This window comes from Sciurus carolinensis, chromosome 6, assembly GCF_902686445.1.
Source record: "Sciurus carolinensis chromosome 6, mSciCar1.2, whole genome shotgun sequence".
Lineage (NCBI taxonomy): Eukaryota > Metazoa > Chordata > Mammalia > Rodentia > Sciuridae > Sciurus > Sciurus carolinensis.
The window spans coordinates 30,844,424-30,904,635 of NC_062218.1; the positions used below are offsets into that span (position 1 = coordinate 30,844,424).

General features: G+C 41.6%; 2 protein-coding genes across 4 annotated transcripts; both read right to left on the reverse strand.

Moving 5' to 3' along the window:
• Positions 1 to 8,009: 8,009 nt before the first annotated feature.
• Positions 8,010 to 39,441, reverse strand: Capsl (calcyphosine like). Of its 3 annotated transcripts, none has more exons than XM_047554928.1 (5): positions 39,347 to 39,441; positions 23,802 to 23,938; positions 19,478 to 19,655; positions 19,009 to 19,218; positions 8,010 to 8,576 (listed from the first exon to the last, which is right to left on the reverse strand). In XM_047554928.1, exons 2-5 carry the CDS (start codon positions 23,936 to 23,938, stop codon positions 8,475 to 8,477), a joined length of 627 nt encoding a protein of 208 aa, XP_047410884.1. In that variant the 5' UTR covers positions 39,347 to 39,441; the 3' UTR covers positions 8,010 to 8,474. The 3 variants fall into 3 exon arrangements, with proteins under 3 accessions (XP_047410884.1, XP_047410885.1, XP_047410882.1); XM_047554929.1 differs by lacking the exon at positions 8,010 to 8,576 and adding an exon at positions 15,214 to 15,684; XM_047554926.1 differs by lacking the exon at positions 8,010 to 8,576 and adding an exon at positions 15,225 to 15,613.
• Positions 39,442 to 42,546: 3,105 nt separating this feature from the next.
• LOC124987532 (UDP-glucuronosyltransferase 3A2-like) lies at positions 42,547 to 59,849 on the reverse strand. The gene is given in 10 exon segments (XM_047556816.1): positions 42,547 to 42,772; positions 42,774 to 42,807; positions 45,483 to 45,704; positions 47,098 to 47,298; positions 47,301 to 47,336; positions 49,529 to 49,703; positions 49,705 to 50,050; positions 52,461 to 52,575; positions 57,847 to 57,959; positions 59,770 to 59,849. Coding segments are annotated over 10 exon segments (1,548 nt in total).
• Between the last annotated feature and the right edge of the window lie 363 nt (positions 59,850 to 60,212).

A 60,212-nucleotide genomic window follows, 5' to 3' on the forward strand; every position in this document is an offset into this window, starting at 1 on the left:
AGTGAACATTTTTTCATACGTTTATTGATTGCTTGTAGATCTTCTTCTGTGAAGAAGTTCTTTATAGATTTTTGAGTTCTTTATAGATTCTGGAAATTAGTGCTCTATCTGAAGTATCAGTGGCAAAGATTTTCTCCCACTCTGTAGGCTCTCTCTTCACCTACTGATAGTTTCCTTTGCTGAGAGGAAGTTTTATAGTTTGAATCTATTCCAATTATTGATTCTTATTTTTATTTCTTGTGCTATGGGAGTCCTGTTAAGGAAGTCTGATCCTAAGCCATCATGTTGAAGATTTGGACCTACTTTTTTTTCTGTGAGATGCAGGGTCTCTGGTCTGATTCCAAGATCCTTGATCCATTTTGAATTGATTTTTGCACAGGATAAGAGATAGGGATTTAGTTTCATTCTGCTGCATATGGATTTCCAGTTTTCCCAGCACCATTTGTTGAAGAGGCTATCTTTTCACCATTGCATATTTTTGGCACCTTTGTCTAGTATGAGAAAATTGTACTTATTTGGGTTTGTGTCCATGTCCTCTATTCTGTACCATTGATCTACCTGTCTCTTTTGTTGCCAATACCATGCTGTTTTTGTTACTATTGCTTTGTAGTATAGTCGAAGTTCTGGTATTGTGATACCCCCTGCTTCACTCTTCCTGCTAAGGATTACTTTAGCTATTCTGGATTTCTTATTCTTCCAGATGAATTTCATGATTGCTTGCTCTATTTCTGTGAGGTTATCATTGGGTTTTTAATTGGAAGTGCATTGAATCTGAAAAGCACTTTTGGTAATATGGCCATTTTGACAATATTAATTTTACCTATCCAAGAACATGGGAGATATTTCCCTCTTCTAAGGTTTTCTTTAATTTCTTTCTTTAGTGTTCTGTGGCTCTCATTGTAGAGGTCTTTCTCCTCTTTTGTGAGATTGATTCCCAAGTATTTTTTTTTTTTTTTTTGGAGGCTATTGTGAATGGGGTAGTTTTCCTAACTTCTCTTTCTGAGGATTAATCACTTATGCATAAAAAATGCATTAGATTTATGAGCATTTATCTTATTTCCTGCTACTTTACTGAATTCACTTATGAGTTCTAAAAGTTTTCTGGTGGAATTTCCTGGTTCCTCTAAATATATAATCATGTCATCAGCAAATAGGAATAGTTTGAGTTTTTCTTTTCCTATTCATATCCCTTTAATTTTTTTGGTCTGTCTAATTGCTCTGGCTAGAGTTTCAAGGACAATGTTGAATAGAAGTGGTGAAAGAGGGCATCCCTGCCTTGTTCCAATTTTTAGGGGGAATGCTTTCAGTTTTTCACCATTTAGAATGATATTGGCCATGGGCTTAGAATAGATAGCCTTTACAATGTTAAGGAATCCTCCCACTCTCCCTATTTTTTCTAGTGCTTTCAGCATGAAGGGATGCTGTGTATTTTATCAAGTGCTTTTTCCACATCTATCAAAATAATCATGTGATTCTTGACTTTAAGTCTGTTGATATGGTGAATTACATTTATTGATTTCTGGATGTTGAACCAACCTTGCATCCCTGGGATAAAACCCAATTGATCGTGGTGCACTATCTTTTTAATATATTTTTGTATGCTATTAGCTAAAATTTTGTTAAGAATTTTTGTGTCAATGTTCTTTAAGGATATTGGTCTGAAATTTTCTTTCCTTGATGTGTCTCTGTCTGGTTTAGGTATCAGGGTGATATTGGCTTCATGGAATGAGTTTGGGAGGGTCCTCTCCTCTTCTATTTCATGGAATACTTTCAGAGTATTGGAATGAGCTCTTCTTTAAAGGTTTTGTAGAACTCTACTGAGAACCCATCTGGTCGAGGACGTTTCTTTGTTGGTAGGCTTTTGATAACTTCTTCTATTTCATTACTTAAAATTGATCTATTTAAATTGTGTATGTTCTCCTCGTTCAGTTTAGGAAATTCATATGTCTCTAGAAACCTGTTGATGTCTTCGAGATTTTCTATTTTGTTGGAGTATAGATTTTCAAAATAGCTTCTAATTATGTTTTGTATTTCAATCTTATCTGTCATTATACAAAATCCAGTAGCTTTAAGCAACATTTACTCACACAAATTATTGCATGAAAGTTGAATGTTCTAGTTTATGCTCTGCTAGATGGTTCTACCACCATCAGCTAAGGTGATCAGGTATCTGAAACTGTAGGAAGGTCAGCTGAGTTCATTTGGGTTCAGCTGAGCATGCTTCTGAGGCATGAGTTTTCTTCTTCTGAAAATATCAGGCCTATTTGACTTAGGAGTTTTTTTCATAGCAAAGGCACAAGAAGAAGAAGGCAAGAAGAAAAACTCAGCAGTGGCCTACCCATCACTTCAACCTCATTTTATTGGCCAAGCAGGTCATATAGACAACATTAGAATCAAGGAATGAAAAAAATGTACTCCCTCTTGTGAGGAAATTCTGAATCACAGGGCAAAGCAGGTGGATAGGGGGAGGGGCAAGAGTTAAGCCTTTATGCAACCCCCTGCACTAAGACTAAAGGAAAGCTTAGGCCACATTCACAGAACACAAGCATTGCCCCTATCTGAGGAAGCTCATTCCTGCCTCATCCACACTACCGCAGACTAAGCCACCTTCTTTCCAATACTTATTGGGATGACTTTTCCCTCTACTTTTACTGGGAGACTTTGGGGAAAAAAATAATGGTTGGGTTATGGAAGGATTTTAATATTCATGAGTCTTAATATAATAGTAAAAAATATATAATCATTTCTTACAGAAATCACTACTTTAAAAAACCCCACCACTCCTCTCCTAATCAGGAAGTCTCATCATTTTCCCTTTAACATGACTGATCCAACTGAAGCATCACCAGAAGAAGAATGTCACAGGCCTAGAAATGGCTCACTCTGGGATCAGAGATGGTACCTGGTCAAAATAGGGGTGATAATGGAAGAAGAAAATAAGACATTGGAAAAGCAAACACAAGGGTCTACTACAAGAAGGAACTTTTTTAATTAGAGAGATTAAATAATATTGAATGAGAATATGCTTTCTTAAAAAGTCTGGAAAACAGGGCTTTGAAGTTTTCAGTGGTTATTATTGGGAAAAAGAATGAAAGAGATGTAAGTAGATAAGTGATAGTAGAAGACTCCCATCTCTTTCTTGTCTTTTTTCCTTTTTGGGGAGGATGGGAGCAGTAGGAATTATCTATGTATTAACATAAAATAATTAAAAGAATATTCTTTAATATTGAAAATATTATAAAAGAATGAAATATTTTTCAATATAATTCTCAGTTGGAATTAACATTTCCTTTTTTTTTTTCTGTGAAATCAAGAGTAAAAGATTCTGAGTATGGATGTATTTGATTAGAATGAGACGCACCACTCAGGAAATCCAAGAATTTTGCCAACCCTGTGCCAGGAACCCAGGACAAAAACAGGAAAGATTGTTTCTAACATAACACACATAACCAAAGCATGGGAAATGGGTATAATTGCAATACATTAGAAAATGTAAGTCAGGGAAAATTGTGAATGACTTAAATGCCAACTAAGATGCCTAGATTTGTCAGTGAGGGTTAGGGTGCTAGTGAATGTCTTTAGGGAATAAAATCATGTGAATAAACTTAAGGATTCTTGAGGGTTGGGAAAAGTCTGAACATAGTACAAGGAATGCATAGAAAAGTATGACTATAACAAAGGAATGGTTTCTAAATTTGAGTTAAGATGAGCTGGAACTGTACAATGGAAAGCAAGAGAAAGGTGGCTCCAAAATGTGATCAGTTAACTCTAGAAAGTGACATTAAATAGTAGCAAACACTTTTATAGAGCTTAAGAAGTTTCCAGGTGTAGTTGAGATTTCTGTATCGTCATTCTCGGAGTCCTCATCCTGTGATAGAGTCCCTGTTGTCATCTTCACTTAGATGAGAAAAATGAAGTTTACGAAGACAAGTAATTTGCCCAGGGTCACAGAGTTAGTAAGCCACACAGCTGAATTTTAAACCTGAGAGGCTGGCTACAGTATTTCTACTCTTAACCACTGTAATTCTGCCTCCTGACAAGAGAGAGAACAAAGGTCCTTGGGTTTCTAGTCCAGGCAGTTAATAGTGCAGAGTACTGAGACCTAGATGCTCATTTGGTATGAGTGAAAGATTGGGAAGGGTTAGAAAAGGGCAGGGAAGGAATAGTCCATTTTATTTTGAATCTGCTGATGTTGAAGTAAAAATAAGTAACGTGTTCAGATGTCTAAGACCTGGGATCTTACAACCAATGAAAGTAAGATCTTCCATCCCACATTTTTTAGTAACTGACAATATGTCTAAGCTCTAATATCTTAATGATGTTCTGAGTTTTAGCTCTATTTGATTCTAAATTTCCCCCTACAATTTCCATCTTCAATCATATTCAACTTTAATTTCAGTTTACTACATTTGCAAACCCAGAAGTCTCCTCACAATTGATTAAATCCTCTTGATTAGTTATTCTAATTAATAATCTCCACATAAAATCATTCTCTTTTGATTTTCTCCTCTAATATGACAATGAAAAAGCATACTATTTCTGTAGTCAGTTCATTGGGACAACATTAGGTTATATACCAAATGACATGGAAATAAGACGGGTTCAGAAAAACATTCAAATTATTGTGATAATTTTACACAATGTTAAAATAGAGGCATCTTAGTCCATTCAGCTTTCTATCACAAAATACCATAGACTGGATAGCTTGTAAACAACACAAATGTATTACAGTTCTGGAACTGGAAGTCCAAGATCAAAGTTCTGACAGATTTGATCAGGTCAGATCAAGAGTCTGTTTCCTAGTTGCCTCATCTTGCTGGGTCCTCACATGGGAACAAAGAACAAGCTCTCGTGGGCCCATTTTTTAAGGGCACTCTAAAGAGGCAAATATACCCCCACCCAGCGAGACAAGACCGGATCCTAAGGATGTATTAGCATGTATAATTAACAAACTTAAAGTGAAGAGTGTGTCCCCCTCAACAGGTAGCCACACAGCTATTAAGTATTGAAAAACAAAGGTCAGAAAGGACTTCTGTGTTAGTACCCTCTAGAAACTTTTTGAATGAGTATTATGATCTCATTGGCAAAACAAAGGCATCAAACCGTCAGGCTAATTTCACTCAGTGTTTTAATCTCCATGACTTTTAATTTTGATTCCAAGGACCAAATAACCTCATAAGTATAATTAGTTTCCCAGTAAGAGATCTGCCTTCAAGAGAAAAATGTTTCTCATATACCAACATAAATAAATAAAGTGGCTCCAGTATGTGTGATAAGACATTGCTTTAATTCCCCACAGAAAGCCCTATGCATTCATGGATGAGAATTTCCTAGCTCCTATCAAAAACACAGATAAAGGATGTTTATCCTCCATGTCACTATTGCACAAATTTCATGGCCTAGAATGAATAAGGCCATAATACCATGAGTCCCAGGTGATGGCTTATTGAGTGGGAAATCATTACGCTACGTGATGGTTTAAGTTCTTTTCTTGGTTGCTAAGAATGGAAACCTCAGATCTACTCTTCTTCAATTTGGCAGCTATCTCACTCTGAGACCACCAAGCTCATTTCCATGACCCAGTAAAAGCCAATGGAGACCCTGAGTTCCAGAAGCAGGGACAACTAGTTGTTCACCAAAATTGTACTCTCCCCAGATACAGTAGATTTTAACTGGCAAACTTTCCTACAAGGACTACCTTCCTGAGCCTCCCTTGCATTTGGATATAATCAAATGACTAGTTATCACCAAATGAAACCCAATTATAAGAGGCATGTGTCACTTCCAGACCAGAGCTTTTCAGCTTTGTCAATACCCTCTTTCTCACAGATACCATTGACTATGACATCCTAGAGAACCACAGAGCCACAAAATAAAATAAGCCTGGGACCCAAAATCACTACATAAAGGAAAGCTATTCACTGACCATGAACATATGATAGATGTTTTAGTCAGCTTTTTAGCTGCTGTGACTAAAAGAACGGACTAGAACAATCGTAGAGGAAAGGTTTATTTGAAGGTTCGTGGTTTCAGGAGTTTTAGTCCACAGAAGGCCAGTTCCATTCCTTGGGACTCAAGGTGAGGCTGAACATCATGGCAGAAGAGTGTAGTAGAGGGAGGCAACTCACCTGACGTGACAATCAGAAAGCAGAAAGGGAAACTACTCTCCAGATACAAAATATATACCCCATCACCACACCCCCAGTGAACCACTCCATCCAATCACACCCCACCTGCCTCTAGTTACCACTCAGTTAATCCCATCAGGGATTAATTCACTGATTAGTTTAAGGCCTTCACAACCTAATCATTTCTCCCTCTGAACTCTCTTACGTTGTCTCACACATGAGCTTTTGGGGGACACCTCACATCCAAATCATAACAATATATTTGACATGATATGTATACACACATATGTGCACATATTTATACACATATATATAGTCTGTTTCATGAGTGAAGATTAAATATATATTGTGTTCGAGCTTTTATAAATTTGAGTGTTAACTTCTAACAACTGACATTATCTTAACATACCATGTGCATATCCTTGGTACTGCTTAGTACTGAGAGTAAATTACTAAAAGCATTCATGTCTTTCTCTCAAATCCTCACACTTAGATGAGGTTCTTTCATCAGGTCAGGAAACATGAGAATTGTATATGTCATAGTAGAGCAATGAATTGGCATTCTAGTTTTAGTATCTCTTTCTCTGAGCTTGCTCATAGATCTCTTGAGAAATTGACCCAGTGGGCTGACAGAATGACATCTTTGAGGTCAGGAGTCTGCAGGACTCAGTCCTAGACTATGAGAAACTCTCCAGCTAGAAAGTTATTTCTCTCCTACACATGCCTGGAAGATACACACACACACACACACACACACACACACACACACACACTATTACCTTCATACCTTTATGACTTTATAGAAGAGCAGTCAAAATTCACAAAATGTGATGACCAACCAAATAATAAGCCAAATATACTGTATATATACAGCTAGAATCTGTTGTCCCTCAATACCCAAAGTTTTATCTGAAGACCAGAGGCATCAACATCATAGGGCAGTTTGTTAAAAAAGCAAAAGTTCAGTCCCCATCCTGGACTTGTAGATCAGAATTAGTATGTTAACTGCATCCCCAGGTGATCTGTGTGCTCAGTAAAGTTTGAGAAGCAAACTACAGCCTTCCATCTCCTCGCCCACCCTCACTTCTACCCCTTCTCCAAACTGAAGGGCCTATGGATATGTGCAATCAACTTACAGCTGTCATAAGGCCTGAGATCAGCAGTTATTAGTGAAAGAGAACTCACTCAAGAGTCTGACAGCACATGTACTGTGAAGGAGCTTGAAAGTACCTTCAAAAAATCTCCCATGCTAAGCGAAATAAGCCAAACCCCAAAAACCAGAGACTGAATGTTTTCTCTGATATGCGGAAGAATAGTGTTACTTTATATCAGGTAGAGGGGGAGTGAAGGGAAGGAAGGGGTATGGGGGCAGGAAGGGTAGTAGAGTGAGACAGACATTATTACCTCATGTATATATATGACTGCATGACCAATGTGATCCTGCAACATGTAAATCAGAAAAATGAGAAATTATACTCCATTTATGTATGATTTATCAAAATGCATAAGTGCATTCTACTGTCATGTATGACTAATTAGAACAAATTAAAAAATTAATTTTAAAAATTAAGTTAAAAAAAATCCCCCACGCAAGTCCAAAATCCATGTCTCCAATCCAAAGCTCCAGAAAGCCTCCAAGGCTCACAATTGTCATTTCCTCTCTCCCTTGCCCTCTCCTTCATCCTCACAGGCTGACCCAATAAGTGAGTCCTCTCTCTGAAAGCCCAGCCTTCCAACCAAGTGGGGCAGCTGGGCCCACCTTCTTGTCCTCACCAGAGGAACTTAGGTTCCCTGCTCATGCAAGCATGGAAGTTTGCTTAATTTACATCCCTGCATTGAAATCTGAAAATAGAAAATACAATCACACGTTTCAGAAGAAGTAAATTTTCTTTAATTTGTATTTATGAAGAGAAACATCAAAATAAGTAAGCTCAGGAAATGTTCCACAATTAAATATTCTTAAAATTATTTTACTATCCCCCTCTGCTACAGAGTCTCAAGACAGAAAATAAAGTGAAGGTGTGGGGAAACAGCCACAATGTTCCCTACAGGAGGAACAACTATAACAAATACATCATTTTTATTTAAGAACCACTTCCCCATCTCAGTTTGTGATCTCTTCTTTCCCTCCCTCCCTCCTTCCTTCATTTCTGATTTAAAACTACATCCTTATGTGTTTATGGAAATGAACGCATTCCAGGTAATTAAGATTACTGAAGATTTATTGCCTCTAAAATTTCAGATCTTTCAAAATTAGTTTGCATCTCATCAAAATCCATAGTGTTGGACTTCTTTCAAACTCAATCCACTCTATGAAAGTCCCAGGTTTTCAAAAGAGTTACAGAGTCATAATCTCCAGGATTTTGTCATCATCAAAATGAAATAGGCATCGGTGTCAATAGAAGCACTAACACCTGCGTAATAGTTCAAAAATTCTTCTTTTGAAACCTGAAGGGAGAAGAAGACGAGGTGGAAAAGGAAGGAAATGGTATCAAAATATGTGAGCTACAGTAGAGCGTGTCGTGTCCCCCCGAGATGCTTCCCACTGACTGTGACTTGCCACTGGTCGTCAGGCAGGATGGAACCAGTCAGGCAAGGCTTGGCTTGCCTTCGCCCCTGAGGTGGCTTTCTGAGCTGGAGCATTTGCAAGGGCAGCCAAAGACTCACCTGCACCTGACCCAGCTATGGTTCCCGTAGCCATCTCTTTTTGTGGTAAAATAGGATCTCTAGATCGCTATAATACTATCCAATCAAGTAGCCATTAGATGTAAATTAATACTAATTAAAATTAAGTACAATAGAAAATTTACACTAATCGTAACTGTTCATTAGCCACCTGGGGCTAGTTGCTGCCATTCTGGAGAGCACAGATAGAGAGCATTTCCATCATCGCAGCAAGTTCTATGGGACAGCAATGCCCTCGAGCTTATGCTGTATAACACCCTTGAGGATATTAATTCAGCCATCCTTCTGAATCCATAGTTCTGCATCTGTGCATCTAACCTCCAATCAAAGACATTCAGAAAAACAAAACTGTCTCTACTGAACATGTACAGATGTTTCTCTTGTCATTATTCCCTAAATAATACAGAATAGCAACTACTTCCATAGCATTACATCTTTAATAGTATATGTATTCTAGAGATGATTAAAATATATGGAAGGATATGCATAGGTTATATACAAAAACTATGCCTTTTATACAAAGGACTTGAGCATTAGAGAATTTTGAGAATTTTTTTTTTTTTGGCATCCAGTAACCAATCCTCTATAGATAAAAAGGGATAACTATACTTCAGAACAAAGAAATTATAGTATAAATGAACTGAACTTTAGATAAAAAGAGTGCAGACCAAACCCAAAGACAGAGATAGAACTAGAGAAGGCAGCATTTTCTAGGATCCTTTGGCATCTAGAAATACATGGTGCATGATATTCAATGGCAGAGTGCAGAGGGCCTAGGCACATGGGAGGTACTGAAAGTCCAACTCCCCCAACTTAACAATTTGGTCAGGATATGTATGTTTCATGATTAGACCTAAGCTTGCTATGCTGGGCAATGAAGTCAAGAGCAAACATGCAAAGAGCAGGAATCAGCCCCTGGGTTTCTGTCTCCTCCCTCTTAACCTTCCCTAACTCTTCAAGTGAGCAGCATTAGTTATACCATCCCCCATGGTCCTAGAAGCACCATTTGGAACTGGGAATCTTGGTTGTCCTGATAGGTGGGTGTAGTCCATCCCTACAGGAAAAAGAATATTAGTATAACATTTTGAAGTTCTTGTTCTTGGCTGTCAAAATAATGGTAATTATACTGTGTCCTCTTGAAAGTATGTGAGCAATGTGAACAGGGCCTTGTCATTTTCAAAGTAGATATTCTTCACCTATAACTGAAACATCACACCAATAACATTTTTAAATGATCCAAAGCACCTAGGGAAGGAAACTTTCAAAGAAGCAAGATATGTAACACGATAGCTAATAAAAAGAAATACAAAAGCTGAACGTACTCTTTTATTATAAGGGCTGCTGCTTGGAACCTTAAATTGCAGAAATTCTATTAAACCAGAACTGTGTTAATGGCAAAGCACAATCTGAGAATGTGAAAAAATGACAAGTTGGTGTTATAAGTTAAACCACATCTAACTTGATGGCTCAGAAACATCTCAGTTTCTGATTCCTAAAATCAGATGCCCCAATTCCTCCATTAGGACAAGTTCTTGCTTTCAATGCCTACTTAGCTACCACTAGACATAGAGATAACTTTTGGAGTAAATGCTAACTTTTATATCACAGATATTGTGGAAGTTGTTCTTTACCCAGCAGAATGTTGTTTAGAAATTAATTTCTCTTTGATTTCTATTTTAAAATACTATCAAGATAGATAGGGGGTACATATGGGAACACCTCACTTTGTAGAAAATAGCTCAGTTTAAGCAACAGTTATACAATAAAGTATTGTTGACTATTGATCTGGGGCTGTTTCAAAAGATATGCAGAAGCTTTTTTGACTAGCATACTAATTATATTTATATGCATATAGCATACAGATCTCCCCCAGTACCTGTAAAATGTGTTCTATACAAATATGAATAGAAACAGCCTTTTTAATCATCTTTACATTATTGACTTACTTAACAGACTACCTCCCTTTTGGTTTTTAGTGTAGACGAAATAAAAATACATCTCCACTCAACCCATTTCTAAATGACTTCAATTAGTGGAGCCTGAATTTTTGGTGATTTATTACACACACTTTGCAGCTTCAATAATAATCTTAAGTAAACAAATTTTGAATACTTTTGCTAAATGACTAAGGACGAAAGTTGTGGAATGGACCTTATTTTCTAGTTCCCTTGGAAGTGAGAGGTACGGTCTGAGTTTAGTAGGGTAACACCTGGCATTTGATGATGCCCTGTGTTCATGGAGCATCTTATCACATCAAGTGGAAGCACTGAGGCTCAGAGCCCTGGAAGAAGAAAGCCACTCTGTCCTCTGTCATTTTCTCTATTTCACGTCCCCATTCTATCCTAAGCCTTTCTCAGAGTGCTGATTGCCATCCGTTCCACACATGACCTTAGCATTTCCAAGAGATCAGCCACTGAAACCTTTCTAGTCCAGATCAAGATGTTCCCAAATCAATACCAGGCTCAGAGTGCCAAGTGTTAAGGAAAGTAAATTCCATTGTGAAGAATCAGAAGAATCTAATACAAAATAAAAAGGGCCATTACATTTTGAGTAATTTTCCCCTGGTACACCATGCCTTTCTGATAGCTGCAAGGTTCATTTGAAAACCTCAACTACAGGTTGGTGACTTGTATTTTCAGAGGGTCTCACTCCTAAGAAGCATCTTCCACTACCTTTTTCTAAGTGGGAGAAAAAAACAAACCTGGCTTTGGCGAAGCAGGTGTGAGAATTGAACAAGAAGGTCATGCTATTCTCAGAGAGGAAGGGCTGTTTTACCACAGCCTCACCACACCAACCGAGACAGCAAAAAGAATTCTTCTCACACGGCAGTGTTCTCAGAAGCACTATCAATCATTTGTTTATATTCCTTTTAACAGATCATCACCCATCATCAGTTTTTCAAGAAATAATTTTAGGCATTAATGGCAGATTTTTTTTTCTATTAGAATAAAAAATTATTTCTATCAAGAGTATGAAGTTTTCATATAAGTAAGTTGGAGGAGTAAAACCATGCTGAGATGCATTGACTGTCAAAAGAATCAATTATATGAAAATCAATAACATGTGACAATCTATCTGACCCTTGACGCCTTTGTTCCTACTTTGAGTCAACCATTTCTAAGAGGTAAAACTTTGTTGCTTCATTCAACCAGTTCTTAATTCAAAGTAACTATACAATTTTCCAATTTTGGAAAATTGGAAGACGTAAGGTTTTGCCTTCTGCACCCAGAGCAGATAAACATGAATCCTAAATGTCCACTACTCAGAGGGTGTTAGCAGAATTTCATAAAGCAGGAGCAGAAGGGCACCCCCACACACCAACCAAGAATACATTTGGTTAAACTCTCCACTTGATTTTAAAACCAGTGTATCAAACCACCTCTGTAGGGCAGCTCCATGAGGTGAAAGCCCTGCTGCCTTGTCCTGTCTTGGTTCTGTGAGGCAACCTACATTGACCAAGAGAATTAAAGGAATTGGACAATTATCTGCCTCCAAGGATAGGAGGGGATTATGCCCGCGTCATTTTGATTAACTATGTTTATCAAACTTACTCCACAGTTCCCCAGCCCAGTGCCATAAGAAAAGTCCCAACTCTCTTGGCTTTAGAGGCTGGATGGTACTCTGCAAGGGGACTCCAGAACCTGGTTTCACCTTCTTCTCCCTTCTTTCTTTAATCTCTGAACACAGTGGGTTGTTAGTTTGGTTTGGAAGTCCTTGGTTTTGTTTGTATTTATTGTAGTCTGCTGCTCTGTTCTCACAACCTAGAAAAGATCATGTGATTCTGTAAAATATTTATTGACAGAATATATTTCTGCCCTCAAACCAGGATGCATGCCAATCTGTAACCTACATGGAAGGCACCCAGCTCTGCCTTCAAAGCTGCTGTTAGGGTATGAAACACAACTCCATGCCTCTTCTAAACCACACACAGCAAGCACATCATCCTCCAGAGTGTCATCAAGCCTGGGAAACCCTGTCAAGGTAAAGATGGTGGTGAAAACCAGCCCCACAGAGTCCTGCCTCGGTCTGCAATTCAACACACCTTGGGTTTCTCATCTGCACTTGGAGTACATTGGACGCCAACTCTTACCAGTGTCTGAGTCTCTGGCTTTTCTTACGTAGCCTCTGAGGAAGGTGAATACCCAGACTCAGTATTATGAAGACTGTTTACATATATCAGTCCTGCGTCATAAAAAGCTGCTCATCCCATCTTCTACTCTTGGGCTTGTTTGTTTAATTTCCTATGTGGGATCCAGGCCCTACAGGTGAGGAGTTTCTGAGGGATGTTTTAGGGACATTTTTGTGTGTTTCTTCTTCTCACCCAAGCAGTTACTTTTTAAATGGCAAGTGGAAGAAGATTTAAAATGTGTAAGTTAAACAGAAAATATATTTGGAAAAGTGTTAATAAATATTTTTTAAATAACTTTTCTCTATTCCTTGCATGGTTACTAGAATGAGTAGGGGTACGTAATGTGCTATCCCTGACGATGCCAGAAATCATAGACAAGACTGAGAGTAGGGGTGGAGTGATCCCTGGCCATCTGGCTCTTAGGGGATCTTGCTTCCAGAGGGAAAGAGAGCCTTGGAGGCCCCAGAACCCAAATGACTAGAAGGGAGGCAACTGAATGTGGCCAAATACACTGTGAGGCACAGGTTATCTGAAATCAGATAGCTGTGCCCTGTGCCCCCATTAGACAGGAAGCAAGTACCATGGGGGGGGGGGGGAGAAGCTGATAGCTACAGCCCAAGCCCTGCTCACTCCAGAGCCCCAGTTAAGAGAGGCGTGACTCATACCCAGAATCAAAACACAAATCTATCTAGAGCAGGTTTGAAACCCATCATGCCCAGGAAACAGGGGACCTCTCCTTAGCCACATCTGCAAGTTTCACGCTGCATGGATACTTTTTCTATACATTTCTACATAATTTCTTTTGGATTTCTACATAATTTCTACATATTTCTACATAACACTTGGTATCTTTTGGCCCACCAACATCTACAAAATCTAGATCAATAAATCCATTGGAAGGCCAGACTCGCATGTTTAATTAATAAAGATAGCTTCCTATGATATGGGGACATTTTGCCCAACCTTAAGACAAAGGTCCTTCTTCTAGCCTGTCAGGAGGATAAATAAGAGTTGAATTTTCCAGCAAGAAACAAAGCAAGAAACCCTATTAAATGACAGCTATAGTTCTCATTTAGCAGCACCTGTTTTCACAGTTTTCAAATCAATGTGTATCATGAGCTCAGCTCCAAGTCTGTGAAATAAAAAGTGAATATATGAATTAGAACATGGCAAGTGTACAGACCCTAAATCCAGAGTCACTAAAATACATAAGAACTTAAAGGAGAACATTAGCCCAATCTACGTCCACAGACCAGGAGATGAGTGCAGTCAGGGACAGAGGTGGCAAGCAGAGAGCCTCTCCTGAGAAACATGGGTAAGGGGTCATCAGCTCCAGGACCACCACCCAAGGTTACTCAGTATCTCTGGTCCCAGACGCAGAAAAAAAGAGCTGTAGTATCCGTGTCTATTTCCCAGCAGCTGGCCCTGCCTTTGAAGGGGAGATCTCACACATTCACACCGTGAAACGGAAGCTCAGAGCTGGGAGGAGGAGGCTCTGCGCAATGAAGTGCCATCATGGAAAGTCTGCTTTGGAGTGTGCCTGCAATCCCAGTCCCTGTCACACCCAACCTCTGTGCTTCAACACTAAGGCAAGAGCAGGGAGGGGAAAGAGAAAGACTCCAGCTGGTGAAGGCCAACTGATGTCACAAGGCAAGATGTTCCACATAAAATCAGAGAGCGCAGCCCAGGCTTAGAACAGTCACAGAGCTGATGCAGTCACTCATACCTGTAATCCCAGCAACTTGGGAGGCTGAGGCAAGAGGATGGCACGTTCAAAACCAGACTCAGCCACTTAGCAAGTTCAAAATAAAAAATTAAAAAAGGACTGGAGATGTGACCCAGTGGTTAAGGGCCCCTGCGTTCAAGCCCTGATACAAAAAAAGATTTTTAAAGAAAAGAAAAACAACCATAAGGGTATGTTGAACAATTGTTGTGGGTCTACTGCTCAAAGAAATGGCCTCTACTCTCACATCAGTCTTTAAAATGATGGGGGAAAAAAAAGTAGTTTTCAATCTATTTGACAAACCAAGTCTTCTCTAAACTCTGGGTAGTGAAACTCAAGATTCAGTTGCAGAACTTAAGGCTAACAGGTGGTCTCTTTCTGGTCCTCAATTGAGACTGAAGCACTTAAAGATTTACAGTTATAAAAATAGAAGTATTTTCCCACCTAGAACTAGTCGTCTAAAAGGAGGTGAAGAAAGATTGAGGGTATGTGGGTAGGAGGAGTGATAATAGTTAAAAGAGTCAAACTTTCATTAATGACCAAGGAAGAAAAGCAAAGTTAATTAGTTGCATGCCTTAGTTGTAGCACTAGGAGCTACCCAGGTGTGATTTTATTTAATCCCTTTTTCAGAGCTAAGGAAACAGATTCAGCAGAGGCAAACTCACAGTTAAATACTGAGAGTCTTTATTTCTGCCTTTTTCTTAACCCTAGAAAATGCAATGTGTTGACAAGGGAGAAACACTGGAATGAACATGAAATCAAATATGATCCAGATTTTTGAGCTGAGGTTTAATCATTTAGAGTCACATGGCTGTGCCCAAGGCCAGGTCCCTGGGGGTCATGCATTTAGAGCTTCCAGGCAGTTCTCATCATGACGATGAAGTACACATCAGTGTCAATGGAGGCGCTCACACCTGCATAATAATTCATGAACTCCTCGGGCGTCACCTGTAGTGGAAAAGTTAAACACCAAAACACAACTTGTTTCAGTCCCTTTAATGGAGGTCCATCTTCCATCCCTGCAAACAAAAAGGACATTTCAGTCAAGGAGGCTTTGTGTGTGTGTGTGTGTGTGTGTGTGTGTGTGTGTGTGTGTGCGCGTGCGCATGCTCACACATGATCACTGCCAAGTCACAGATCTAAAGCAAAAGTGAAGGAAGCGAAGCCAGGGTGGCAGGGAGAGAGGCTCAGGACTGGAGCGGAAGGAAGTCTTGAAAATGTAAGACCAGCCTAAGTGGAAAGTGAGACACAATGCCATCTTTTCTTTAAGCTCAGGAGTCCATCGGTTGGAACACAGGAGACTGAAACTCAGAATAAGAAACAAGTGGTCTTTAACTGGCATTAATACTGTCTTCCTGAGGCACATCAGAAACAGGCAGAGTCGTGTGTCAGGATAAGGCAAGTTTCACCTTTCAGAATGTGGAGTCGTCCTGTGGGTAAAGAAACAGATGTCTGATCAACTCTCCTGGCTTGCATGCGTTTCCAAGGCTCAGAGTGAGCAGAAACATTGCCTCCTGCCTCCACCTCCCACCCTACCAGGTTCTCTCTCCATTCTACGCTTAGGACTGTCTCTCTGAAATATTAAATAGCACCTTTGTCCATGCTAGGATTTTATAGTACTTTCCTTTTGGAAAGAAGGAAAAACACCTGTCAATCTTAATGTGTGCCTTCCAACCGTGTTGGCTGACAGGATGAGCTGAGTCAGGGAAGACGTGTCCTCCTGCTGGACCTCAAAGGTGCCCACTCACCCCAAAACTCAAATCTGCATATATGCCAGATGCAGACACAATATTGATGACTGTTTGGGAAATTCATTGTTCTCTAATTAACCCTCGATTTTCAACACTCATAAAGAACTTAAAACATCACAAGGAGGGAAAGCCATAAAGAACTAAAACCTTTCATCCATAACAGCACAGTCTTCCCCCACCAAAGTTTGGTAACATGACTATCTCTTCCAAAAATGATAGGAGTTCAATGACCCACTTGCCCTTCATTTTTTTTTTTTTTTGGCTGAAATTATAAGTAAACAGAAAAAGGGGGGTGGGATTCACAGGACCCACAGTTTGTCTCCCTTGTTTTATCCTCTACCCTCACCTCTACCCCTACAGAAACAATGAAAAGCTTAGGAAGAAAGGCAATTAGCTGAGCCAAATGTGGAGCTGTGGTCTACAAATACAAATAAATAGTATATGCATAGAAGCAAATTAATTTCATTATTAAAAAATCACTATAAAGTTTCTCTGTATCAACAATTCCTTGGGTATTTAAAATATGATTCAAAGTACAGAAGTTTGCATCATTTTTCCTGAACATTTTTATCATGCCTATTAAATGAGATAGCCTTGTAAAGGCCTTAGCATAATGCCCAAAAATGTTGCCCGGATTCATCATGATGCTAAGTGAGGTTCATGTGCATATTGCATTTGCTAATTAAAAACAGGAATTTCTGACTTTTTAGAACTCAGGATCTCAAATAGGAATATACATAAGAGACAACTGGCACATTTACTAAATGTGTAAATCCTAGGGCTTTGTCAAAAAAAGAAAAAAGTTTGGCTCTGTGGTTCTACAGGGCACACATTCTTAATAAAAATCCCACAACGATGATCATGAACTCCAGGGTTGGGTATGATTATAAGGTCTATGATAGTCAGGTGACATCAAATGCTGTAACTGCAAAAAAATAAAAATAAAAAAACCAATAACCTTTGTGAGTATTTAAGAGATTAATGTGGCTGATTAAGATAAATGTCAAAAAGGGCAGGAGGAAGGACTTTAACTCATCTGAATCACAACAACTGGCTATTCTGACATGAGTTAGAGAAAAGGGCAGCTGAGGTTTCCCCTGGCAGTGAGGAGGAACCACCTGCAGAAGAAGGCAGAGACACCCTGGGATCCACCCAGAGTGGGGCTAATTAGGGGAAACGGCAGTTGGCTATTTTTCCACTGACATCTCAGAGATCAAAGGCCAGTCGTACTGGAAGAAAACATACAGTTCTGTTATTTCTGTCCCAAGCATTGGGCTGCCCTACAAAATCTAGACTCCTTTTTTTATGAATCTCTATAATCCTTTGACCTAGAATAGAGGGAACTTTTCTATCCTCAACCAGAAAAACATTTGTATTTCCTCTCCCGTACCCCTTGACAATACAACTCACCATGAAGTTTCATGGGAAAAGTTGGGGGAAATTCCCTTCAGAGAGGGAACACATATTTCTTCTTCCCATAAACACTGCCTCTTCTTCCCATCAGGTGTCCCACTTACCTTTCCTGGTGTTGCAAGAGGTTAAGAGGCAACATGTCCTTGGGTTCTGCTGCTGTTGACTGAAGTCAATGAGAGAATCCCCTTTCCACCACCATGACTCTTAGGTCACCCAAGAGAACTAGCTCTGCTTTGTTTGTTTTTTAAAATTCATTTGCTGGGTACATACCTATAATCCCAGCAGTTAAGGAGGCTGAGGCAGGAGGACTGCAAGTTCAAGGCCAGCCTCATCAATTTAGCAAGACCCTAAGCAAATTCATGGAGACCTTGTCTCTCTAAAAAAATAAAAAATGGCTGGGGATGTGGCTCAGTGGTTAAGTCCCCCTGGGTTCAATCCTCAGTATGTATAAATAAATAAATAATCTATTATGGCTACTTATAAAACAGGAATCTTCATATCATTTTAGACACTATGAAAAGAATTTCTCACCCTTTTGTAACTTGAAGAAAACAGCTAATGGAGATGGGGTGGTTGCTTTTTTTTTTCAAATTCATTATAATTTAGAAATGCAAGTAAATTTCAAAATATGCTAAAGAATAAATCAGGGGAAATTCTCTTATCTGGAATTCCCTTTACCCAAAGTTGCTTTTTGATAAGGCACTTCCATTGTAGCAAAGGGTGATGATGAATCATGCTCATAGGGATAAATGTAAAAGCCACCAAAAGATCATGAAAAGCCTTGTGAATGTGTTGCAGAAAACTGAATTATGGTCTCATTTTGAAGTTAAATATGTTTTATTGCAGTCTAGTTCATGGGAATGTGCCCAGCTGAGTATGGCGAACACAGTAACTGTGAAATGGTGTGTGTGAACAAAGAATCACATTTTCCACATGGTAAGTAGTTAGCTGTGAATGGGTCCCCTATCGGTGTGTGCGTGTGTGTGTGAGAGAGAGAGAGAGAGAGAGAGAAAGAGAGAGAGAGAGAGAGAGAGATCTATTGTATTACTTTGGTTTTCAACTTTCTAGATGACCTCTGTACATATGTGTTATAATTTTTAAGGCTTTGGACCTATTTCCTATTAAAAATTTCAAACCAAATAGGAGAAATTTCATTTAGATCAAACCCTCTTAACTTACCAGTCCATCTTTGTCATAAGGTGAGTCAAAGTTATCCAGAAATTTGCGGAAGACCTGTTCTTCTGACCACTCTCCGTTTTGGTACTTCGGATGGTGTTTTGCATTGTACACCTCGCGGAGGTCTTCGATTGTGATGACGCCATCTCCAGTCTTGTCTAACTTCCTGAAAGCTTGCATAATGACCTCTTTTCTGGCTCTGGACATTGGAGGCTAGGTGAACAAACACATAGTGTGCACACACATGCAAATGAGCCTTTCTTGTATGACACGATGAAATCTCTTGCTCCCCCAAGACGTGGAACTGCTTGTGCACCACTGAATGAGACGCACCAGGCGTGCCTGCAATGGGCCCTGGGCCTGTTCACAGTCTCCTGCCCACTCCCTCCACAGTGTACAAACCTCAAAAGAGCCGACCCAAACCACGTGAAAGCCAAACTCGGCAGATCACCCTGATTCACAGCCCACTTACTCTTAAAGTGAGAAGAAATTCATTGAAGTCTATTGTTCCATTTCCATCTTTATCAAATCTCCGGAAAAGTTCTTCAGCCTCTTCCTTTTCCATGACCACAGCATAATCATTTAACCCTTTCACAAATTCTTTGAAGTCAAGTGTTCGGTTGTTATTGTCATCCATAATTCGAAACACTCTGAAGAAAACACACACACACACAAATAAAGAAAATAACAAAAGCAAAAAATCCTCACAAATAATAAGGTGTAAGTGTAAAGATTTCAAAGGAAAATGACTCTTAAGGTTTTTCAAAGTGAAATACAGAAGTCTAAGATTCTTCTCTGTACCCTCCCTGACAAAATTGGAAAGCTTCTTCTCAGTCTCTCAAAAGAAAACACACTAAACCACACACACGCACATTCACACACACACACACACACTTGCACCATGTGATTCTAATTGCATGACATGCACTGTAATTTGGGTCTGGAAAGTCCCACGTTAAAGGCTTGGTCACTGTAGCACTATTAGGAGATGGAGGAAGCTTTAGGAGGTAGGTCCTACTGGAATGAAGTTAGCTCATCAGGGGAGTGCCCTTGAAGGGGACATTGGGACCAAATCCTCTTCCTCTTTTTTTCTCTTTGTTTCCCAGCTACCACGAGGTGAAGAGTTTGCTCCACCTTGCACTCTTCACCAGAGTGTGCCATCTCATCATAGGCCCAAAAGCAATGGAGCTACCATAGACTGAAATTTCAGAAATCATGAGCCAAAATAAACCTTCCCCTCCTTGTAACTTGTTTATCCCAAGTATTTTGTTACAGTAATGGAGAACTGACTAACACCATATGTAACCTTTTTTAGGCACCCAGACTTTGCCAATTGACTCCAAAAGACCCAAACCCCATTCCATCTCCCAATAGGAAAGCAAAAAATATAAGTACATCAAAAATTCTATTTGAACCTGTATTTCCTAATAAGGTCCCCAGAACCTAGTGTAGAGTACAAATGTTGCTTTTCGTTTTTTCAACATAATAATACACTTACCACTTAAAACATATAGACACTGTGTTAGCTACAGAAAGACTCCACTTAGAAACATGCTTCATTATATCCAGCTGTGTCTGATCACCTCCAACCACAACACATCCATGTCCTTTTCATGTGAGAAATAACATCACTTCTAAGTTTGCTTAGTTGTAATACTTCAGGTTCTTCCATCCATCTCATCGCACCCTATTATAGGATCTTCCTCTGCCACATGCTCCCTTTCTCCTCTACCATCTGCCACTACCCTCAAATAACTGTGGGAATTTTCTATCTTGCTGGTATTCTAACAGGTATAAAGAGTTCTCAATTATGATCTCAAAAACCTGAGCTTAATTTTCAGTTCTAGTAAAACTGGCTTTATGACTTTGGGCATACATTGCAACTTTTCTGGGTCTCACTTTGCTGTAAGAGACCAGATTGGTTAATCTTTAAATTCCCTACTAATTCTAAAATAATATACAATTTCAAGTCAACTAATAGTTTTGTCTATGTTAGTTATTTGTAACAATGATATAGATTTCTACTCCTTTGAATTTCACACTTCATGTAAAAAACAAAACAAATGCTTTGCATAAGAGCATCACATAGGCTAGAACATAGGCTCTATGAGAGCAGAGACCTGACTATTTTGTTTGCTGCTACGTGTTTACCATGTTGTGGTCACTCTGTCAAAACTTATTATCTGGATGAATGCATGAATACATTAACTAGCACATTGCATTGATACAGGAAATGGACTGATCTATTTTCTCTATAAAATATTATGTAAATTCAAAATAAATAATGTGTCATTAAAGCATCTATGTTATTCAATAAAATTCAACATTGATTAGACTCTTACAAGGTGTCAAACATTGCACTAAGCCCCGTGAGGAGGAATACAAAGGTAGGAAGATTCCATCTCTATCATTAAGGAACTTATTGAGAGAAAGAAAGAGGGAAAAGAGAAAGAGAAGCTCAGAAAAACAGTCAATATTTAGTAGTTTTCATGAGAAGTGATATTATGAAAATAAAGTTCAAGAGAGCTCTAACAAAAACAATTGGAAGACGAAGGAGTGGAAGCAAAGAAAGTAGTAAGAAAAGCTTAGGAAGAGTCCAAAGGAAAGATGCTGAGCACCTGCACATAAGCAATTGAGATGAAAATAAGAAAAGAGATCAAAAGATGTAGTAGAAGTAGAGTCATCAATGTGGTCGTTGATGAGGGTGCTTCTTGAGTTTCCACCCCGAGGATTTCCACCCCAAGGAACTGTTAGAGTTGAGATCTATTGTTCCATTTCCATCTTTATCAAATCTCCCAAAAGATTCCACCCTGAGGAACTGTTAGAGTGCCATTGAAAGAGTAGGGGTTGCAGAAGAAGTTCTGTCTGCAAGAAGGGGTGATGAATTTTGTTTTATTTTGAACCGTAAAAGATATTAAAGATATAAAGATAGTAAAGATATTCACAGGGTAACTAGCTAGTTAACAAGCTACCTAATATCCTTCCTGATGAAGAAGAAGAAAGAGAAGGAGAACAAGGAGGAGGAGGAGGAGGAAAAGGAGGAGAACAAGGAGGAGGAGGAGGAGAAAAGGAGGAGGAGGAGGAGGAGGAGGAAGAGGAGAAGGAGAAGGAGAAGAAGAAGAAGGAGAAGAAGAAGAAGGGAGAAAGAAGAGGAGAAGGAAGAGGAGGAGGAGGAGGAGGAGGAGGGGAAGAAATAAATTGTGTGATGAGTTTGGAGCCCAGGAGAGGAGTTGCCAAGAATGTGGAAGGACCAAGGTAAAGATGAGCTAACTCAGGAGTGGGTGAGATGTATGGTGAATTAAAAATGCTGGCAAATATTTGGGAAATATCTACATTTACATGGCAATTGGGAACGATTGAGAAAGAAAACTGTTGGAAACCATCAGACTTCAGTGTCATAAAACAAAGGTGCTAAAGTCATGATAGACTCATCTTGATCTTGGCCAAAAGAAAGATTCCAGACAGAGTGGAAGGATTGTTTCAGGAGTCAACACTTCACAGAAGACTGTGTCCTGGAGTTGGCAAATGGTAGAGCTTACCCTGAGGAGACACCCTTCAAAGGCAGGCTGGTCGGGGAGGAAAATGAGCAAAGGGAAGGAATACTTCCTGGAATCTGAGATCAGAGTAAAGGAGAGTGTCCACCTGTCACCCTAACCCTAATGCAGGGTGCAGGGGAAGGAGCTGCCTCCACTTAGTTGAGGAGAGACTTAGAGAAGGCAGAGGCCAGTAAGAGAGGCCAGGGATGAGGTGTCATCTCTTTACAGTGGAAGGGCTGAGGAGGGTTCAGGGCGTAATGGCACCAACAAATGGAGAGGGCGATGGTAGCAGGAGGGATTGGACTGAATGGACCAGGAAGTAGAGAGGAAAACAGGGTTCCTCAGGGGGCTGCTCTGAGGACAAGAGAGACCCCGGCTGGAAGAGGTAGGTAGAGGTTGAAGGAAGTGGGTCTTCCCTTTGGACTGTGACCACCAGGCTCCACACACCTAGAGCCTGAGCCTCTGACAGAGCTCTTAGTCTGAGACTTAGGATCATTTAAGGTGGTATCCCAGATGCACAGTGCCCAGCTGGTCCTAAAGCCTTCCACAACCTCTGGACGCAGGGTTGGGTATCCCTCCCATTGACCTTCTGTACTTCAACACACATCTGCTCACACCACCCAGGGGTCCATTTACAGGACACTCAGTCTCCACAGTCTAAGTCTCCATGGGAGCTGGAGAAGACTAGTTCACCATGAATCCCCCAGGGTGTGTTCAATGTCCGGCCCAGAGCAGACTCTCAGTGCAGTTTGCTGTGAGGCACAGGGTCTGCCTTTAGGGACTTGCCCTTGTGTTTCTCAGTCCTGAGGGTGACACGCTATCAGAGAGCATGAGGACCCCATGGCAGTGAACTGTCAGTGATCCCGCAGGCACCCTAGTGCCACTGGAGGTGAGAAAGACGAGACTGACTGAGCACAGCACTCCGGATTCCATAACCACTGCTGAACCGCTGTTCTCTCCTGCCTCTTCCAACCCAGCCTGTACTATCTCAGCTTCAGAAGTCCCGCTCTCGTTGTCCTGCCAGGAGTCTGTGCTACCTGAGGGTGCCTCCCTCCTCACCTCAGGAGTCCTACCCTCTTTTCAGCCAGACGCAGGCCTTGCTGAATCTGGGATTAAGAAATAAAAATGGTCATAAGACACCTGAGAGATGGACTCTTCACAACTCTGCATTTCACAAATAAGGAAATGACTTGGCCCAAGATCACGGAGCCAATCCTAGCCTCACCTGGGCACCCCAGCCTTTCTACTCCTGCAACCTACCTGCCAAGTCCTTTGATGCCTGCAGAGCCCCTGGCCAGGCACTGCAGTCGGAGTCTTTCGATGGGATCCGTGGCCGTGGTGAGTTTTTTCTTGGCCTGGATGGCCATCTCTCGGTCATGGCGTGCCGTCCCTGCCATCTGAGAGGAGAATTCACAGCACATCAATAGAGCTCAGGCCTTACCACCTGCCCCTGGCTGGACAGGAGACAGCAATCTCGCCAAGAAGGAAATTTACAGCTCACCCTGCCATCAATTCTTCCAGGAATAGCCTCAAACCTCCCAGAATTTCCAATTTTCAACCAAGCCAACTGTGTGCCTGGCATATTTATAACTTACTTACCTGTCCTGAGGCCATCTGCTTTCTCCAGCCTCAACAATGAGCTTTGAATACAAAACTATCCCCCAAGATGCTTTTCTCTTTCTGAAGTCCCCGCTCCCTCAATAAAAAGTCCAAGTTCTCCACACTCTTTAGAAACAATCATACATCCTGTGTCATTTATTTAGAATTCTCCATATTCCCTCATTCTACATTTAATATTCTCCTCTTTGGTCTAAACACTGATTTTCATTGCTTCTGTCTTCCCTGAGAGTCTCAACACTTGGGCCCTGATGATTCTTACAAGTAATTAGTGTGTTCTCCTTGATTAACAGGTACATGTTCATTAACAAGGTTTGTTTGTGTTTGTTGTTGTTGTTGTTGTTGTTTTTTTTCCAGTGCTGGGGATTGAACCCAGGGCCTTGTGCTTGAGAGGCAAGCACTCTACCAACTGAGCTATCTCCCCCAGCCAACAAGGTTCTTAAGACAGAAAACAGTGATGAACAGACACTGCCTCTCAGCTGACACACAGATAATAAGATGTCGTTTTCTCCAGCTTGGCTTCTGTGATTTAAGTTTTCAGAATAGGAGAGAGGGGCAGTGTGGTGAAGTGCTGCCTCCTGAGTGGTTCTTGAGTTCTTAGAACTTTCACAGTGGTGGAAAGAGCACTGGGCACTCAGAGCCTGGGGACTCAGTTTCCAGTCCTGCCTCTTCACTGCCACCCCACCCCATGTTACCAGAGCCAATCTCAAAGTTTCCGTTGTCTCCTTCTCTGTTGAATGCAAGCATTGCGTTAGATGATCTTTAAATTCCATTCCAGCTCCAAAAACTATTCATCCCCATGAGTCCACTGGTCCAGTGAATGGAAGATTCTAGAAGCTACTTTAATGTGAGTTGCAAATGAAAGGAGCAAGAAGGTAGAAAGAATGGCATTCAATGAACAGAAGAAATGGTGTTAGAATGGTTCTACCCTTGACTTAAGGGCTCCCTCCTTGTCCAAATTCTGCACTTCCCTGAGGACCACATCAAAGATGGCAACCCTTGGAATTGTGCCCTTCCCTATACTAACTGTTCTCCTATAGTAATCTGAAAGGTCTCCCCACAAAGTATTCATTATTTAACTTTTAGGAAAAGGAATCTCAAACAAAAAACTGAGACTAGAGTAGATAATTCAGGGGAGCACACACTTAACTCATCCCATTCCCTGAAGCCTCCTTCTAGCTAATGTACAGGAGCCCTTCTTCTTGCCTTCCTCCTAATTTCCACCATATGGCTAAAGATGGGAATCATTCATCTCAGTTTTCTTGAACCCTGGGCCAAGAATGCAACCTTTGCCGCATAAGTCCAGCGACTTTACTCCATATTTGGAAGAAACTGTTCTACCTAAAGCTATGCAGGGTCTCCTTTTCTTCCTCCATCACCAAAGCAGAGATTCCCCAGAATTCCAGATAGCAACACCCACTGCTCCTGGACACCTCCCTCTCCATCCATGGCAGGTGAACGAAGAGTGAGTTCAGACTCCTGTCCAACTTGGACGCCTGCTGCCCTATCAATTGCCCTACTGGCTGCATTAACTTTCTCAACACTGACATTTGTCTGCTACCATTGCTTCACCTGACCTCAGGCTGACAATTCCTAGAGCTTCTCCCCAGCTTCCAGTCCTAACTCCACCCCACAGAACTCGTCCACCTCCAGAATCCTGTGTCCCTACAAGACCAGCTCCTCTCACCTCACTGCTTCCTGCTCCCCTCCTCACCCCTGAGAAGCCATTTTCTCACCTTGGCCATGTTCTGTCAGTGGAGCCAGTTCTAGTCTTCCCAACTTTCAGACTGCAGAAGCGGGAGCTGGAGTGGGTAGCATGCCCTCTTCATCCTCCCAAGGTCACTTGTTGACTCCACCTTGCTTCACGATACTTGTCCCACAGGCTGACCAAACCACTACTCCCTACCTCTCCTCTGCCTTGTCTACTCTCCTCTTCATGCTCTCATTTTCCACACCACCCATGGCAGCACGTGAGGAACAAAGCGAGACATAAACTAAAAACCAACACTGGGGAGAAAGTAAGATCTGGTGTCTGATCTGAGGCATTCTGCCAGTGAGGTCCTCCTTGCAAAGCTTTGGAAAAATATTAAAGGCATCAAATTCTAACATGTCTTGTGCCTCCACTAGGTGGTAGGCATGTATTCATTCCTTGCAAAACATCCACGTGCTGAATTGAAAACAGGGATGCACAAGTCTATGACAGCATTAGTCACAATAGCCAGAAGTTAGAAACAACCCAAATGTCCATCCATGAATGGACAAAGTGTGGTATATCCACTCAATGGAATATCATTTGGTCATTAAAAAGGAATGAAGTCCTGATACAACATGTACATTACACTAAGTGAAAAAAGTTATACAAAAATGTCACATAGTATATGATTCCATTTATGTGAAATATCCAGAACAGGCAAATTCAGAAGAAGACAGAAAGCCAATTAGTGATTACCAGGAGCTGGTATGGGGAGGGCAATGGGAAGTGCTTGCTTAATAAGTACGGGATTTTCTTTGCGGTGATTCAAAAGTTTGGGGACTTCATATAGGTGGTGATTACACAAGATTATAATGGTACTGAATATTTTAAGATGGTTAATTTATGTTAAGTGATTTTCATTTCAATTTTTTTAAAAAACCCATGATCATTTGTTAATTAGCTAGATTTAGTCATTTTACAATCTATACATACTTGAAAACATGATGCTGTACATGGTAAACACATACAAGTGCATCTGTCAATTTAAAAGTAAATAAAAAAGTATGCCTGGTATGTACACATCTTGGCAAAGGAGTTAGCTAAGGGAGAGGGGGAACAAATTAGTTACTACTATCATTTATATTTCACAAATAAAGGAACAGGGGTACAGAGAAATCAGGTAACTTGCACAGGGAGACAGCAGTATGGACCACAGTGATTCACATATGTCAGGATTGTAAGACTATCAAAGATCATCTGCGGCCACCTCCTTATTTTGCAGAGTTGGAAACTATGTTAGACCATTTTCTGTTGCTTTACAAAGAGACCTGAAACCAGATCACTTATAAAAAATTGAGGCTTATTTGGCTGAGAATTCCAGGGGACAGTGCTGCTGTCATCTGTGAGGGCCTTCCTGCGGCCTGGTAACATGGTTGGGGCATCATGAGCAGCAACAGGCCTGGTGTGCAGGTTTGAACTCTCTTCCGCTTTCTTATAAAGCCACACTTGCCATCATGGAGGGCCCACCCCCATGACCTCACCTAATCTCAATTTTATCTGGAAGACCCCATCTGCAAATTCCAGTAACAACATGAATTTGGGGATTATATTGCTAACACATGAACTTTGGGGGACGCACTGAAACCAAGGTAGGAACCAAGACGTGGACTGGTAAATTGACTTGCCCCAAAGTCCTGGTCAACACCAAAATACTGAGCTTGATTCCCAAGCAGTGCTCTTTCTACTGCACCACGTTTGTGAAATAACATATAAGAAGGTTCAAGCACAAGCTAAAAGCACTCCCTCAAAGGAAAGCAAGAGCATCCAAGAGAACAAGACTCTAGTCCAAACTGTCCTGTTGTCTGAGGCTGATCCTACCCAGTATGACACAGGCCTCTGGAGTCCAGTTTGGTAATTTCCAGGGGAAGAAAACCTGCATTGTCTCCTTCCACCCAACCATAGTACTTGAACTACACACATTAACCATCCTTGCTAATCACTTAGTCACCCTGTCCACCAACAAACAGCTAATACATACTGTGTCTCTTTCAGGCACAGTGCTGGGTCTGAAGGGGGGAAGAGGAATTACTCAAAGCTCTTAAAATATTAAAGATACAGGGACAGAATCTTCCTAATTTGGAATTCTGAAGTCCCACATTTACACAGAACAAAAAAACACAGCTTGCAAGAATTGGATCTTTGGAGGAAGGCAGGATTGGGCAAGGTCCTGGACAATACTCACAATTTTTCAAGTTTGCATGAACACACCAGGCAACAGGGCAAAATTCTCAAACATAATATCAACATGTCATCAATATCACAGTGCTGCTCAAAGGGTTCCTGCCTTCAGAAGACCCTCTCTGACTCACAGGTGGCCAGCGTGCTGGAGCCAGGACCCACCAGAGTAGAGAAGGAGCTGCGCGTGGCCACAGCGCCACCAAGTGTTGGCTCAAGGTCTGCGCAGTTCCCCTGCCAGAAGCAGGGTTCAGTCTATTTCAGCAAAGGTCTACTGTTCGCTTAGTAAGCGCTGTGCACTGTGCTTGGTGTGGGGAAAAGAGGGAATAGGCAGTATTTAAGGCCATGGGGGAAGGGTGCAACCCCACTGCTGAGCTACAACAAAACACAAGAGGGCGGCTAACCAACTTTGGAGCAGGGCTTTATGAAGACATCTCAAAGGGGATAATGCCTAAGCCTGAATTCCATGGAAGTGATGGTTATGGAGGCCATGAGAGTTAATGTGGGTATTTCAAGTACCACAGCAAGTATACTAAGTACTTAGGCCAGAGTGAAAGAGAAAATAGTATAACTCCAGATATGTAAGTATTCTAGGGTGGTTTGGAAAGAGGGGCATGGTGGGAGGAGATGAGGGTTGTGGAGACTGGGAGGGATCATTGACAGGGAAATGTGGGGGAGGATGAAAGTGGGCAAGGAAGCAGGAACCAGATCACAAGAGTGGGGCGGGGGCGGGGTGGGGTGCTGGAGGCGCAAAGGGTTCCACAAGACAGTAACGGTTTGCCTTGCAAGAGACCCCACAGTCGACCAGGAGGAGACTGTTGTGTCCAGTGCTGCCTGGACAGTGTGCACTGGGAGAGGGCTGGCGTGCTGAGCGCTTGCTGGTGGCTCCCCATCCCTACCCACGATGGCATGTAGAGAGGGACATTCACGGGGCAACAAAAGGGGGAGGCCTGGTGGTCTGGGTCAGAGCCTGGGTGGAGCAGCCAGCAGCACAGGCAAAGGAGACTGGCAAGGGTCCCCAAGGCTATCTCGTTCTACTGTGCCGGTGCTGGGCTGGCTGCCACTGTCCAAGCTCTCTGCCTGGATTTTCAGTGTCCTTGTGGGAGGGGATGTGGAAAGCTGAAAATGCATGGAGGTCTGCTCTTCATGCGTCTCATGAGGGCGCTGAGACAGATTTAAACCCTTGGAACCGGCAGCCTGCACTTTATTGGGTTGTCTTTGGTGCCCCCTGATGGCAGTAAAATGAATTACATCTCTCTTGAATTACATACCCCTCCTTTGGTGGGGACCCTCGTCTGTCTGTATCTGTCTCTTATTTCTCTCTCTCTCTCTCTCTCTCTCTCTCTCTCTCTCTCTCTCTCTCTCTCTCTCTCTCTCTCTCTCTCTCTCTCTCTCTCCCTTTCTTTCTTTCTCATGTAAGACTCTACAGCCAACAACCTGGGAACACAAAAGTGGACCTTATTGCCACAGAGGCCACCCAGGAATCACTGAACCACACACCATGACGTACCAAAATCTTCCACATCCTCTTTATTGCAAAATCCTAAGGAAATGGCTCATCCCATTGTCTAAAAATCCTGCACTTTGGTTTCTCTGAGGTTACAAAACTGATTTTCCTCTTTCAGGAAAAGGATGGTTGCTTGAAAGAGTTAAGGGAACTAAAACGGTTTTAGTCCACTCGGACAAACTTCAGAGAAAGGAACTAACTTGAGTTGAGGTGGCAAAGGAAGGACAGAATGAACCAAACGGAAGACAGTGCAGAGGCCGTGCAAGGGGCAGGGAGAGCTGCGCTGGGAGGGAAGGTGACATCCCAGCTGGCAAAGATGTGCACCACGAGGGCTAGACCGGGTCCAGGTTTTGTCTGGTCCAGGTTTTCGCATCTTTCTTTGCACCCCACTGTTGGGGTGCTGAGTCACAGGGCCAGCACGCACTGTGAGGAAACCATCCTATCAGAAGGTCACCAAGCCCTGCCCGTGAGAACCTTCTGCCAAAGGCCCATCCCACCTCTCGGTGCCATCAGGCCCATTTTCCCCACAGTCAGAAAGTGCCATGATGTTTGCCTTCAAATATTTTAGGTGTATCTGTGATTAATAAAACACCTATGAGATTACATCAGTCACTCTCAATAACTTGGGGTTGGTCTAATGGCTCCACATGACTTTAAAACATTCTGCTGTGAAGAAGGAGAAGGAGAAGGAGAAGAAGAAAGAGGAGGAGGAGGAGGAGGAGGAGGAGGAGGAGGAGGAGGAGAAAGGCAGTGAGGATAGAAGGAAGCTGCAGGTGAAACCAGAAGGGCTTCAAGCTAGTTCTGAGGAGGCAGAAAACACATTCCCCTCCAAGTCCTAGCTGTGCTAGCTCAGGTTTGACAGTGAGCAACTGTGACTGCCCCCAGGGATGGAGGACTGTAGCGAATTCTTAGAATTTGATGTTGCTTCAGCTTCCATTTTGAATGCAAGTTTAACTTTCTCGTACTAGAAGTAGGGCTGACACCATGTCCAGCTGTATATCACACTCCGACGTCTCAAACAGTGCTCAGAGAGAAGAACTGGGAGACATGCTTCCTCTAGAAGATTGGGCTCCTCACTGCTGCTTCCTTTGAGTGGGTTTAAAGTGACCCACACCTGATTGCCTTATCGCCTTTTATATACTGCTGACTTCCTCTGCCTCCCCCAAAACCCTCTCCCGGCTCCCTGACTCTTCATTTCTGCCTCTTAAAACCCTCTGGAAGGGAGGACTGCCCTCCTGGCTCTTTAAGCCTCCTTGCCCATTGTTGAACCTGCTCCCTACTGTGGAGTGATGTGTTGAATTTGTACCTTACACGTGAAGAACTAGGGACTGGCCTGGCCCAGACTTGACTTTCCCCAGGATGCAACACAGGCTAGGATCCCAGAGCCAGAGTGGTAGCCAGGCAGACATAAACAGGACACAGGTCAGATATGAACCGGGGGGCATTCTGCCAGCATAAACAAGGTTCCCAAGCGAGAGAGCCTCCAGTCGCCTGTCAGAGTACTAGGCGTCAGGCCCCCTCCAGACTGAAATTAAAGACTCAACTTGGAAAGATGAATTCCATGAAAGGCACACCCATATCCAACTGCCCTTCATGATTGCATGATCTGGGTTCTAAAATCCCAATTTAGCTCTCAAAACAGGAACATTTTTAAACTAATTTTCTTTCTGGGAACTGAATGTAAGACAGTAAGAAAATGTCATCCCAGGATAGAAGATACAACAAACCATTTTTGAAAGCAGTAACTACAAAAATAAATAAATAAATAAACTCTCTGCATCAGCTAGTGTTCAATTAATAAGCTAGCTGATGCCACTTAGTAAGTGGCACAAACCCGTGGTTCCTCTAGAAGTGTCCCTTTGGAAAGTATCCCTGTGAAATACATATTGGATTCCACTCATGCTGCGAAAACAAAATACCACCCACTGGGTAACCTGTAAAGAGTAGAAATTTGTTTTTCACATGCTGGAGGCTGGAAGTCCAAGACCAAGGCACTAGATTTTGTATCTGAGAACTGTTCTCTCTGCTGCCAGGATGGTGCTTTGAGTGTGACGTCCTTCAGAGGGGACGAATGCCATGCCCTCACGTGACAATGTGTCTTCATGCGATAGAAGAGACAGAAAGTCAACAAGGGCGGAACCCTGCCGAAGCCCCTTTCACAAATGCCCTCATCTCACTCTTGAGGGGGGGGCCCTCATGACCTACCTGATCACCTTCTAAAGGCCCATTTCTTAAATCTGTGGCATTAGGGATTAAGTCGCCACATGAATTCTGGGGGGACACAGACATTCACAGCACTGGAAGTTGAGAACAGTCTAATAAGTGTCTAGGAAGTGAATAAACTGTGATGACTCCCTCCAGACTGAAATCAAAGACTCAACTTGAAACCCCAGTCAAGGTGTGTGTCAATGTTGTTGACATGGTGAGAGTCACTTCTCCAACATCTGGGCTCAGTTCAATCATCCACTAGTTGTGCAAAACCCTGCTAATTCTTCAGGTGATGTCATAATGCAGTGGCTCCCCAACCCCTCAGCTGCAGTTTTGCCCCAAAGAGACATGCAAATATCTCTGGAGATATTTGGGATTGTTACAACGGAAGCAGAGGAGAGTGTTGCTGGCATCTAGTGGCTTAGAGTGAGGGATGCTACTAATCCTGCAATACACAAGGCAGTCCCTAAGAACAGAATTGTCCAGTTCCCAAAGCCAAAAGTCCTGAGGTTAAAAAGTCCTGCTACAGGGGAAAGTCAGGAACCATCACCAAGGGTGAGGTTGGAAAATGAGGACACCCACACCCCTCACCAAACACAGTAAGTTAGACTCTAATGCAGATGCTGGGTGTGTGCATTTTAATGTTTTCAGATGGGTTTAATGCACACCTAAGTTTAGAAGACAGGCTATAGGAGATCCAAAGTCATCCTCTAGTAAAAGGAGTAAGATCTTCTGAGAAAAGGCTAAAACACAACCCAGGACAAGACAAACCCTTGAAGAGAAATGGTGGTAATAACAATCACAAGTGCACATGAGCCCAGCCCTTGGCTAAGTGTGTGAAAATCAGCACGTTACCTATGTCATGAGTTCTATGAAATATTACTGCCCCAGTTACAGAAAGTCAACAGAGACCTGAGAAGCCAGTTCACTTGCCTGAGAACGTGTCCTTAGGGAGTGGCAGCCAGACCGAAACAGCTATGCCAAGACGCTGGTGAATTGCTTTGAGAATTCAGAGTAGATCCGTGAAATAAGATGAAGGAAGGAAAAGCCTCAGAGAAAGACTGCCTTGGAGCAGTGACGGTATTTCACTACGGCAGGGAGTGTGGGGCAGCTAGGCATGGGTTCCCCCACACACACACCAGGTCCGTGCTTGGGTTTTGAAACCTCTGAGGCTACATGAAAACTTGTGATTGAGATGAACCATTTCGCTCTTGCAGCCATAGTGTGTTGTTGTTTTGGCTCTTTGTTTCTTAAAGTGACGTGTGAATTTTTTTACACTAAATTATCTTCTGAACTTTAGATTACGTAGAGGGAAATGAGAAGGAGGAGAGGGTGGGGCTATGAAAAATGGTGGAATGAGACAGACATCAGTACCCTACGTACATGTATGATTACACGAATGGTATGAATCTACATCGTGCACAACCATAGAAACAAAATGATGTACCCCATTTGTGTACAATGAATCAAAATGCAGTCTGTAAAAATTAAAGAAATAATTTTTAAAAATAAAAAATTATCTTCTATGCTATTGACTATTTACTATTTTTCCACAACTTCCTTTTAAAATGATTTCTGCAATGCTTGAATATGTAAAATATCTGTTTTCTGTTGGCATTACCAACTCCCAGGTACTGCTGCTCTAGTATTTAATCTATATACTTCAGTGAGTGACGCAAGCGCACTGGGGAAATAAGATACTTCATCATTTAAGTCTGGCATCAAATTTTCTCTGCACCACAATGCATTTTCTCAAATTTTTGAAATTCATGTTACAGGTACGGTCAATAGGCAAGTTTCCCTAGAATCCATTTCTGCTACATCACAATCTTTTATTCTTGTTGATGATTTGTAGGATGTGAATTGAATCCTCAGCTTAATATATATGATGTGGCCCATTTTAAAAATACTGTTTCATAAATATCATTGTTATCAAGTGCTTACTGTGTAACTTAATCTTCTTTTATATTCCCTTTGATTGATTTAAACAGGACTTGGGACTCCTACTACTAAGGTAAGGGAGCAATGTTTAAGGGACAGGAGGACAATGTTTATGGAGGTACTCAATCTCAGGACATGCTAATGTGAACCCTGACCTTGCCCAAGTCTGTGAATGAATATCTCCTTAAACTTTGTACTTAGGAAACTATCTTGCCTCACCTCGTCTTGGCCTACCTCCAACATGTTTGTTGAACACTTACCATGTGCCATGCAATACAATGGATGGGACAGCCCATGTTCCAACCCGCAGAAATTCCCGCTCTTAGGGATGGTTGAATTTAAATTGTAGCTGATTTCCTAGACACTGAAAACTGACTGATCAAAGGTCATTCCACTTTCCTTTTTCTCTGTTTTGCGTTCCATTTTCAGTTGGTTGACTGTGGGAACAATTTCTGGCCAAAGAGAACCAAATGAAAGTGCTGAGGACTCCAGAACAACTCTTCTACCTCTTTGGCTTTCCTCCTGATTTGAGATAGGATGTGACGTATGGCGCTATGGCAGACTTTCTGCATCATGAGGGAAGGGACAAGGGAATCACAGCCCTATCTACTAAGAGCCCTAGCATCGTCACTGAGATGCTGAACCACTGTCAGTAACTGCATGACTCTACACTCCTGTCACATGGGAAACGTAATTCTTTTGTATTATTGGTTTAATCCATTGTCAGTCTGGTTTCTGATACTTGCAACCAAAACTATTCCTAACTGATACAGCTGGTAAAAGCTTATTCCTGCAGTAATTCTAATTGAGTTGAACACAATATTGACTTTTACCTGGGAAAAATAACTAGAAATCTGATATGAGGAGAAACTTGGCTCCTCCTGTGAATCAGGAAAAGACAGAAAGTCACTTCATTAATACCTCTCCTCTCAGGAAGGTTTTATTGTCAATTATCCACTTCCCTAGCACTTTTGACTATAAAAGAAAATTAGAAAACTGCTTGGCATGCACTATACTCATGGACTCACCTTACTAGCACCATGTGGTAAAAATCTAGGTTTAATAAAACAGAGAGGTCCCAAGGTTACAGGGCCCTTGTATGATAAGCATCCACTGGAACCATCCCAAGCACAGGCTGTCTTGATAGTCCTCTCCTTGTTGCTCCTCCTCTGACTTACTGTCCCCTGAGCTGTCCCTTGAATCTCTGGGGTTTTAACCAGAAAATTACTTGCAATATATTCTGAGTCAGGCCAGCCTGCCAGATGCAAGATCTTAAAGTGACAGAGTAAAAAAAATACTACACAAAAGATAAGCAAAAGTTTTGACTGGATTTGTGTACAAAACACCAAATTAATTAATTAAACCAAAGCAAAAGATAAATAAAACTTTTGTTTCCAAAGTCCCTGGTTTCAATGACTATGCTTGTAGAAGCAACCAAGTAACTACCAAATATTCCATGTTTTAGGTGCCTTACAGATTTGGTCAGTGACTCCAAACACTTGTCCTTATAGGACAAGGCCATCTGCCATCCTCATAGATGTAGATAAAACCACATCCCTGGCCAACATCTGCCCTGTTGCAGTCATTAGTCACCAAAATCCGTTACTTAATAACCATTGTGCAATCACTTAGAATGTTTCCTTTGGAGTCATCTGTCCATTTAATGTCTATTTGAGAGCCACTTAGAAACCCAGCTAATTATTTGCATTCTAAATACTCTTAACTGGTATTTCAGAAGACCAAGAAGTGCTAGTGGACATAATTGCAATGGCATAGGCCAACACTAATGTGGACTGCCATATCAGTTATGAAGCACTGGCATGCCAGCTACTCATAATGGAAATAGGCCATCATCTCTGAAAATATTTATTTTCTATCATGTAAAAATCGGGAGGCAGTTCAGGTAGTCATCCAAGTCCCAAGATGCTTGTATCTGTGCCTACCATGATTTTTATCTTTAAAGTGGCCTGAAGGTACATAATACCCAAAGCAGCTCCAACCATTACATCCACACTCCAAAGAACAAAAAAGAAAAAGGGACAAAAAGCAGGAAGGACACACTTCCCACTTAAATCTGCCCCCTACTAAGTGGTTCCCAAAAGCTTCATTCAACTCCTTCCACTTAAATACCATTTTCACTCCTGCAAAGGAGGTTGGGAATAATCCTAATCTCAGGCTAGGTACTTTGCATCCTGCACCCACGGAGTTCTGTTATTAAGAAGAGGAGACTTGCCACTGAATTAGCAACTCGCAGTTTCTGCCCTGCCTGGCCAAAGCAGAGTCATTTCAGAAAGCAGGAGTCAAAGCACACCCAAGAGCCTAACCCAGACACTATCCGGAGCTGAAGGTTTTGTAAACATACAGAGTAACCAGATCACCCTAGTAGAGAAGACTAAGGAGCAGAAGTTAGCACATCAATGATTTCTCACTTCTCAACTGCTATTGCCCCAAAGCAAATAGGGTTTAATTTATTGAGTATGAAGGATGCCCTGAGTTCAGGAAAACATTACCTCAAATGATCTAGACTTGAGAGCATCGAACAAACTGATGGGCCAGATTTGGCCCTCCATAAATAAAGTTTCATAAATATGTTTTATTGAAAAACAATCACATTTGTTTATATATTGTCTAATGAACATTTTCACACAACAGTCACAAAGTTGAATGGTTGCATCAAAGACCTTCTGGCTCACAAAACCTAAAATGTTTCTTATCTGACATTATATAGGAGCAATTTTCCTGAAAACTATGGAAAGGATAAGAACAATAGCAACATTATTGAGCACATACCCTGAGTCAGGTTCCTGGCTTGTGTTTTGAAGACTATTCACAATTGGTTTATTTAAAACAGATTATCTGTCTGGTATAAAGTAAGATTTTTTATAATATATTTTGACATATTATACAAACATGGAGTACAACTTCCCATTCTTCTGGTTGTATATAATGTGCAATTACATTGACCATGTATTCATATGTGAACACAAAAAAGTAATGTCTGATTCATTCTACTGTCATAAAGTAAGTCTTGTTAATAACAGTTATAGTTTGTAATGTACTTTTGCATGCATTTGAGGGAACATGGTTAAACCTGTTTTACAAAATAAGACAATGGCATACAGGGAGATTTAGATGTTATCCCAGTTCATAACTAAGTAGCAAACCAAGATTCTGAACAGGATCATTTGTAAATTACCCATAACATTTCAGAAAATATCCATTCTGTAAAAAAAGGAGCCCCTAGTTACCACAAGGCAGTCTGATATAAAAACAGGGACAAGCTCATGAATGATACTGAGTTTATATGATGTCAGTCATTGTTCCTCCACCCTTCTCAGAGGCTAATTCAAATCTCTGCCACTCTCCTCTACACTTGCCTTCAAAGTCAAAGGAAAAAAACATGTCATCAGAAAGGACATTCAACCTCTCTTCCAGTCTATGAAAGTACAGATCTCTGAGACCATCCTGACTTCATTCTCCCTGAACTTCCCCTGAGGATTACTCCCCACCTGCAACAGAGACCCCAGCAGAGCCTGGACCCTGGGTGAGCCACACCCTTTTCCTCCTTCCACCGACTCCTCCATGAATCCATGAGATCCCTCAGTTCTGGACTTCTGTGGGTCATCAGCCTTCAAAATCAAATGACTTGAAGGAGTCTCCTGTTTCCCTTACAGTCTACTGCAGTATGGTCTCCTCTCTGTCACTCCAGTGAACATATTCTCAGTAAGTCACTGCTAACCTGATGGTCAACTTCAGTAGTCATTCTCAGTCTTGACTTCTTTTCTTCCAACAGTTGACTCTCTTGATCATTCTTCCATTTTGAAACTCTTCTTTTCTCAATATCTATGAATCTAACTTCCTCTGTCTCGCCTTCCTCTTGGGTTGATCCTTTCATGTTTCTTCTCTATTGGCTGCTTCTTAAAGACCGTTGCTTCTCAGCCTTCAATTGTTTATCCTCTTCTCACCTTCCCCTATCCTATGGCAATCTTAGCCATAGCCACTGAGGCAATAATAGCTCCTCAGTCTTTAACCCATGCACCCTCCTAAGCTGCAGAAACTGATTTCTAATTTCCCCCACAAAATGTATGCACTTGTGTGGCTCACGGAGACATATTCCAGACCTCTCTACTCATTGCTAGACCATTAACTGAATGTTATCCCAGACTCCTTCCCACCGTCTCCATCCAATCAGCAGCTGAGTCCTGTCCAGTTTCACCACCTCGACACGGCCTCCAGTTCTGTTCCCTCACTCTTATTGCTCTGTCCTGGACCTGGGTACCTCTCAGGCAACTGTCTTCTAGTTGACTTCCTGCCTCTAGCCTTGCCGCCTGCCCCAATTCATCCTTCAAACTATCAGAGCACTCTTTGAAAGCCTGAGCTTCATACTGTCATTGAAAACTCTTTGGTGACTCTACACCATGTACAGGTACAGTAAAAAAATTTTAGCACTAGATTCATGCATTGGACAATCCTGTGTCTTATCCCTTCTTTCTAGTAATTTTTACCCCTTTCAAAATTGATTCTGCATCAGACAGAAGGAAATTAGATTCATACCTACTCATATTCCCCAAAAATGTGCACACAGGCCTGGAGAAGTCCTGCCCATCTTTGCATAATCACTGTGTTAAAGGCACAATCGCTCCAACCAGAGTGGGAAACCCAAATAGCATCCACATTGCACCATGATGGAATTCTTCATTTTTGGAACGCCCCTGCCCTGCTAGACTATAAGATCCCTAAGAGCAAGGGCTGTGTCCTTCACCTTTCCTAACATTATGAGATCATCAGCACTTAACATATGTTCTTAGAAGACTATTAGAATTGATAATTGCTATTGTTATCAGATAATTGTTAGCAGAATACAAATACAAATAAATGTCTGCAATTTAAATCTCAACATTTAAAACTCACAATAACCAAATAAGGAAATTTTTGTGGTTGTAAGATTTTGAGGGAAAAAAATAAAAACTCTCAAAACAGGAAAGCATTTCACCTACTTAGATGGTTTACTCATGCTCCAGACTGAAGGCAAAGGTATGTGCACTGAGCAAATGGTGTCCCATTTGTTAAGGTCCTTCCCAAATAATAATCAAGTCAACTCTCTAATATAAATTCCAAACAGGTCATGTCAGTAGTCTTTAATAAGAATTCTGATTCTGTCATCAATTCAGAAGGGTATGGCAGAAGTAGTACAAACTTATCAGACAAAGTAAGGTTTGTGAAACCTCAGTCTTTGCATTGCTTTGTAGAGCCCCCCACCACCCTGGAGTTCAATTTAATAATTGGCCTTAGTTACAGTAAACCACCCAAATACCATGCACTTGGACATCCAGTACAGAATGACTCAATATTTATTTCCTTCCCCTTTTCTGCATAATGTATTTTAGTACATTTTTATCTAAGCATCTCTCTGCAATGATTGCAAAAGCCTCTCCCAGTGCTAAGCTGTATCCTCCATGGACCGACAGCCTAGCAATGACTAAGAACTCTCATCATCATCACCTTTAAGGTTTTCTTTTTAGAGAGTAACATCTACTATTTTCTGTTCCTAGTTTAAATGAAACAAAAGTTATCAAACCAAAAGAACAAATGAAGCATTTTTACCTTAAATGTTAACCTGTTGCCACCAGTTGTTTCCTTACAACTGAAACTATGGACACAGTCTCCTGCATCTGGGAAATCTGGTCCCCTCCCTGCCTCCTCCCTCTTACCTGTCTTCCTCAGATGTGTCAGTCCTCCCTCTTAGTGCTAATTGGGTGTCCTAGGAGCCCTGCTACAGACTCACAGCCTGATTGGCTTAGCTCAATGTCAATCCTTATTCTGGTCCTGCCTTTTCTCAAGTTTACACTCCTGTTGCCTGGGAAATCCCAGTGACTGTGAAAGACCAAGCTGTTTGCTCTGGGAGAGGAGCCAGCCGGAAGTTTTGCTAGCAATTGTTTGGTTTCCAGAACAGCATCCAAACTCACCTCCCACGTTTTACAAGCTAATGTTCTGCCAGCCGTCTTACTTCTTTCAGGCTTTCCCTTCCTAGCCTTCTGTAGTCTCCAGAGGCTCACTGCTAGGCTTATCACCAGGCAAAACATTAAACCACAACTCTCAGGAGCACACAGGTGTAATTTCAGGTGATGTAGAGTTCTCCCTTTTTCTCAACATTCACACACTGATTAGATGACTTTTCTGCTATTTCCATTCTTGGTTTCTTCTTTCTCTCTGTTGTTTGATTTTGCCCTCTTTTCTCTCTTTGCCTCTGTTCCTTGGCAACATGTTTGCCAGATAAAATGTTGCCTAGTGGTCCTGGGTAGGGGAAATTATCTAAATAATGGTTTCTTTTGCTAGGTATCTTACACTATCCACACCCCCCGTCCTTCACACCCCCATGCTCCCTTCCACGGTGTGGTGACATAAAGAACCAGGACCAGAACTATGCAGACCTGCATTTCACTTTCTGTTCTGCATCTTACCTGATATGTATTCTCAGAAATGTGATCATTGATCTCTAAGATCTCTAAAATGAACAATCTATCTTCTTGTCAACTTCTCAGAATTGTCCTGGAGGTCAAAGGTGTGAAATAACATATGGATTTAATAAACACTGGCATTGGTTGAGGGTATTTCTGACAGAATTATGATTTGAGGGCAAGAAAAATCCACTTGCTAAAACTATCTCCTTTGTCCCTCTTTTAAAGTCAGATGTCATTTCCAGAAGTCCCTACCTTTGGCACATGATACCCACCAAGCAAAGAGAAGATGCAGACACTGGCAGGGATTCTATGTGCCTCCCGCCTCCACCCCAGGGTATTCTGAGTGTCTTCTTCATGCACCATGAACCATTTTATCCAAAAGTCCCCCTCCTTGCTAGAGCTCACCTAGTGATACTGAGCTGTGTCATTTCACTTTCACTAAGTGAAATGATGAAACCGAACTAATTAGCTCTTAAGCAACAACCACTTAGGAAGGCAATCAATGACAGATAAATCTGCCTCTTAATTAAAAAGTAAGACAGTGAAAGTCGACTGAGGGCTCATACTGCAAGAGTAAGAAAGACTCTGGTTCATCTTTGCATCGTCCTAAGGGCCCATCACAGGACCTTGCACAACCTTGAACTTAATCAATGTTGGTTGAATCAAATTGTTGAACTGAGTAAAATGTATTCCTATTAAGGACATTAAAAATACAAAGTTTACTTTTTGGTACTAGTTAGTACCAAAAAACTAAAGTACTAAAATTTTTTCAAGACTTTAGGTTATCCTTTTGCATGATCAGTTGAAGACAAATAAATAACTTAACCATCTCGAAACAGGCTGTCCCTAGGTTATGATAAATGAAACGAAAGACTAATGTGGAGGGAAGTCCATCCACAGAGCATTTAGTGCAGATGGGCACACAAACAACCATTATGTGGTTGCAATGCAGAAACACATAAGCAGAAGAATAGCTACCTAATGAAAGGAGACACAAATAACATATTTGAACTTCATCTGGGGATCTTGTGCATCTCTGTGCCAAAGCTGCTGACTGTGAGAGTGGGAAGAGGTGGGAGAGGGGATCCTGCCTGTCCTCTCTGCTCAGCCCCCTCTTGCCTGTCCTCTCCGCTCTCTCCCCTCTTGCCTTCTGCCCTTCCTCCTTTTGCTTGTATCTTGTGGATATTCTGTCCTTACTCTCCCTAACCAGTGTCTTTCCATGGAGTTAGGTAACAGTGAGCTGATCTTTAGTCCCGTTCTCTCTACCTAATCTCCTTCTTTCCTGGAAAACACTATGAACTAGGACTGTAGGGATGTTAGGAAATCATGTCAGTGACAGCTCTTCGGAAGGACTTGAACTCATAATGACACTTTCCCAAACCCATAGGATTCCAACTCCTTCTTTTCTGCCATCCCACCCTACCTTACCCCCAGATTACAGTCTAAAATCTCTGCTGATGATCCAAGTTAAAGATCTCAGAAACTAATCTGCAAAGGAAAGCAACCTGGATGATTGCTGAAGGCCTCTTTACCAGTTTCAGGTTTATGAAGAGGTGCTAGCATCCTGAGCACAGATCTTTACCTAGAGGACTGAAGCTCTAAGGCTGAGAACATAAAGCTGAATACACTTTAAAAATAGGACTGAGGATCATTCTACTATGTCCTCAAGCCCAAGTTCACAACAGTGTCCAGTTCTGTCCACTTATAACTCAACCAGAACTTACAGAAAGAGGTAGGAGTAAAATGGAAGAATCTGCCAAATATCTTGCAGGATTTTTTTTGTCTGTTTTTCTTTTTCAGGACTGGGGATTAAATCCAGAGCCTCATGCATACTAGGCAAGTACTCTATTACTGAGCTACATCCCCAGGTCTTTAAAAAAAACTTATTTTGAGACAGGGTCTCACTATGGTTGCCCAGACTGGCCTTGAATTTGAAAACGTCCTGCCTCAGGCTCAAAGTAGCTGGGAAAACTACTTGGTGTGTGCCCTCATGCCAACTCTTATATGCTCTTATATGTCAAGTGGTAGAAGGAGAAATGGGAGAGAGACTGAGAAGTTATCTGGACAAGGAGGATGAAATTGTCAGAGTAGCGTGTCTGGAAGGGAGAAAGGGGTGGAAGGTCTATGGGGGGACGTTTTGAATCTGGATTGGGGGATGCAAGTCACAAGGGGCCAGTCAAGGAGCCCATGAGTGGTGCATAAGGATTTCTAAGCAGAGGCAGCTAATAATGAGGAGCCAACTTCAGGACCATGGGCAGGTGGAGGGGAGGCCTGTGCTGAGTGGGGAAAGCTTCAAAGAACCTGAGGTTCCCCACCAGCCCCAGCCCAAGCCCACACTTGGCATCATGTCTTCTTCAGCTTCTTGGCCCTACTCAGCCACCTGGCTGCCGTGCCCAGCAGCTTCCCACAAAGCTACATGGTGCCCAGAGTGAGCCCCAGCAGGAACGAGATGACATCCAGCAGGTACTGCTCAAACCACGGCTGCCCGAGGGCATAGGGTTTGAGGTGCACTGCACCCCCTGTCTGGAGGATGTGGTCAGTCCAGCTGACCAGCCGCTGAGCAGGGGTCGGGGTGGGAGCACCTGACGACCCTGGCACTGCAGTCTTGAACGTGTGAGCAGAGACAGAGAGGGGACATTGTTGATGGGGTCTGGTAAGACTTAAAGACCTCTCTCTCCCTCCCTCTCTCTCTCTCTCTCTCTCTCTCTCTCTCTCTCTCTCTCACACACACACACACACACACACACACACACACACACACACACACCAGTCTACTCTATGCCCATATATGGGTTTCCAAAACAAAATGTTGCAAAATGTTGGCCTGGTCTTGCCCTATCTACCTGGGTCCCCTGGAAAAGTTCAATAAAAACAACCACACACAAAGATCAGTAATTAATCCTTAAAATGCTAAAATATATTTTTTAAAAAGTGACTAAGTCTGTAGAAATTAATTACCTCTTCAAGGAGACCTATGAAATACCACACAATTATATGATACAATTATATGTATATAATATTGTATACATATCATGATATATGTATCACTTACTTTGGTATACAGACTAGCTGACAACAGTCACTCCTGGGAATGCCAGGCCCAGGATGAGGTCTCTACTTTCCTGCACCATCGGAGCATCCTGGTGACCAGGCTTCTCAGCGTAACCTTCATATTTACACAACATGCTTAGTAGCAGCCTGTGCTTGATTTAGTTCTCTGCTGTCACGATCTCAAAATCCTTAAACTTTACAACAAAAGTCCTCATGTTTTCATTTTTCCCCAGCTATAAATTATGTGACTGTCCTAGACAGTGCATAATTAGGGTCCATCTCAGCCCAGAATGTCTCTTTCAAAGGGGTCAATGGGAATGACCACTTGGGAATTAGTTCTCTAAAAATCTAATGAAAGATACAAACCCATTACTCAGAAAATGAACATTCACAACACAAGAACTTGCAAATACACACTTTTTGCTGGAGTTTAATGACCTTTCCAGGTCTAAGACCCTGGGGCTGTGTGGTTCTTTCCAGACATCCAACCAGAACTGTTTTCATTCCGCTGCATGCAGGTCATGAGAAACTTGCAATCTGATTCAGGATCGCACACTTGAAACTCTAGTAAGTCATTCAGTCTCTTAGTTATAAGACTGAACATGTTTTCTTTCTCTTTCCATGAGGTCACTGTGGCAGATGAGCAGTGATTTACTTGGAGGTCCCTGGGCTCCTTTTATTGACTCAATTAACTGAAATTACTTATTTGTGGCAGGCTCTGTGCTGGGAACTAACTGAGAATGCTGAAAACAAGAGACACACTGCTCGCTCAGGGAACTTGCTCTCTAATCTCCAGTGTGGGCGGGGGACCAAAAAAATCAGTAAAAAGGTGAACAAGTGGAGTAACTGCAGCCCCTAAGAAGTGTTAAGAAGGAAATAATATAAGTGGGTGGGCAGGAGAGGAGGCTACTGGGACCTTCAGAAAAGAATTCTCTAGGAAGGTGGCAACGGAGATGAGGCTTGAATGTCATGAAGGAGCCACTCCCTGAATGGAAGGGCAAGGGTGTGTTACCAAGCAGCACAGACAGAAGGTCAAGGAGAGGAGTCCTACAAGCAATTAACAAACATATGGAAAAATGTTCAACATCCCTAGTAATAAGAGAAATGCAAATCAAAACCACCCTAAGATTCCATCTCACCCCAATTAGAATGGCGATTATCAAGAATACAAGCAACAACAGGTGTTGGTGAGGATGTGGGGAGAAAGGTACACTCATACATTGCTGGTGGGGCTGCAAATTAGTGCAGCCACTCTGGAAAGCAGTGTGGAGACTCCTCAGAAAACTTGGAATGGAACCACCATTTGACCCAGCTATCCCACTCCTTGGCCTATACCCAAAGGACTTAAAATCAGCATATTACAGAGATACAGCCACATCAATGTTCATAGCTGCTCAGTTCACAATAGCCAGATTGTGGAACCAACCTAGATGTCCTTCAATTGATGAATGGATAAAGAAACTGTGGTATATATATACAATGGAATATTACTCAGCCATAAAGAATGATAAAATTATGGCATTTGCAGGCAAATGGATGAAATTGGAGACTATCATGCTAAGTGAGATAAGCCAATCTCAAAAAACCAAAGGACAAATGATATCGCTAATAAGTGGATGATGACACATAATGGGGGGTGGGAGGGGTTAGAGTTAGGGTTAGGGAGGGGGGCAAGAATGGAGGAAGGAAGGACTGTATAGAGGGAAAAGAGGGGTGGGAGGGGTGGGGGGAAGGGAAAAAATAACAGAATGAATCAAACAACATTACCCTATGTAAATTTATGATTACACAAATGGTATGCCTTTACGCCATGTACAAACAGAGAAACAACATGTATCCCATTTGTTTACAATAAAAATAAATAAATAAATAAATAAATAAATAAATAAATAAATAAAAAGTAGAGGAGTCCGGTTTTTGGTAGAATAGAAAGGCAGCCCTCTGCCTTGGATGAAATTCTACTGTAAGGACCCCAAGCGTAAGTGCTTTTAAGAGGACACTGTGTATGCACTTTGGGTTCCTCTGAGTCATAAAGTAGAAACATATTCTTAACATCTCACTTAAATTGCCCTAAACTTGGTCACAAAGAACACAGGTCAGCTGTTGACATCACACACATATTATCCATGCCCTGAAAAGTTCATCTTCATCGAAAAATGGACACTCAGAGTGCCCTCAACGTTAGGTCTGCATTTGGCCTAAGTGACCTCCACCCCAGAGAGATGCACACCTCTTGTCTCCTATGACTTGCTTCATCTTCGGAGCCAGTGCCTCTGCCTTGAGCTTCTTTAATGGAAGAGAGACACCAAACTTTTTGGCCTCTAGCTGGACCATGTTTTCAGGCTGGTCTCCAAAGAGAGGAATTCCTACCATGGGCACTCCATGCTGAATGGTCTCCATTATGCTGATCAGTCCGCCATGTGTGACAAAAAGACAGATGGTAGGGTGAGCTGTTGCAAATAAGAAGGAAGGTGAAACATGTCAGGATGAAGTTTCAAAACACCAGCATGCCCAGAAAGACCACAAGAAAATAACAAGGAGATCTGCAGGCAGGTTGGAGCCTTGCAAATGATGACTTTGCTTGAAGTACATCCAAGCATGATGCACATGTTCCAAGATATAGGATTCCAAGCTTTGCCACTGCATGGAAGCTTTTTAGCCAGAACCCAGTTGAGATTCAGAACCCCTGGAATTCTAAGCAAGGCACATATTTCCATCCATGTCAGCCAACCATCCCTTCTCTCTGTCCTCCCTGTGCTTTTCTCATCTCTGTTCTCTCCCTGTGTGTCTGTCTCTCCCACATCTGTCTTCCTGAGCTCATCTATCTACTGCCAACTAATTTCCCTCTTCTTTTAATACCTGTCTCATTCATTGACATCCACAACTCATGGGTCGCTCAAAAAACTTTCCCTAGTTATACTGTATCCTCAGTTATATAAGAAGCCTGTTGAAAGCAGAGACTGAACCCTTTACCTCAATATCTCTAGTTCCTGTCTTTCCATCCAGCATTATTTAAATCTAACTAAAATGATTGTTGATAATGAAGAATAGCATCTCATCTCAGCCTATGTCACTGCCATGGTATCAGAATCTCTTTGTCTTTTCTTTGAAATGAGAATCATGTGCCCCCTCTGCCCCGTCTCAGAATTAAAGGAAAGCATTTACCCAAGTGGGACCAGGAATCTGTTCCTTAAATTACTCAGCCCATTTTGAGCCATAGACTGAGTCTTTGTTCTGGTCAGTGGCAGTGGCAAGGAGATGTCCATGAGAAGCACCATTAGGCACATAGAAAACCTGGTGGCTGGTGAGGGAGCTCTCTGGACCAGGTAACTCAATCAGTCAGATAACCAGTTGAGAGGTTGCTAAGCTTGGTACACAGGTATTCTGGCACTTTCTGAAGACATCATAGGCATCAAGTTGTGACCTGTCCTAGATTTTAAGTGTCTGTGTGAGTGTTTGTGTAAGGGCACATGCTAAACTGGTGCTCATGAAGTCACTGAAGAAAATGACAATGTCCCCACCAACCCTGGTGTACATTCTCAGAGTTGACAGGCTGTTCTGGGCTTTGTTGGGTGACCTTGTTCAAGACCAAGTGCAGTAGGGTGAAAGGTATTTGCCTGGAATATGGCTTCTGGCTACAGAGAATCGGGCCTTCGATAGTTAGGGACATAGCTGTTTTGGCACCTCACCTACTTGGAACTCCAGCTGGCTGTGCCTTTCTCCTGCTGTCTGAGCCTTATCTTTACCTATCACTGGCTCCTTCTTATGCTGTTAGGTCAGAATCCTAACAAGCCCCAAAGACTTGTTAATGGAAAGAGAGGAGCAGACATGAGCAGCCCTTACCCAGGAGGTTATTCTGAGGAAGCCAGTCCACAATTTTCACATTTGAAGCCAATTTGATGTCTTTGGGCCAAAGAGAATATTCACACTTCCATATCACTCCCTGGGGGAGGTGGGCAAACACCCAGTTCATCTCCTTAAGGTCTTCCTGGGTCTGATACTTGCTCACCATGGAGCCCAGGGTCACAAGGACAAAACCAGCACCCCAAACATAGCAATGAAGTTCTCCAAGTCCTGGGGAAAGAGAACAAAGGAGGTAAGGAGGTGACAAAGCTGTTTGTGAAAGCCAAGGTGACCATGAATGAAGGCCAGCCTACTTACTAGACATACTCTTCTGCCAGTGCCTTGTGGTCACTGTCCTGAAACTCTTTCCACAGTCCCTGGTGCTTCTTCAGCATCTTCTGCACTGTACTCATGTCCATTGTGTTGGTGGGAACGTCTTTCTACTTTGGAATCCTGACCCCAGTGTCAGGGATGGGACTCATTCTGGGTCCAGGGCACCATGTCATGTAGGAGCTTTGCAAGCCTACTAGAGGTGGTAGTGTCTGACTGAGTGCCAGTGGTAGGTCAGAGTCTGACAGAAGGAGCAGAGACTTCTGGGGGCTAAAACGGAGAAGTTGGCAGAATGTCTGTGTTTAAAGAAGAAACAGAGGCAAAGTAGTGTCATAAAGTGTATTTTGCTCCAGTATTCCCTGGTATTTCCAGTCACTGATTCTTGCACTTTATCTCCTACCTCAGTGGTTCACCCACATGATTGCAGATTGTAACCACACTGGAAGATTTTTAAAAGCAGCTATGCCTAGTCCCAACACCAGGTCTAGGGAGCAAAGTTTTTCAAGCCTCCCGGGTAGTTCTTTTGGAAGGTTGTGACCTAATGTCTTAACAATTGACTTGAATAGCATTTGGTCAATTCTCACTTTCAGCTATTTCCCTGGACCCTGATCTTCTCTGTACTTTTGTGGCTCCCCATGACCACACCAGTCCCACATCCAATTAGGTTGCTCAGGTTCAATGGATACCACTGTCTGATTTACCACTTCACAGGCCTTGTCAGAAATACATTGCAGAAACAACACACAACCATTATGTTAAAATTGGAAAATGCAGAGAAGAAAACACTTTTTAAAAGGCATCAGGTATCTCCTAGCCAGTACAACTCTTACTCCCATTCTTGTCTTCATAAAACTTTCCTCCATGTATTGTATGGCCACACCTTGACCCAGCCTTCTGTCAGATAAGACCTCTGGTCATCTCACCTGGTTTTATTTGTGCAAATCAATCTCACATAACTCTACTCCTAGCCAGAGTCACCCAGAGAACCCGCTTCATAGCCATCTTACCTCCACATATACACATTAGGCCCCTGTTCTCCTCACCTGGGGGAAACTTCCCTCCCAGGTTCATTTCTAAAAGCTCCTGTCACCAATGCAAACCTTGTCCAGCCCAAGGATCTGTCCCCAACTCCTCCTGCTCACTCAAAGCAAGGTCACTGGAGAAAGGGTAGACTCTTTGGTGCCTGGAATATATAGAACAAATCCAGTCTCTCCCTTCCTCGAGTCAAATGGCAGCAGGAAAGTCACCCACACCACTTGAGCATCCTGCCTCCTTTATAAAATTGGAGATAATCAGACCTCCCTATAGGTGGCAAGAGACTATATAAGATAATGCCTGTAAAATAGTAAGTCAGTGCTGATAAGCAACAGGGAGCCAACTGATCTTAGCTCTCCCTCCTTTCAAAACTTCAGTGGGAGTGGTTCTGAGTCCAGGCTGTGCATTCAAACCACCTGGGCAGCTTTTACAGCATACAGTTTGGGGGCCTATCCCAGACAAATCAAATCAGAAGGTCTAGGTGGAACCAGGAGCCAGGACTCCACAGAGAGGGGTCACTGGACATAACAGCTTCAGTTCTTGCTGTCTGTCCCACACAGTCCCATCCTGTCTCAAAGTGCTGACTGTTTCATTGTAAGTAACTCATTTCCTTAGCCATTGTTGCATGTGATAGGTATTCATTGCATATTTACCATACAATATCATACAAAATGCAAATAAAGAACTGGCCATGGTGGCACATGTCTGTAGTCACAGGTACTGAAGAGACTGAGACAAGTGGATCACTTGAACCCAGGAGCTGGAGGTCAGCCTGGGCAACACAGTAAGACTGTCTCAAAAAGCAAAAGCAAAAGCAAATGAAAACATCAACATCGAGTAAAGGGCTTATCCCACCAAAGCTAGGACCTGAAAGACAAAAGAAAAGAGCTTATGGCATTCTATATAAGAAGACCCTCGATCTTAGGGTTCAGCAAGTTCTAATACTGTATTTGCACAACCCTGAAAATGAGAACTTCCTTTAAAAGTCACCCTAACCTCTAATTGTGCATTGAAGGCCTATGTGGGAAATCCAAACTGAGAGCTAAGATTTTACTTAATTATGGTATTGGCTTAGTAGGTTTGTCCAGTAAGCCTCCAACATAAATTGTGTTGGGAAGCAGGGGCAGAGCAAAATCAAAGGCAAAGTCCGCATTAATAAACCACACTTCTGCTTTCTGTAGAAGATGGGTAAAAACTGGTCTAGATCCTTCTGGGAAACGCTTCTTGATGGAGTTGTCGAACCATAGACTCTATTTTCCATTGCTTCATGAAGAAATCAAAGAACATCAGAAAATTCTTCACTCCGTCCCAGAAGTTCATGTGGACAGTCAGCAAAGAACGGAATACTGGAACATAAGACACAGAGCGTGGGAGCCCAATGTCCCAAGTACCAAATGAGGAAGGAAGAATGGACACATATGGTTTCCCAAGTTTCTCAGAAATCAGGAAAGGACAGTAGTCAAAGAGTTCAACTACCACCATGACAAACTTCTCATTCTTTAAGGAATCCATGATATCCTTTCTGCTTAACAAATGATCGCACTGAAACCCCAGTTGTTCAATTAATTTTAAGCTTTTAAAACTTCCTCTATAAGAAAAAAAAATGAATGATAAATACTCATGAGAGTTATGTGTAATATATTAAGGAATTTCCAGATACAAAGAAAATTTTCCCGGGTGAGCAGTAGTTTTTCTAGAAGTAGCCCACATATATTCACTGGTTTTCCACAAATACCTTCTGTCCTTTCCTTTTCCTCCCCTGACCCACCATCAGGTCATGATTCCACTCTGTGAGCATCACTGACGGTAGCAGAGCTCAGGGTCTACAACTCCTTGATCGATTCTGGTGATGCTCTGGTTAACCCTCATTTACATACTGACTTTAATGAGTGATTTTCTTATTTACGCATTCACAACGTGTAAGTAAGTTGATAATAGAATCTATCAATATTGACAATTTAGGTTTCTCTTTTTTCATACTGGGAACTAAATACAGTATTTCTCCCACCAAGCTATATCCCCAATTCCCTTTCCTTCTTTCTTTCTTTCTTTTTTCTATTTTTTTTTTTTTCTTTTTTTTTTAGGTAGGATCTCACTAAGTTGCCCAAGCTAAACTGGAGTTTGTGGTCTTCCCACTTCAGTCTCCTAAGTAGCTGGAATTACAGTCACATACCACCATATCTGGGTATAGATTACTTTTTTAATCACTGTGTCCTTGCATATAAAAGATCACTTCAACCAAGGGACTCATTGATTATATTAGAACCCATAATTTCAGCTAAAAAATGAAAATTCCAACTTTCTATGTCTAGGAATTAAATAATGGGAGAAAAAAAAGAAACCCTGATTTTGAAGCACAGTATTAGCTTTTCCACTTCAATGCAGCCTAGGGTATCCAGAGAGGATAGTACCAAAGCTCCACAAGACTTAACTAAGACGGCTCCTTCAGTTATTCCAGGAACATTCTTCTTGCAATTGTCTTCCATCATTGATGACTCAGAAAATGGTCCTCTATTAACAGCATGCTGGGGTAACAGATGAGATGCCCAGACCAGAGGTAGTAGGCATGAGGGCTCTAGACAGAGGGGCCTGCAGGCGGCATGGAGGATGAAGAGGACCAGCCCTGGCACACTGGAACATCACTGTACCATTGCTCTCCAATTAAAGAAGGTCCTGAGGCCCAGAACTCAGTAGTCAGGGGCAGACCTCTGCCTGGGCTTTAGGATCGACTTCCAGTCACACAATGGAAGTGACTGGCTGAAATCTTCCTCTGCCATGTGTTTTTTAAAGCTTTGGCATAGCAAAGGAATAGTCACCAAATGATTGGAATAATTTTAGTAATGCAGTAAAAATTTATAAAATATAGTACATTAACCATATTTAAAATTAAGTTAATAAATCCAAAAATTTCGAGAATACTTTGTTACCTGTATCTTTCCTGAAGAATTTTAAGCTGGAAAGAAGAAACAAGCTGTACACTTCGCATACATAGCTGAGGATACAAGACAAAATAGCCTAAGAGGCCAAAGAGTAGGCCAGATCAGACAAACAAAGGAACATGATCTTTCCCTTGGGGAGCAAGAGGCTTTATGAAAAGTCAGAGCTGAGTGCTACTGTGTCTACTGAGTAGAATCTTCAAGGCAAGAAGAGTGAGTGAAGCCACTGTAATTACGAGAAACAGTCATGGATTCGTGTCTTTCCTCTTTAGGCCCAAGATTAAGGCATTATGTGTTCCTTTCCATTCAGGATGAAGCTAAAGGAGTCACCTGCATGTCTCATTTTGTTCCAGGTTGATTGCTTTTCTAAAAAGACTTTAATAGCCAAACATTCAACTTCCAAAAAATCAAGGTTCCTAAGTCTTCCCTCCATTTATAAATACATATAAGAAGATGGGGTGAAAAACAAGTGGGGAAAGGTGGCTGATTCCCCTTCCACAGTGAGCATTTGAGGATCCTATTCCATTCCCCCCCCCTTTTTTTTTTTTGGTAACCAAGATTGGATCCCAGAACATTTAACTACTGAGCGACATCCCCAGCCCCCCTGTTTTTTAATTTTCATTTTGAGTCAGGGTCTTGCTAAGTTGCTTAAGAGATCACTAAATTGCTGATGCTGATTTTGAACTTGTGATCTTCCTGCCTCAGCCTCCGAAGCCACTGTGATTATAGGTGTGCACCTCTTTGGGGAAATTATAGACAAAGATTGTAGGTGAAGTGCTGCAGAGACATCCATCCCTGAAGGAGCAACCACAGTTTTCCACAGAAATGCATTTATGAATATAGTGTAAAGGCAATAAGAATAAGCAAGAATTTCCAAAGACTCTGCTGGATGATTTGGCGTACAGTGCTCAAGTACACCACCACTCATCATATATCTCTCCAAGCACCCATGCATTCATCCATCCGTCCATCCCTTCCTCTTATCCTCACTCCAAGTATCCATCCATTCATTCGTGTGTCTAAAATTGTGATTCTTAAGTTCACTGAATAAAAACAAATTACCTGCCATCCAAAGCTTCTTCCACAAAAGAATCAAAACACCCATTAAATCCTTTTTGATGATCTTTGGGTGGAAGCCAATTGATGACTTGGTATGATTTTTCCTCTTCTTTAAAACCTAAGAATACATCGGTGAGTTTAAAAAGTTTAAATATGCCACACAACATGGTAACATAGCATAAAATATGAAAATGTTTGATTTTATATTTCCAATGATTTTATATCTATTTGAGTGCTTTTTGAAGTATTTTTAAATCTTCTTTTGCTGCTTTCTCATTCTTTTAATCTTATAGGATAAAATTTGTTGAGACCCTTAAAATGGTTCAGAATTGTTTTTTCCATTTAAAGCTATGGAAGCTTCTATTTAAAGCTTTCATTTAAAGGTATAACTATTTTCCACATTTTACAGGTAGAAAAGCACAAGCTAATTTATTTTAAGATGATCTTTCAAGGTTGCATACGTAGGAAGTAGTCTGAGTTTTTATTTAAATACAGGTCTCTGTTTCCAAAGCTTCTACTCTTTCTATTTTGGAAAAACATTTTCACTGTGTAAAACAATACATGCAAATAATTTTTGTTCATTCAAAATGTACTAAAGCTTAATTAAAATATTAGTACCTTCTATCCCTACCTACCGTTGTGGTCTCTTGCCCATTATCCATGTGTCAAACTCTGACTCAGTTTTTTTTAATGTTAACTGCTATTATTTATTACATTTTGATCTGCAAATATGGGTCCAGAGAAATTATAACTATCAAAAGCCATATGATATAAGCTAGAAAGAATTAATCTGTTTCATGAGGTAGTTCTAATGTTATTTCATATTAAATTAAATGTTCATAATTGTTCAACCTTCTGTTAGGCTAGTTATGCACCCAAATGCATCAATTCATTTATTCATCCATGTCTGACTCAGTTTTTTTTTTTTTACAGACTGCATTTTGATTCATTGTACACAAATGGGGTACATCATTTCATTTCTATGGTTGTGCACGATGTAGATTCATACCATTCGTGTAATCATATATGTACATAGGGTAATGATGTCTGTCTCATTCCACCATTTTTCATACCTGCCCTCCCTCTCATTTCCTTCTACATATGTTTGACTCTCGACAGGTCTCAAGCTCCATCTCCCCCTCCTCCCTTCTTACCTCATGTGTGCAAACTGTTGAGAAAACCCATACACTCCCTCCCTCCTCTGATCCTGGTAGGACTTTCAAACCATGTAAACAAGGTGTGCTAGTTAACTTTCTATCACGGTCACCAAATACCTGAAAGAATCAACTTATAAGCAGGAAAGTTTCATTTCTGCTCAAGGTTTCAGTCCATGATTGGTTAGTTCATTTTTTTGGGTCTGTGGTAAGTACTGGGGCATGTGGTAGAGGAAGCTGCTCACTTCATGGTGGCCCAGAGGCAAAGAGTGGAAGAGCAGAGGCCAGGGTCCCAATGTCCCCTTCAAGGGCACACAGCCAGAAACCTAACTTCCTTCCACTGGGCCCCATCTCTTAAAGTTTCCACCACTGCCCAATGGTGCCACAGGCTGGTGACCAAGGCTTTAACACGTGGGCCTTTGTGGAACACAAACCAGAGCACCAGGTCAATGAAGGAGAACCTTTACCCTTCCCAACCCATCCCCACAGTAGAATCTCAAACCTGTCATCCCTCTTTGGTTTCTTAGACTGTTTTTCAGATTTACTTAGGAGACTGTCCTGCTTTTTTTAAAAGGTATCATTACAAGACCAACAAACTTTTTGTGCCCTCTTCATACATGTTTGCCTTCAACACAACATCTGAACCAAATTTAATGTAAGGATTACAAGTATTAATGTATACATGCTTCCATACATTAAGGTCCCATACCAAATCTTACAGAAATTATGGACTCCATCCAAATACCTGTGGACAAATATTTTGGATCATACATTTGGCTAGTGTTTTAGTCAGCTTCTTCACTGCTGTGACCAAAAGATCTGACAAAAGCAATTTTACGGGAGGAAAAGCTTATTTGGGGGCTCAGAGTTTCGAAGGTCTCAGTCCCTAGAAGGCCAACTCTATTCCTTGGGGCTCAGGTGAAGCAGAGCATTATGGCCGAAGAGTGTGGCAGAGGGAAGTGGTTCAAATGATGATCAGGAAGCAGAGAGAGACTTCACTCACCAGATACATAATATATACCCCAGAGGCACACCTCCCAGTGCCCACCTCCTCCAGCCACACCCCACCTGCCTTCAGTTACCATTCAGTTCGTCCCCAACAGGGGATTAATTCACTGATTGGGTTAAGGCTTTCATGACCCAATCATTTCACCTCTGCAATTTCTTGCACTGTCTCACATATGAGCTTTTGCGGGACAACTAATATCTAAACCATATCAGCTTGTATGTTCTGTTCAATGCCTATATCTCAATGGGCTTTCATCTATAGTTGCTGTTATGGTTTGGATGTGAGGTGTCCCCCAAAATCTCACATGTGAGACAATGCAAGAAAGTTCAGAGAAGAATGATGGGGTTGGAAGAGTCTTAACCCAATCAGTGATTTAATCCCCTGATAGGAATTAACTGAGTGGTAACTGAAGTGGTAGGCTGTGGTTGGAGAAGATTGGAATTGGGCCATGGCTTTGAGTATATATTTTGTATCTGGAGAGTGGAGTCTCTCTCTCTCTGCTTCTTGATCACCGTAATATGAGCTGCTTCGCTCTCCCACCCTTTCCTGCCATGATATTCAGCCTCACCTCCAGCCCAGAATAGAGCTGGTCTTCTATGGATTAGGACCAAGACCTCTGAAACTGTGAGCCCCCTCAAATAAAGTTTTCCTCCTCTACAATTGTTGTGTTTGGACCTTTATGTCACAGCAGTGAAAAAACTGATTAAAACACCATCTATAAATAATGAATCTACTTCAGGTAATTGGTGGAGTATAAATGTGTTTTGCTTTACCATTGACAAGTTGGTAATCCATGCACAGTGAATTTGCTTCACGCTAATGTCTTTAATGAGCCTCCTCTATGACTGAAACTCTTTTTAATCCTTCTGAAGTAACAGTAAAAGGCTGCCAACCACATCATTGATTCATTCTTTTTCTAACATTAAATCATTTAATTTTAGAATTGTTTGCAGTCCTACCAGCTGAAAATTTCTCAAATCATGAAGTCTTAGTTCCTTTTTGACTAATAGTTATTTGCTGTGTTTATTTCCTCTTATATTTTGCTGTACACAGCAAGAGATATCTTAACGTCTATATTTTTACCAAAAGTCTGGCTGTGATTATGTACATAGTCTCCAAGACAATGTAGATTTTCTCTGCCATGCTCCTACTTTCTTCTGTGGAGTCCTCACTAGGAAAATGCTTAGCATCTGCATTTCTAGTAACAGCCTATTCAAGGCAGTTGAGGCCTTCTCTATCAGGCTCAATATTCTTCCAGCTACTACCTATAACTTGACTGTGATTCAGCTATTGGTCGGAGGAGTAGTACATGGAATATAATTTCTCATTTTTTGATTGTATATATAGGAGGATCACATCAGTCATGCAGTCATATATGTACATGAGGTAATAATTTCCATTTCACCCTACTATCCTTCCCCTTCCCTCCCTTCACTCCCCTCTACCTAATCTAAAATACCTCTATTATTCCCTATCCCATCCCCATTGTGAATTAGCACCCGCATATCAGAGAAAACATTCAGTCTTTGGATTTTGGGGTTTGGCTTATTTCACTTAGCATGATAATCTCCAACGTCATCCATTTATCAGCAAATGCCATAATTTCATTCTTCTCTAAAGCTGAGTAATATTACACACACACACACACACACACACACACACACATACACACCCCACATTTTCTGTATCCATTCATCTGTTGAAGGGCATCTAGGTTGGTTCCATAGTTTAACTACGGTGAATTGAGCTACTATAAACATTGATGTGGTTGCATCACTGTAGTATGTTGATTTTAAGTCCTTTGGGTATAAACCAAGAAGTGGGTCAAATGGTTAAAAATTAAAATTTGAGCAACATTTCCATATTGAGCAAACCAGAGCACCCAAAACTGTTGTTAACCTGTCATGTGACCTTTAGCAAATCTTTAATGTTCCTTGAGCTTGTACTTCCAAATCTGTCAACAGAGAAGACTTGAGCTTCATTTTACCTAAAATTCTTTAAATTTGAAGATTCAATCAAGAACTTCTGGCATCACTATACCCTAACTTGTGGACAGCCCCCAATTTTAAGAAATACATGATTATTTCAATGATAGATTCCTATCTTTGCTGCATAATTAAGGGGCTCCTTGAGAAAGTGATTTTAAATTTCAGATATCATAAAAAGAAAAAGTGACCTATGACAAATAATAAGAAGAGTGAGCCTTACATGTGGAAAGTGTTAAATATGGCTGAATGTTTCTGTTCAACTTATTTTAAGCCATATTATAAAGTAGAATTTATCAAAATAATATGTAATCTATAGAGGGTTGCATGGGATGGAGCAGAAATCCAGGTAGGTTATATTTTGGGTGGAGATCCGAAGCCTCTTCCTCCTCCAATGAAGCTGAATAAAGAAATAGTAGAACAGTGCAAGGCACACAGAGCAAAAAGTACCAAGAGTTCCAGAAACAGTGTTACATGACTTTTCTCCACCTTAGAAGGTATTCAAATCTGATTTTGAACTTGTTTTCTTTGATGGTTCATGTAAACATTCCAGATATTGCTCATGAACTGTGAAAACATTTCAGGGTAAATTTTGTCTACACCTGTCAGATGAAGAGGCAGTGCATTACCGGCAGAGTCTGATTGGTGAAAGTGTCCATGCTCTGTTTGCTGCAGTGGTAGAACAAATTCCCAAGTTCGCCCAGTACTGGAGAAAATGAAACAGTGTGGCCCATGAAGATGTATATGACTCAGTAAGGAAACCACATTAGAAGCACCTGATACATAATGAAGACCTCAGAATAACAAAAAATGAAGAGAAAGCTTCCTAAATGTTACATGATGCCTGAATTCCATTTCCTTGGATGTCATTGCTTAAATATGATCTTAAAGAATTTGTTAAAATATTGTACATATTTCTCTTCTAATGTATACTTTGTTAATAATAAGTAAGGACCTTATTCCAGGATTATGTACATAATTTGAGAATTCTGGAGAAATTTCATGTAGAAATAGTAAAACATTTTAGTTCAAAAAAAATATATGGGAATATAGAGAGTGAAGTCCTAGGTGACAGAGTCCAAAAATCTTTCTAACAATTTACACACACATACACATGCATATGCTTTTTATTTTTCAATCCAATTAGATTTTTAAAATTCATTTTGTCAAGTTTTTTATGCAAAAGGCATTTTACACTTTGCCTGGAATAGAAGTCAAGAAGAATTAGTGAGAAAAGATACCTGACATCAAAGAATTTCCTTCCTGGTGAAACATGGTGACATTATGACCATGATCTTGAAGAATCTGAGAAACCAGGTCCATCAGGAGGTAATGGCTTCCACCTAGGAACAATGTACAACTTAACTTTTTAGATAATGAGTACAGAGGACCTAAAGTTGGTAAGATGAAAAATCCAGGAAAGGAAGGGTAGGGAAACAGAATAATAATGAAAAGAGGAAGATGAACTTCAGTTTCTCCACCTCCCTGTAGGTAACCCCCAGCCCACCCACCAACCTGGCTTCCCAAGTCCTTGACCTATGATAATCCTCCACTAAAGATTCCCTCTTGTGACTCATGGTCTCTATTCACTGTGATGAGCTTCTGTGTGCTTAGATCTTGGGAATTTCACATCCTAAAATACATGCTGCTTTTTAACCAGGGTCTTATAGAAATATCATGTAAAGAAATACCTTTATTGGTGGAAATTTTGGCAGTGTGGTATGTATAAGAGTGAGGGCTTCCTAATGAATAATCAATCAGAGCCATCTCTGAAATCCCTCTCTTTGGAAATGTATACCACTGTAGTACATAGAAATGCAGGAGCTAAAAGATTAAGCACAAAAAAAAGTCACTAGATCAGAAGGATGTAGAGACACCACTTAGAGTCAAAATTCTTGAGATTCAAATGTATTTCTCAATTTCAGCCTGAACAATCGTTCAACTTAGAATTAAGACATTCCGCACAACTGTGGAGCATATGGGGTGGGCGGGTTGGATCTCAGTAGCACAAAAGATTAAGAAATCAATGATCCTAAGACAACCCTAGGAGCCTAAGGTAAGAGAAGATTGATCCCCAGCTAGGAGACATTCTGCTTTATTATTACTAACATTCAGAAAGAAATGGTTGTGTAGAAATGGAATTAGAAGGTTTTTATAGTGATTTTTGAAAATCCCCACAAAAGGATTTGAGAGTGGAAGTGGCGGAGAAGATGGTCTTGGGGGAAGAAACAAGGAGTAACTTCCTTCTGTGCTGATAGAAAGGCTGGTGTACTTTTGCAATAAACACCCATTTCCCTGACCTATTTCCCACTCTGATTTCCTGAGAAATTAGATGATCTGTAGTTGAATTAGATGATCTGTAGTTCTTCCAAATCTGTGAGTCCTGATTTTCAGTGATCTAAAAATGTACCTAATATGTTCTGAAAAGACTCTCTATCCTGTGATGACCTTTCATCTGCTAATACTCCCTTTAGGTTAAAAGTAAAGAAAATTAAACTAAAGCCACAAAATACAGAATTAACAGTCCCAAGAACCTTCCCAAACTGCCAGCAGCTTGGGTAAAAGGGATTGGGAACCCAGAAGATCCGATTGACCTGGGTCCTTCTCCTCAGCCCTAGTCATTTCTCCAGATTTCCTCTGGATGAAATCACTCCCCTGTCTTTATTGTCACGAAACACCGTCCCTACCTCAGGTTGGCTCTGGGTGTAGCTTCAAGTCTGCGATGGTGCCTCGAGAGCACCTTACCCTGGCCTCCGAAAACCTGGAAATGCTCACCACAGCTGTACTGGAATTATCGTGCATCCCCATTCCCTAGAAATTTAGGGTGAGCTTCGGAAATTCCGGCCCTGGAAAAGGCAGCTCAGGGTCTCTGGCTGTGGGCTGGATCACAAACTTCTGGCCCCACCCTGGCGCGACCCGGACTGCGTCCCCAATCAGAAGATAGAGGAAAGGCTATTTCTAACTTCTCCAAAACTACTTCTTCCACGTCAGCGGTAAAGGCCCTCTCTACCTCACAACTTCGTCCTCCTCCACCTCTGGGATACGAGTTCAGCTGGAAAATCAGCCCATTTACCTTCTGATCAAACGCAGTTTGGAGACTCAGGTAGGCGGGACGCACCGGTCTCTGAATTGTCCAGCCAAACACTCACCCAATGTAGATATATATAGTCAGGATTTTGGCGGCCTCTGAGCGCAGGACCCCAAGAAGCAAGTGCATTAGAAGCAGCGCTCGCCGTCCAGCCATGCTCACTCCTGCAAAAGTCGCAGAGCCCAGCTCTAGGCTGCGCGCCCTGGTGAGGGACCCTCTGCGCCTCTGCGCCCAGGCCGCTGGCTGTGAGAGTGGGGAGAGGCAAGAGAGGGGAGCTGCTGGTCTTCTCTTGTGCCTGTCCCCTTCTCTTGTGCCTGTGCCCGTCTGCCCCTCCTCTCTCGGTCCTCCATTGGAAAGTCGGTCTTCACACTCCCAAACTGCAGGCCGTCGGTAGGAGGGGTCACTCAACTAATCCCTAACGTCGCTCTGGCTCTGTGCTCACCGACCTTCGCGCCTGGAAAATACTGTGAACCAGGAATGGTAAGAACCTTAAGAAATCCCATTGATGACATCTCCACC

Bases quoted from the DNA above. Each gene is read 5' to 3' on its own strand.
- Capsl (XM_047554928.1), bottom strand. From the start codon at position 23,938: ATGGCAGGGACGGCACGCCATGACCGAGAGATGGCCATCCAGGCCAAG. The intron at 19,656-23,801 runs GTAGGTTGCAGG...TGTTTTCTTCAG, and splicing joins GGCATCAAAGGACTTGGCAG to AGTGTTTCGAATTATGGATG. The intron at 8,577-19,008 runs GTAAGTTAAGAG...TTCTCCCTTCAG, and splicing joins CTTATGACAAAGATGGACTG to GTTTCAAAAGAAGAATTTTT.